Raw genomic sequence first — 58,851 nt, forward strand, 5'->3', positions numbered from 1 at the left:
AATCCACACAAGGGAGCACACACCTTGATTCACAGCTACACTGGAGGCTGTGGCAGAAGGATTACTTGATCCTGTAAGTTTCACGATGCAGTGAGCTATGATGATGCCACTGCACTCTAGTTGGTGTGATAGGCAAAACCCCTGCCTCAAAGAAAAAAAAAATAAAGACAGTATATTTCTGGATTTCAAAATGTATTACAAAGCTAAAAAAATAAAAGCAATGTGGTATTGGCACAGAGACAGACAAATAGATGATGGAAAATAAGAGGGTGACCACAAATAAATTCTTAGGTATACGCTCACATGATCTTTCATGAGGTGGTCATGAACACACAACGGAGAAAAGAGTTTCTTCAAGAAATTATGTTGAACACTGCCTATTTAAATGACAAAATGGACTTGGACTTTTTTCTGGCACTGTATACTTTTTTTTTTTGAGACAGAGTTTCACTATGTCACTCTTAGTAAAGTGCAGTGGTGTCGTAGCAACCTCAAACTCTTGGGCTTAAGTGATTCTCTTGCCTCAGCTTCTGAAGTAGTTGGGACTACACTTGCACTGTATACAAAATATATTTTAAATAGATTAAATATGTATAAAAGAAGAAATATAACCAATAAAATTGTTAGAACAACAAATAGGAAACTAGATCATGACATTGATCTTGGCACTGTTTTCTCTTTGATATGACATCAAATGCATATGCAATGAAAAACAGAACAATGAGACTACATGAAATTCCAGCATTGGCAGATATCAAAGAAAACATTCAATAGAGTAAAAATGCCACCTTAGAAATGGGTGAAAATATTTCTAAATCACATGTATGATAGGAAATAATATTCAGAATATATATGTAATATATGTATATAAGCAACTCCTAAAACACAATAGTAAAAAGTTAATACTTTGATTTAAAAATTGACAAAGGGGCTTGGAGCCTGTATCTTAAGTGGCTAAGGTGCCAGCCACATACACCAGAATCCAGCCTGGGCCTGCCAAAACAATGACAACTATAACCAAAAAATAGCCAGGCATTGTGGTGGGTGCCTGAAGTCCCAGCTTCTTGGGAGGCTGAGGCAAGAGAATCACTTAAGCCCAGGAGTTGGAGGTTACTGTGAGCTGTGATGAAACAGCACTCTACCCAGGGCGACAGCTTGAGGCTCTGTCTTAAAAAAAAAAAAAAAAATTGACAAAGGATTCACCTGACAATTTCCAAAGAAGATATGTAAATGGCCAACAAGCATTTGAAAGTGTCCTCAAAAGTACTAATTATTGAAGAAATGCAAAGCAAAATTACAATTAAATAGTACGTCATACCCAGAGAATGAACCCTAAAAATGTTTGTCCCTCTGAGAATTCTGAAGTGATTATGTGGGCATCTCGAACTTCTCCCACCTATGATCTTGAGTGTGGTCCTACTCATCCAGAGACCTGGAGGGAAATGCTCACTCATGATCATGGAGACAGGCCTGCAGACCTTGGCACTTTTGTGTATATGTTTATGTATCTCCTTGTTTGTATATATACACATATAACACAGTAGAACTTCCATATTTACCACCTCCCTACAATGACTTCCTCAAGTTGACCTAAACATAGGCAGGACCAGCACCACTTGTACATATCAGTATACTAGCCCAAGTGCGTTATGCTAACCACCTCTGCATGTTGACAAGTCCCTTACACTCCCTTGAGTGGTTAACAGACAGAAGTTTTTTTGTTTTTTTTTGAGACAGAATCTGAAAGCTGTCGCCCTGGGTAGAGTGCTGGGGCATCACGACTCACTGCAACCTCCAACTCTCGGGCTTAATTGATTCTCTAACTTCAGCCTCCCAAGTAGCTGAGACTACAGGCACCTGCCACAATGCCCAGCAATTTTCTGGTTGCCGTTGTCATTGTTGCTTAGCAGGCCTGGGCTGGGTTCGAACCTACCACCCTATGTGGATGTGGCCATCACCCTGCTGACTGAGCTACAGGCACCGCCCAAATGACCGAAATTCTACTGTGTGTGCATCTGTGTGTGCATGTATGAATAATACAATCCGGATAAGCATATCCTAGGAGATAATTATAAGAGTTACTTACAGCAACGTAGTGGCTAACACCTGTAATCTTTGCACTTTAGGAGGCCAAGGCAGGGGGATCACCTGACCTCAGAAGTTCTACACCAGCCTGAACAGGACTGAGATACCCTCTCTACTAAAAACAGAAAAATTAGCCAGACATTGTGGCAGAGGAGTCTTTAGTCCCAGCTATTGGGGAGGCTGAAAAGAGAGGATCTCCTGAACCCAAGAGCTTGAGGTTGCTGTGATCTATGACACCAATGAAATTAACCCCAGGGTGATAGAATGAGACACTGTCTCAAAAATAACATAAAATAAAATAAACAAATAAATAAGAGGGCCAGGTGCAGTGGCTCTCACTTGTAATCCCATCACTCTGGGAGTCTGAGGTAGGTGGATTGCCTGAGCTCATGAGTTCAAGATCAGCCTGAGTCTAAAACTAGCTGGGCATTGTGGTGGGTACTTGTAGTCCCAGCTACTTGGGAGGCTGAGGCAAGAGGATCACTTGAATCCAAGAGTTTGAGGTCACTCTGAGCTAAGATGCCACAGCACTCTACAAAGGGTAACAAAGTAAGACTCTGTCTCAAAAAGGAAAAGAAAGAGAGCAAAATCTTTCTCTGTGTTCAAATTCTAGTATTCTATTTATATTGGTATTAATTAGTACTTCTAAATTGTATTTGCTCTTACAACAGACAGGTCTAGGACCACTGCCTTGAACTCATGGACTAATTCCAGGAGGCACAGACTTAGGCACCAGAAAAGTAGCCTAAGCCACACTGTGTACATGAAAGTGGATTTATGGGAAAGAAAAAACCAGAGACAGGAGCTATCAATGATCCATGGCTGGAGGCAGTATAGAGTTTGTGAAAATATTGGTTGGGCCTTTGGGCTGTAAAAGAAACTAAGAATTTCAGGACCAAATACTTATGCAAGCTCAAAGGTAAAGCCCAGAAGCTGAGTCATTGGAGATCTGTTTTTTATACATAAATAGTTGTTATGAATTAAGGAGCTAAGGAAATTCTGCCCCAAAATATTACTCCTTGGTGTAAAGATTATTTTGAGTTAAAGGCCTTTCATGATCGAGCATTAAAAGAGGCCTTTGCTCTATCTACATAAAATCTAACCTCATTGAGAATCAAAAGGGAATGCTGATTTCCTTAACTCCTGCAAGATCATCTGAAGCACCTGACCTCTCAATGGTAATTTACAAATCAATCTGTTTCCTTCCATAAACATATCCCCCCTAGCAACCACTTATTGCACCTATACTTTCGGCATTTTCCTCCCTACCTTCTAAAAGGCATCTGCAAAGGTCTCAGACTTTCATTGAGTCTTTGGTAATCATTCTTGTGGTTCCCCCATGCACATAGTATTTTTTTTTTTTACAGACAGAGTCTCACTTTGTCACCCTCAGTAGAGTGCCAAGGCGTCACACAGCTCACAGCAATCTTCAGCTCCTGGGCCTAGGTGATTCTCTTGCCTCAGCCTCCCAAGTAGCTGGAACTACAGGTGCCCACCACAAGGCTGGGCTATTTTTTTTGTTGCCAGGGCCGGGTTTGAAACCATCACCCTTGGTATATGGGGCCAGCACCCTACTCACTGAGCCACAGGGGCCACCCGCACATGGCATTTTTAAATAAACCTTTCTCTTATTAATTGACTTTAGCTGTGAGTTGATCTTTCAGCAAACCAACCAAAAGGGAAAAGGGCAGACTTCACCATGATTCCTACACTAACAATATGTATCATCCAGAACCTCATGGGAAGGTAAAAGTACTCGAGCTTTTACAGGAACTGTCCTCAAAGATTATTGGAATTCCTTACTGGGCTCCAATAAGCTAAAACATGTAATTGTAGCTCTAGGTCTTCAGGCTAAGTCTAGCTCCCAAAACTAAAGTCTATTCATTCCATACTCATAATGTTTATTATAAGTTTATCTTCCCAGGTGTAGGACAGAGACAAGATCAATTGTTCTATCTATCCAGGGATATCCGCATAACTAATTCTTTCCTCACCCCTTTTCTGTTCAAACATTTACCTTATCCTAAGCAAAATGTACATTTCTTAAGCATCACGAGAATGTAACCATTTTGCTTCAGTACTCCTGGCTCTAATTCTTTTTTTTTTTTTGAGACTGAGCCTCAAGCTGTCACTTTGGGTAGAGTGCCGTGGCATCACAACTCACAGCGACCTCCAACTCCTGGGCTTAAGCAGTTGATTCTCTTGCCTCAGCCTCCCGAGTAGCTGGAACTACAGGCGCCCACCACAATGCCTGGCTATTTTTTTGGTGGTAGTTGTCATTATAGTTTGGCAGGCCTGGGCTGGATTCGAACCCACCAGCTCTGGTGTATGTGGTTGGCGCCTTAGCTGCTTGAACTACAGGCATCAAGCCTGGGCTCTAATTCTTTACCCCTCTGTATGCCTTGTCATGTTTAAGTACCCAAGTTCCCAAATTCCCTTTAAGAACAATCAAAGATGCATCTGTGCTTTGTTTTTTTCCAGGAATGACTACAACCTTTGTGTTGATAAATATTTATTGATTTTTATCTTTGACTTACTCAATTCTTTGGTGGGCCAGTGGTAGAGATAATAGCTCAGGTTACAACATGCATGCTCTGGCTTATTTCTGTTCCATGGATTAAAATGAGGTTATCACTGGGTGGGTGAGAAGCTTGGGTGATGAAGGGCCAGGTTGCTGTTACTGGGGCTAGGGATAAGCCAGGTGTCTTCTGGGCCCAGGTGTTGGGTCTTGCTGGGACACTCTGAAAGTACAGATGCTGTGGGCTGGAATCCAGAGGGGGGAGCCTTGCCTAGCAGGGCTATGAGTACATCACTGTCTAGGGTGCATGTGCATAAAAGAGTGGGTCTCTCAGGCCATCCCTATAGCTCAGTGGGTAGGGTACCAGCCACATACACCGAAGCTAGCGGGCTTGAACCCAGCCCCGGCCAGCTAAAATAACAATGACTACCAAAACAACAACAACAAAAATAGCCGGGCGTTGTGGTAGGCACCTGTAGTACTAGGTAGTTGGGAGGCTGAGGCAAGAGAATTGCTTAAGCCCAGAGTTAGAGGTTGCTGTGAGCAGTGATGGTACAGCACTCTACCTAAGGCAACATAGTGAGACTGTCTCAAAAAAAAAAAAATTGTGGAAGCATCTTGATTGGTATTAGTTGTGATGGGTTATATTATATAATTATTTCCACTACTGTGGAAATATGTGCTTGTCTATCATAATGGTCAAGTAAAGAAAATTAAGTGTTTTGATAAAAAAAGTGTAACATAGTGCTCATCATCCCTTTTACCAATAATTTTTTTTCCAGAATATTGTAATAGTAAATTTTGATGTCTGTCACCAGATTAGGGTGTGACAATTGCAGGTGAATGAATAGGAGACAATTTGGCATTAGCATTGAGAGGAAAGATTGTCTATGTGGGTGGTACTGAGAAATATCATTCTTACTATGATGATCCATTATATTTTTCCTAAGAATCTGTGAGTTAGGCTCTGTGCCTATAGCTCAAGCTGCTAAGGGGCCACCCACATACACCAGAGCTGGCAGGTTAGAATCTAGCCTGTGCCTGCCAAATAATGACAACTATAACCAAAAAATAGCCCGGGCTTGTGGCCGGTGTCTATAGGCCCAGCTACTAGGGAGCCTGAGAGAAGAGAATCGCTTAAGCCCAGGAGTTGGAGGTTTCTGTGAGCTGTGATGCCACAATACTCTACTGAGGGCAACAACTTCAGGCTCTGTCTCAAAAAAAAAAAAGAACTGTGAGTTAGAACAGTGTATGTTCTAGAAATAATAGTAGAAGGACCCCTGTGATGTGTCAGTCGCACACCGAGGTGCTGAGTCCTGCCCAGGTGCAGGGCCAGCCGAGCCTTTACCTGTCACTTCTCCTAGCTCCCCATCCCTGCTTAGCCAGCTCAGCCCCCAAGTGTCCGCTGCTTGGTGCCATCCACAGGAAGAGAAGAATCTGTTGCTGTGCCCATCAGTAGTCAATTCTGGGACTCAAAGCCTGGAAGGTTAGATTAATTAGTGAAGGTGACTAATTCCCGGAGGTTGTGGATGTACTTACCAGACTTCAGGTATCTCTCAGAAACCTAGATCTCACCCCCAACCTGCCCTCTAGTCACAGGGATCACAAGTCTTATGTGTATAACCCATGCTTTGTAGTGTATTTGCAGAGTTATGTAACCAAAATACTGAGATTCCTTCTTGGAGTGTCACTAACATTAGTTCAGTGTATGATTTCTGGAAGACAGATAGGCATCCATCAAGCAGTGTATGAAGTGTGTGTCTACTGGTAGACACTTTTTGCACTGAGGCCCCTTCTTTCCTTTGAGACAATATTTCTCCCATCTTTGGGCTTGAGGAGAGATGATAGGGAGTAAAATGTTTCTTTATTTCTGACAACAAAATAGTATAGCTTTCACCAGTCATGTCTCTGAGGTTAGTAGAGTCAGAGCCCTTAGAGCTGCACTGCAATGTGGCAGCAACTGGCCACATGGTGTTCTGAATTTAGCTGTGCTCTACACTTAGCACATAGAATGAATTTTAAAGTTATATAACAAAAGTAATTCATTAATTTTTTCAATGGTCAATTATGAGAACAAAACTATTTTTGGATATATTGGGTTAAGTAAACAATAGCAGTCAATTTAAACTATTTCTTTCTTTTTTTTTTTTTTTTTTTTTTTGAGACAGACCTCAAGCTGTCACCCTGGGTAGAGTGCCTTGGCATCATAGCTCATAGCAACTTCCAACTCCTGGGCTCAAGCGATTCTCCTGCCTCAGCCTCCCAAGTAGCTGGGACTACGGTGCCAGCCACAATGCCCACCTATTTTTTGATTGCAGCCCTCATTGTTGTTGGGCGCCAGGGCTGGATTTGAACCTGCCAGCTCAGGTGTGTGTGGCTGGTGCCCTAGCCACTTGAGCCACAAGAGCCGAGCCTAACCTATTTCTTTATCTTTTCTTTTATGTGGCTTCTAGAAAATTCGAAAAGACAAACATGTCTCTCATTTTATTCATACTGGACAGGGTCCTTTAGAGGACTGCCTCCCCTTTCAAAGCTCAGGCTGCCTCATTATCAGACTAGAATTCAGAAAAATTAAACAGAATCTCAAACTTTAAAATAATTTTGCTTTTCACAAGACGGTGCTGAAGGCGAAGAAGAAAGCTCCTGCCCCTCCCAAAGCCAAAGCCAAAGCCAAAGCCAAAGCAAAGGCATTGAAGGCCAAAAAGCAGTGCCAAAAGGCAACCACTGACACACAAAAAAGAATATTTGTACATCACCCACATTTTGGTGGCTGAAGACACTGTGGCTCCTCTGGAGGCAGCGCAAATATCCTAGGAAGAGCTCCCCCAGTAGAAAAAAGGTTGACCACTGTGCCATCATCAAGTTCTCCCTCACCACTAAGTTCACTGTGAAGAAGAGACAAGAAAACACCACACTTGTGTTCACTGTGGATGTCAAAGCGAACAAGCACCGGGTCAAACAGGCTGTGAAGAAGCTCTGTGACATTGCTGTGGTGAAGGTCAACACCCTGACCAGGCCTGATGAAGAGAAGAAGGCATATGTGCCACTGGCTCCTGATTATGATGCTTTGGATGTCGCCCACCAAATTGGGATCATCTATATCAGGTTCAGCTGGATAGTTCTAAATAAAGGATAGACTTAAAGTTCATGTGCAATTTATATAATTAACTATTTTAAATTAAAAATAAAATAGTAATTACATTTAAATTTAAATAGTAAAGTTTTAAGTTTAAATAGGAAAATATTTTAAATCGCACACAAATTTTATGTCCACCTTGTATATAACTTTCACCATAAAAAATACATATATAATTGTTAATACGTTGTTTCCATGAGTGGAAACCCTGTATTTACTGTGTGTATATATAAACACATAAGTGTATGTATATAATTAAAATCGATAAATGGATATAATTTATATTAAGGATTAAATACAAATATCCCTCTGGCAGAGCTGTAACCCAGAGATAGCACAAAACTCTGCGTAAAAAGAGCTACAGAGTTCCTTAGCTAAAGCCCACGTTGTAGCTAAGCCCTTCACCTGGGAGGTGCATGGTGTACCCCTAAGTTGTGCCTGTGATTTAAGAGGTCATATGCCACCTCTTGCATGAAGCCTCATGCAATGCCCACCCCCCAACCGGAGACTAGAGGTAATTTCACCCTGTTCTGCACTGTCATGGCCTTTGCTTTTGTGACTCCCAACGTCTTTAATCTATTAGGTTACTGAGTGACTTATGTGCATGCTTTTAGCTAGACATCAATGTATATTGAAAACGCCTTCAAAGCAAACTCTAACTCCTATTGAAATAATAAGTGCCCAAGTCTAGCACAGAGTAAACACTAAGTAAGTAGTTTTTTATTCCTTTAGTCGAAATTTGTTTAACAGCTACTCTGTGGCAAGTATGGTGTCCCCGAATGTCAAGATGAATAAAGTCATTGTCCATGTCCTTAATTAAAAAAAAAAAAAAGTTGGGGGCTGTGGTGAAGAAATTGTTAGCGTTCTTGCCTCTTTCAGCCTCTTGTTGGACGGCATTCTTGTCACTCAAGGTTAGGGAGGTGGGGCCTGAGATCCTGTCCAATCAGGGATGCTCCAAAATGAACTGTTCAATCAGATGCATAGCCAGAAAGAAGACAACGTCTCGGGGAATCCAGAGCGGTATTGGTCTCTTTCCCTGGGCTCCGATCTGGGGTGCCCTCTTCATCTTTTGCCTGTTCTGGGGAATCCAGGTGTCTCTAGAGCCGCCTCTGTTATCCTGTGACCTGCAGGTGCCGGGAGATTTGTAGGGACGACACCGGGACATCCCGGAAGCTGGGAAATGGTGAGTACCGGAGACTGGGTGTCCTGAGAGGGGGCGGGGCGTGGTTGGGGCCAGAAGTGACTGTGGCGGAACCAGCAATTTCACTTCAGTTTTACAGTCTTCAGAGTGAAGTTTGCCACTGGCACGCTTGGCCCTCAGACCCTGTGAGGAAAAGGTGGAGTGGGGCAGGCAGCGGGGACTCTGTTTCTCAGGCACCTTCCTGGAGTCGACACCTGGACCACGGCCCACAGTGTGCCTGCAGCGCAGGTTGTTCCTCCCACGTGGTGACAATGGAAGGGTCCTCAGGAAGAATCCCAACTGCATGTGTGGGGCTTGTTCCTGGGAGGGGCTGTAGTCCATGGGACCCCCAATCCTCCCATTCTGTTAAAAATAAACTTAGGGTTGGGCACGGTGGGTCAAGCTGTTGCCAAACCAAAAGTGGCTCGGTTGCCTGTAATCCTAGTTAAACAACAGAGACAGGAAGTTGATTTCGTGAGAAGGCTTCATTGTCGAAAAGGCCAATTCTGGAGAGCAGCGAGAGTAATTTTTAAAAATGTTTTGTGTATGTAACACATTTTAAGAATTTGTATAGGGGATAATTTCCAAAGTATGTTAAAAATCTACTTATGTGATTAACAGCATGTAGGCAAGTTAAAAATATGTACCAATCAAAAACCATCATCAAAAAATCATTAAACGTGCTATGAACGTGTTCTATAGTGCCTCTTTACTGCCTTGGGTTTTTTTTCAAGTTTTTTTTTTTTTTTTTTTTTATCTTCCCCATTTCTGGTTTGGCCTGTTTGACTGACTTACTGCTCCTATGCTTTCAAGTGCATTGTCAGTTCACAAATAGCTAAGAAAGGTTCTGGGGGTGTCTGTGTACCACCTTCTCTCCTTTTATTACTTTATTTTATTTTATTTTTTGCACTTTTTTGCCGGGGCCAGGTTTGAACTTCCACCTCCTGTATATGGGGCCCTACTCCGTTCAGCCACAGGCGCAGCCCTCCCTATTTTTATTTATTTTCATGTCTATGGAATTGATTTCAAATGGACCCAATGCGAGGAGGAGGAGATAACCTGAGTGGAATGGTGGGAAATTAGAAAGAAAGACACAAAAGAAATATAGAAAACACACAGGAGGGTAGAGATAGGATGGGGTTTGAAGGTCTGTCTGCAGCCAGCAGGGAACTGTGGTAGCAGCTTTTATAAAGTATCTTTAACAAGGTAAATATTAACATCTGGGGTAAGGATTAATGTTAAAGAGGAAAAGCTGTAATAAGGAAAGTATGTAGGAGCTATGTGACTTCTGGCAGTTGAAAAGAATGTTAATCTTGAGGAGAAGTGGCTGGGTGGTGGGGTGAGGGGTCGTTCCCTAAAGGCTTCCCCTGGCTGTGATGGGCCCTGGCCACCTCACAGCCCCTTCCCCACATTAATTGTTATGATTAGTTAAACTCACATGGGTGCTGTGCCTTTAATTTTGTTTTTTGAAATTTGTGAAACAGCGGGTTTCACATACCATATGAATGGTATGCAATGTATTTTGTAACATAGTAAAAAGCTTGCAATGTATAACATAAGATTAACTGTAAAGGTTTGGATTTAGGTAATGTTGGGTTATTATGAGAATACTTTAGATAGGAAGTGTTGGATATTCTGAAAAATGTTATTTATTGTATTTTTTTTGACTATGTCCTGTATACACTTTAACTTATTTTTATTTTTAGAGACAGAGCCTCAAGATGTTGCCCTGGGTAGAGTGTGTGGCATCATAGCTCACAGCAACCTCCAACACTTGGGCTTAGGCCATTCTCTTAACTTAGTCTCTAAAGTAGCTGGGACTACAGGTGCCTGCCACAATGCCGGCTTTTTTGGGGTGGGGGTGGGGGGTTGTAGTTGTCATTGTTGTTTTGTAGGCCCGGGATTTGAACTTGTCGGCTCTGGTGTATGTGCCGGTGCCTTAGCTGCTTAAGCTACAGGCGCTGAGCGTTGTTTTTTTTTTTTTTTTTTTTTAATTAATTTTTGCAGTTTTTGGCCGGGGTGGGTTTGAACCTGCCACTTTCTGTATATGGCCGGTGCCTCTCTCCTTTGAGCCACAGGCGCTGCCCCCAGCCCTTTTTTTTTGTTTTTGAGACAAAGTCACACTATGTCACCCTTGGTAGAGTGCCATGGCGTCACAGTCACAACAACCTCAAACTCTTGTTCTTAAGCAATTCTTTTGCCTCAGCATCTGGAAGAGCCGGAACTACAGGCGACCGCAACAACCCCCAGCTATTTTTTGTTGCAGTTGACATTGTTACTGGTTTCGTAAGCCACCACCCTTGGTTTATGTGGCTGGCGCCATAACCACTGTGTTATGGGCGCCCGGCTCATTTCAACTTATTTTTAATGAGTTGGTAACTGTCAGATAAATTGAAGCAATATATATTTTGATGCTACGGCACTCTACCAAGGGCGACAGAGTGAGACCTCTGTCTCTAAAAATAAAAAATAAAAAAAAGGTCTTAAATTACTCAGCCTCTGGGCTTGACCTCTGCTTTTGCATAAAGATTTGGTCCTAAGATTTTGTTTCTTTTACATGCCAGTGGCTCAACCAATACTTGAACAAACTCTGTCCCTCTCATGGGTCCTGGATAGCTCCTGTCTTCTGATTATTTTCACTCCATAAACCCTCTTTCATGCTGTCTCTGTGGTGGCCATCAGTGTCTCCTGAAATTATGTCCATGAGTTCAAGGAAGTGGCCCTAGACCTGTGTCATGTAAGAGCAGATGGAAATTAGAAATACTGGACGAGGGCGGTGCCTGTGGCTCAAGGAATAGGGCACTGGCCCCATATACCAGAGGTGGTGGGTTCAAACCTGGCCCCAGCCAAAAAAAAAAGAAAAGAAATACGGGACGAATACCCCAATTTGAATGTAAAGATTTTGCTGTCTTCCTTTTTCTTAAAGATTTTAATTTAGAAAATTTTGTATGTGTTTTTTTTTCTGCCTCTTTGAAATATAAGCACATACTTTTACCAGATAAATAATCTTCTTACCTCCTTTTCAAATTCAGGTCTGTCTTTCTCCAGGGCCCAGGACTCATTGCTTTGAAATATAAATAGTCCAGGAGATAGCAACCCTTGTCAGAGTTCCTGTTGTGGTGCAGGACGTCCCCTTAGTGTTCGTCTGGCTCCTTGTTTGAAACTATCTTCCATCATGTAGACAAGTGAAGATTTTTCTGTCCTTTGAATATAGTCCAGTACAAACACAAAAGGCCTTTCCAAGTATAAGGTGAATTTAGGGTGAACTATATATAACCAATGGTGCTGTCAAGTCTTCTAAGTGAGGACTGTAATATGGTGACTTCATTGATCTTTACAATCTCTGAGATGAACATCACACTTTGTTTTAATTGTGTAATGTGGCAGTTGTTTTTCTGTCTACCATTTTGAAGGCTATTTTGGAGTTGGGAATAATTCTCTTTGTAATTATAAAGTATTTTTACATACCATCCAGAGTTACCACATATGATATAAACACAGAAGAGTCCCATGGAGTGTTACTCTAGGGGGCACTTTTCATCTCAGCCTACTTGTCACAGCTCACAATTGTACAGCAAAGTGCATGGTGTCCCAAACAATGAAGCCACAATGGTCCGTCTGCCTATTTTCATTATCTATTTTTGAGCAAGTATAGTACACAATGCTATAAAAAGTGCACCTACAGTCACAATACATAGGGAAAATGCAAAATTATAGCTCTATGTTACATCTTTATTTACAAAATAGTTGTTTAAAAATGTCACAAAACAGGCTGGGAGTGGTGGCTCACGCCTGTAATCTTAGCACTTGGGGAAGCAGAGGTGGGTGGATTGCTTGAGCTCATGAGTTTGAGACCACCCTGAACAAAAAATGAGATCCCATCTCTAGTAAAAATAGAAAAACTGAGGCAAGAGGATCACTTGAGCCCCAGTTGCAGGTTGCTGTGAGCTATGATGCCACAACACTCTATCCAGGGCAACAGCTTGAGTCTCTGTCTCAAAAATTTCACAAAACATTTACAAAGTATTCAGTATGGCTTGGCCACCTCTTTGTAAAATTGATATTATTAGATTTCCAACTGATCCAGATAGTATGAGGCTACAAACTCAAAAAACTTCATACACCCACTTCAAACCAGCATAATCTGAGGCAAACCCAAGGTTTACAAAATCATTTCTGAAACCAAACTCAACATACAGGAGTTGTTGGAAGAAAATGCAGTTTATTCAAAAGCAACATGGTGAGATGGCTGAATAATGTTGGGGGGAGTTCTGCAATCTTGGTCCTTTGGTTAATTGCTAAACACCCATTCCTGAAATTCTTAAACAAGTACATACATAGACATTGTAAAAAAAAGTGACTATTTGCTTCAAGATAGAGTAATTGCTGCTCTTGCAGGATCTCATACTTAGAAGGGCCCAGGATACGGAATACCTTGTGTGGGTAATAAAGCCTGGGAGGCAATACTTACCTGAGTGGTTCTCAGCCCAGGCTTCCAGGTAGGATTCCATGGCCAGTTTGAAGAAATGCCATCATCTGTGATTTCACCTTCCCACAGATTCTATTAGTCTGGATTGTGTCATCCACATAGTTTTAATTATTACCCCCATGTGATGCTAAGGTTAGGCCAGTGTCAAACATGAGAGTTTTAAAATGTGTTGAACCTTATGTCCCAAGGGAGGTCACAGGGCCTGCCCTGATTGTGCTTCACGGGGACAGGACAGCACCACCAACATTCCATTGCCATAGCCAACATTGCTAGCAGGGAGGGCACCTGAGGGCAAAAAATAGGAAAGTCACACTTTGGTCTTTATGTGGAAGCTCCTTGTTCCCGATTGTCTCCTGTAATAAAGAACAGGAAAGGGTAGAGATGTGTATATATTTCTTTTGCTTCAAGGTTTCTCAGCCTGTGGATGTGGTGGGAGCAGGTGAAGGGGTTGTGCTGATTCCTTTTAAGCCATATTATCAAGATGCAGGTGGAATATACATCCGGGTAATGTCACCTGAGAAGGAAATCAAGGGCAGGCAGGGAAAGAGGAAGAACCGGTTGCTTCTCAGCTAAATGTGTCCTAACACAGGGCTGTGACTGCCTTTTCTCCTGCAATGTCCTATGTTTCGAAGTTAGAAATCTTCTCTACTTGTGATGTTCCTGCCTAATGAGCTTGTTTCAAGCACTCTTTTGGGGCGGCGCCTGTGGTTCAAGGAGTAGGGCGCCAGTCCCATATGCCGGAGGTGGCGGGTTCAAACCCAGCCCCGGCCAAAAATCACAAAAAACAACAACAACACTTTTTGCCCAGTGAAGAGGCTCTGAGAAATCCTTCTCCCCTCCGTATATAGCAGTGTCTTCTCTCCATCCAAATTCCCATATGCCCTGGATAATTTTCATCACAAATTTATGTTTATAAAAAATTATGTTCTGTAATTCTGCAAATGTTCCCTTGTGCCTATTTTAAATGGAAATAAGTATTACCCTGTATGGATGATGTTAGGTCATTGGATATTAGCAAAGCACGGGACTAAGTACTGTTCAGTTTCAGTGCAGAAGTCCCCTCAGTGCTGTGTAAAATAAGGTGACTCACATGCAATTTACAAAAGATGGCATGAACGGCCTAAAGAAACTCAAGGTTCTCAAAATCAGAATTATTAGAAAAGCCTTGCTTTCTCGGATGCTAAAGAAGAGTTTTTAAAGATAGCATTAGAGATTAGAAGATAGGGCAGATATCTGTACTTTCAGCATGTTTTTTTTGTGTGTGTGACAGTCTCAAGTGTCACCCTGGGTAGAGTGCCTTGGTGTCACAGCTCATACCAACCTCCAACTCTTGGGGTTAAGTGATTCTCTTGCCTCAGTCTCCCGAGTAGCTGGGCTGCAGGCGCCTGCAACAATGCCTGGCTAATTTTTGGTTGTAGTTGTCATTGTTTAGCAGACCTGGGCTGGATTTGAACCCACCCGCTCCGGTGTGTGTGGTTGGCAGTCTCACCGGTGAGCTACAGGAGCTCAGCCTGTACTTTCAACTTTGAAAAAAATTCTTTTAGTGGTTTTTTATCAGAATATGATTAAGTACTTTGGGGAGAGTATCAACTCATATGCACCTTGTGAAATTCTCTTTTTATACCTTGTTTGGAAAATAAAAGCTCTAATGGTTGTTTACTGGGTCAACATTCAACTGGGATAAATCCAGTCTCACTTGTGATAAAGTATTATCATGGGACAGAAATATTGGCATCCCTGTCGAGCTTGTTGGAAATTCAGAAATAAAGCCTCAACTAATATCTTCTGAATAAAAAACTGCATTTGAGGCTTGGCGCCCATAGCACAGTGGTTACTTGCCAGCCACACGCACCAAGGCTGGATGGTCCGTGCCCAGCTCAAGCCACCCAAACAACAGTGACAACTGCAAGAAGAAAATAGCCAGGCATTGTGGTGGGTGCCTGGAGTCACAGGTACTTGGGAAGCCGAGGCAAGAGAATTGCTGAAGCCTGAGAGGTGGAGGTTACTGTGAGCTGTGACGCCATTGCTCTCTACTGAGGGCGACATAGTGAGACTATGTCTCAAAAAACCCAGAAAAAACTGCATTTGACAAGATCTCCAGTTCCTGCTTGCACACGTTAAAATCTCAGAGCCTCCATTTACCTCACCATGATATTTTCACTTAAGAAATACGCACAGCTTATAGTGAATGATGTGAGTAGGCGCAAGAATCCACATGCCTGTATTGGTGGCCTTATTTTTGCATTGTAAAGCCCAAAAGCACAGCATCTACACCAGGGTTGTGGATATTATCCCATCGTCTTTTCTCAGTGTTAGACAGCACATGAGGGACTATCTCTCTGCTGTACTAATCACATAATACCATTCAGTCATGTAAGTCCAAAGAAGTTCTCACCCACACATTGATGTAAAAATGAAATTAAGTTTTCCCATGGCATCATGATAAATATTGTTTTTTTTTCAGATTTCTAGCTTTTTTTTTCAGGAACTGTTGACATTCAGAGATGTGTCTATAGAATTCTCTATGGATGAGTGGGACTGCCTGGACCCTGCTCAGCACAATTTGCATCGGGATGTCATATTAGAGACCTACAGACACCTGGTCTTCCTTGGTGAGGATAACTTACATACACATTTCTTAACTGTACGCTAAGCATTTCAGATTGTTCTCTGTAGGTGGGTTTTGTGGAGATTATTCTTTGACTGCATTAGTTTCAGATTGTTGAGTATAAGGAAAACGTAAGTTCTTGGTATAGAAAAGAGCATATTTCAGATGTTATCTTGGCATTAATCTTAGCCTTTCTTGAGCTGATAAATATCCTTCCCTACATTGATGGTAATTTCAAAAATGTAGAGGCTTAGAATTGTTGCCCATACCTTTTAGTCTAGTTTCCAGCACCAAATTTTATTTCCATAGTATGGGGTAGTGGAGCATTTAAAATGCTTTTAAAGGGCGGCGCCTGTGGCTCAGTCGGTAGGGCGCTGGCGGGTTCGGACCTGGCCCTGGACAAACTGCAACCAAAAAATAGCTGGGCATTGTGGCGGGTGCCTGTAGTCCCAGCTATTCGGGAGGCTGAGGCAAGAGAATCGCTTAAGCCCAGGAGTTGGAGGTTGCTGTGAGCTGTGTGAGGCCATGACACTCTCTCTACAAAAAAAAAAAAAATAAATAAATAAATAAAATGCTTTTAAAATATTGTAAAGTTTTTGTCAGAAACCTCTATTTTTAGATTATTCTTTTAGGATCTCTAAAATGTTGTGTTCTCTACTATAGGAAGGTTCTAGATTATTAACTGGTGAAGCCCAGTAGCGTCATGTTGTCTTTTTTTTCTAATGAAACAGGGCTTGCTGTCTCTAAGCCGGACCTCATCACCTGTCTGGAGCAAAGGAAAGAACCATGGAAGGTGAAGACTCGCCAGACAGTGGTCAAGCACCCTGGTAAGTTGGAGTGATTGAAGCAGATAACCCTGGTCAGAGGTCCAACGTTGAAGGAGTAAACCACACAATGCAATGTGATTAGGGAAGCTCAGCTTTATTGGAAATTATTTCTGGGAAGCCTGGGTTTCTTTCTCTTGTTACATAAAGACACCTCGTTTTTGTTTTCATTTTTTATGTTTATTTTCTCATTGAGACAAAGGCTCACTGTGTTGCCATCAGACCAGTGTGCCATGGCATCAGCCTAGCACAGAGCAATCTTAACCATCTTGGTTCAAGTGATTTTTCAGTCTCAGCCTCTCAAGTAGCTGGGAGTACAGTTTTCTCCAGAAGACCTGGCTACTATTTTTACTGTTTTTATTAGAATGAGAGTCTTGCTTTTGGTCAGGCTTGTGTCAAACTCAGAAACTCAAGCAATCCTCTCACCTTGGCCTCTCAGGTGTTGGGTTTACATGTGTGAGCTACCATGTCTCGCCCTATTCTTCTTTTTAATTTTTTAAAATTTGTTTGGAACAGAGTCTCATTTTGTCACCCTGGGTAGAGTTCCGTGGTGTCATAGCTCGCAACAACATCAAACTTTTGGGCTCAAAGAATCCTCTTCCTTCAGCCTCCCAAAGTAGCTGGGACTACAGGTTCCTGCTACAATGATCGGGTAGTTTTTCTTTTTAAGAGATGTAATCTTGCTGTTGCTTGGACTGGACTCCTACTGGTTAAGCTCAAGAAATCCACCTGCCTTGCCCTTCCAGACTGCTAGGATTATAGCTGCCTGGCCTTTTCTTTTTAATTTTTAGAAGGAGTTTAGTTTTTGATGATGTTCTTTCTAGTTTATAGTGAAAAGAAAGAACTTTCTATGGCTTATCCAGGACTGCAAAATCTGCCTGCTGTTTGGTTGATTTTCAGAACATAAAAATATTTGCTCTTTTGGAGGATCTCTGAAACATTCTAAAAAAATTTTCTTTAGGCTCGGTGCCTATAGCTGAAGCGGCTAAGGAGCCAGTCACATACACCAGAGCTGGCGCATTCGAATCCAGCCCGGGCCTGCCAAACAACAATGGCAACTACAACCAAAAAATAGCTGGGTGTTTTGGTGGGCGCCTATAGTCCCAGCTACTTGGGAGGCTATGGCAAAAGAATCGCTTAAACCCAGGAGTTGGAGGTTGCTATGAGCTGTGATGCCATGACACTCTACCAGGACGACAGCTCAAGGCTCTGTCTCAAAAAAAATTTTTTTTTCTTTTTCTTTAAGCAGGCATGATGGCTCACTTCTATAGTCCTAGCACTCTTGGAGGATGAGGTGGGATGATCATCTGAGTTCAGGAGTATAAGACAAGCCTGAACAAGAGTGAGATCCTTTCACTACTAAAAATAAAAAACAATAACTAGGCAGTGTGGTGGTTGCCTATAGTCCCAGCTACTTGTGGGGCTGAGGCAGAAGGATGACTTCAACCTAGGAGTTTGAGGTTGCTGTGAGTTAGGCTGATGCTATGGCATTTTAACCTGGGCAAGAGAATGAAAGTGTGCCTCTGAACAATTTCTTTTTTCTTTAGCACAGTGGTTCTCAACCTTCCCAGTCTGGAAATTTATTTTCATTGTTAAAAAGGGGTCTGGACCCACAGGTTGAGAACCACTGCCTTAGCATACTATTAAAAATATGAGAGTGAGCAGTTAATACTAGTATTTGGGTCAGGCATCTCAGGACACTTCAAATGGATGGCATATATCTTCTGCTTTATAGTTTTAGATTCAATGAAGGTTTCTAATAAGATTGTGCGAGAAGTATAGTCAGTAATTTTATTAGAGAATTTAAGATTCTCCCCAAAAAGGCTCGGCGCCTGTGGCTCAAGCGGCTAAGGCGCCAGCCACATACACCTGAGCTGGCAGGTTTGAATCCAGCCCAGGCCCGCCAAACAACAATGACAACTGCAACCAAAAAATAGCTAGGCGCTGTGGCCGGCACCTGTAGTCCCAGCTACTTGGGAGGTGGAGGCAGGAGAATCGCTTGAGCCCAGGAGTTGGAAGTTGCTATGAGCTTTTATGCCACAGCACTCTACCCAAGGCAAACGCTTGAGGCTCTGTCTAAAAAAAAGAATCTCCCCCAAATATAAAGAAAAAGCTCATGTAATTGAACTTCAACATTTTCTTTACATGAAGTGTGATAAATAGTTTAATTTGTTTATGCTCTAATTTCTCAACTTTATTTTATTTTATTTTATTTATTTGAGACAGAGTCTCAAGCTGTTGCCCTTGGTAGGGTGCGGTGGCATCATAATTCACAGCAACTTCCATCTCTTGGGCTTAAGGAATTTTTTTGCCTTAGCCTCCCAAGTAGCTGGGACTACAGGTGCCCGCCACATCACCGGGCTATTTTTTGTTTGTAGTTGTCATTGTTGTTTGGCAGGCCTAGGCTGGATTTGAACCTGCCACCTTCGGTATTTGTGGCTGGTGCCTTAGCTGCTTGAGCTACAGGTGCCAAGCCCCAATTTTGCAACTTTAATATAGTTAAAGGTATCTACTCTATACATTTCTTACATATACTATGTCATTGGGGAGTTGCAGTATTCCAGAGTATGTATTAAATTCTCTCTTGTTACAAAATCACTCTTACAAATTTTTCTGAGACAGTTTCTCACTGTTATCACCCTGGGGTTGAGTTCAGAGGCATTGTAGATCCAGCAGCATCAAACTCTTGGGTACAAGTGATCCTCTCTTTTCAGCCTCCTCAGTAGGTGGGACTAGAGGCATCTGACACAGTGTCTGGGTAGTTTTTCTATTTTTAGTAGAGAAGGGGTCTTGATCTTTCTCAGGCTGGTCTCGAATGCCTGAGCTCAGGTGATCCACCTGCCTTGGCCTCCCCCCTTAAAGTGATTAAGAGTAACAGGTATGGGCCACCATACCTGTCATAAATAACCCTTATTTTATAACTATCTCTTGCTTAGGTTATGCTTATCAGGACTGTATTATGCACACACACACAGAGAAACACGAGACCTTTGTAAGTTGACCACTCAAGGGATTGTAAAAATCTTGTCAACACACATAGGTGGTTAGCATAAGGAACTTGGCCTAGTTGATACGTACTTGTGGTGCATGCCCAGTCTGTGTACATTAGGTGAACTTGGGGAGGTGGTCAATGTATATACTATATACAGACAGTATATAGTGTCTGTATATATACATATACACACAAATAGATATATAAACATATATACACACAGACAAAAATTGTCAAGGTCTTCAGGCCTGTCTCCTTTGTCATGAGTAAGTATCTCCCTTCAGGTCTCTGGATACGTGGGACCAGCCCCAGATCAACATCTCCCAGATTATGTTGGAGATGCCCGCATAATCACTTCAGCATTCTCAGTGGGGCTTGGTGCCTGTTGCGCAGTGGTTATAGCACTGGCCACACACACTAAGGCTGGCGGGTTCGAACCCAGCCCAGGCCAGCTAAACAACAACTGCAACAAAAAAATAACCAGGCATTGTGGCAGCTGCCTGTAGTTCCAGCTACTTGGGAGATGGAGGCAAGAGAATCATTGAAGCCCAAGAGTTGGAGGTTACTGTGAGCTGTGACACCTTAGTACTCTATCTAGCACAACATAGTGAGACTCTGTCCCCACCCCTAAAAAAACAAACAAAATTCTCAGTGGGATTGAGTGTTCATTCTGAGTATTCATTCTGAATATGATGTATGATATTTCATTGTGATTTTGCTTTGCATTTCTTAAGTAGTTACTAATTTTGAGCACCCTTTCTAATGCTTGTTGGCTATTTATATATCTTCTTTGAGAAATGTCAGCTGAATCCTTTGTCACTTTTTCTTTCTTTTTTTTTTTCAGAGGTAGAGTCTCACTTTGTCACCCTTGGTAAAGTGCGTGGCATTACAGCTCACAGCAACCGCCAGCTCTTGGGCTTAGGCGATTCTCATACCTCAGCCTCCCGAGTAGCTGGGACTACAGGCATCTGCCACAACGCCTGGCTACTTTTTGTTGTTGTTGTTATTGCACTTTAGCTGGGGCCAGGTTTGAACCCGCCACCCTCGGTATATGGGGCTGGCGCCTTACTCACTGAGACACAGGCGCCACCCTCTTTTTTTTTTTTACTGAGGCAGAGTCTCACTGTTACCCTTGGTAGAGTGCTGTGTCATTGTAGTTCAAAGCAACCTCAAACTCCTGGGATAAAGTGAATTCAGCCTCCAAAGTACCTGAGAGTACAGGCGCCTGCCACAATGTCCAGCTATTTTTTAGGAGGAGGTCTCTTGCTCACAAACTCTCCTGGCCTCAAGTAATCTTCCAGCGTCATCCTTCAAGAGTGCTAGGATTACAGCCCTGAGACAACATGCCCAGCCTTATTTTGCTACTTTTGACTAGAGAGTTCTGTCATGTTTGTTAGGTCTAAGTAATATACCATGTTCAAGTTCTCTGTTATCTAATTAATCTTTTTTCTAATCTTTCAATTGATTATTAAAAATGGTGTCTTATGTAAGGGTATAAGGCACACCTCCTGGGTGAGGGACACAACTATAAGTGGGACTTTGCCTAGCAAATGCAAACATGTAACCTAATTTTTTAATTTTTTTTTTTTTTGAGACAGAATCTCAAGTTATTGACCTGGGTAGAGTGCCATGATGTCTTAGCTCACAGCAACCTCTAACTCTTGGGCTCAAGTGATTCTTTTGCCTTAGTTATTCTGTTTTGTTTTTGTTTTTGAGACAGAGTCCCAAGCTGTCACCCTGGGTAGAGTGCTGTGGCATCACAGCTCACAGCAACCTCCAATTCCTGGGCTCAAGCCATTCTCCTGCCTCTGCCTCCCCATTAGCTGGGACTACAGGCACCTGCCACAACGCCTGGCTATTTTTTTGTTGCAGCCGTTATTGTTTTTTGGCAGACCCGGGCTAGATTTGAACCTGCCAAGTCAGGTGTATTTGGCTGGCACCTTACCTGCTTGAGCTATAGGCGCCAAGCCCAGTTATTCTATTTTTAGTAGAGATGGGGTTCTTGCTGAGCTCAGGCTGGTCTGGAATACATGAGCTCAAGCTATGCACTGTCCCAGAGTAGTATGATTATAGGCATGTGATCTAATTGTTTGTAAACTCATATTGATCTGAAATTTTAAAAAAGAGAAAACAAAAACAAAAACAAAAAAAAACTAGGGTCTAAAATTAAAAATGACAACACTGCTGTTTCTTCCTTGCTTTTGCCGTGATTTATTTCTTATGTTTGGAATCAATGATGTTATATGTAATATACCAAAATGTGGTTTGTGAGTATATGTAATAGATAATGAGGATTCTTTGTAAAGGGGCCTGTTCTATTACTACATTTTTCTCTTGGCTGTTTAGGCCGCAAGTGTATATTGTCCGATATAATTATAGCTACTTCACCCACTTTGAGTTACTATTTGCTTGGCATACAGATTTTTTGTGTTTTTACTTTTACCCTATTTGAGTCCATAAAGCTATAAGGAGTTTTCTCTAGACCTAATATTATAGAAACTCATTTAATGTAAGTCTATTCAGCCATATCATCTTTTTAGATTATTGAGTTACTTACATTAAATATAAATGAGTTAAAGTTCCTTTTACTTTATTCTAGATATTTTCTCTTCATTTCTTCTCTTGTGCCTTCATTTCTGTTTTATTGATTTTTGTAATTAGTCTGATTGCTTTCTTAGTTTACTTCACACGAATTCTATAGATATTTTCTTTCTGAACACCTTGAAGAATGGAAATTATAATAAGTTCTTAAAGATATAACAATATTAATATTATTCAGACTCACATCAAGCTAACTTCAATTGAATGCAAAAATTATAACTCTTTATATTCCTTATTTTGTTATTCTATGTTTTTTGTTTAGTTTAGTTTTGTTTTTTGTCAGAGTCTCACTCTGTGTCCCTGAATAGAGTGCTATGGCATTGTCATAGCTCACAGCAACCTCAAACTCTTGGATTCAAGAGATCATCTTACTTCACTGTCTCCAATAGCTGGAAGTACAGGTGCCTGCCACAATGCCTGGCTAGTTTTTTTGTTTTGTTTTGTTTTTTGAGACAGAGTCTCACTTTTCTCACCTTCATTAGAGTGTCTGGTATTGCAGCTCACAGCAACCTACAACTCTTGGGCTGAAGTGATTCTCTTGCCTCAGACTCCCTAGTAGGTGGGACTATAGGTACTTGCCACAGCGCCTGGCTATTTTAGAGATGAGGTCTCTCTCTGGCTGAGGCTGGTGTGGAACCTGTGAACTCAGGAAATTACCTGCCTTGACATCCCAAATGCTAGGATTATAGGTGTGAGACACCTCAACCAGCCTTTCTTTCAACTTACTGATGTCACCAATTTCATTTTGTTACATTCAACACCTGTACCATTAACAGAATTTTCACGTTAAGATTCTGTTTTTGTCTTTGAATATTAAAGCATGATTAAAAGCGCCTTCTGGGCTTGGCGCCCAGCTCAGTGGCTAGGTCATCAGCCACTTACACTGGAGCTGGCCGGTTTGAATCTAGCCCCGACCTGCCAAACAACAATGACAACTACAACCAAAACATAGCCTGGTGTTGTGGCAGGTGCCTTTAGTACCAGCTACTTGGGAAGCTGAGGCAGGAGAATCGCTTAAGCCAAAGAGTCTGAGGTCGCTGTGAGCTGTTATGCCATGGCACTCTACCCTCAGGGTGACAGCTTAAGACTGTCAAAAAAAAAAAAATAGGATGGCATCTGTGGCTCAGTGGGTAGGGTGCTGGGTTCAAACCGGTCCTGGTCAAACTGCAATGAACAAATTACCAGGCGTTGTGGCGGGTGCCTGTAGTCCCAGCTACTCGGGAGGCTGAGGCAAAGAGAATCACCTAACCCCAGGAATTGGAGGTTGCTGTGAATGGTGCAACACCACGGCACTCTACCGAGGGGAATAATGTGAGACTCTGTCTCTACAAAAAACAAATAATATTAAAAAAAATAAAAATAAAAGTACTTTCTGCCCTGTCATTATAATAATACAACATTTTACTTAAATGTACTTAGTTTTTTTTTGAGATTTACTTATTTTTACCTAATTTAGCATTGATCTCAAGCATAATATCATTTCCAATGAAAGGGGCTTCCTTGGACATTTCTTCTTTGGCAGTTTTCAGCATTCATTTATCTTGGTAAATGTTTATTTTTTTCTTTATTTTTAAGAGATGTTTTGCTGGATACAGTGTATGTGTTTTGAAATTTTTGTTCTTTCAGCACTTTGACTATATCATCTAACTGTTTTTTGATATCAAAGGTGTGTGTTGAAAATTCCTCTAGTAATCTCAGAAGAGCATGCTTGAAGATGACACATCTGTTTCCTTTCCTGGCTTTCAGGATACTCTTGTGTGGCTTTCAAATCTTTGATCTTCATGTGTCTTTTTTGGGTCTCTTTGTGTTTCTCCTAGCTGAAGTCTGGTGAGCTTGATATTCTGAATTTTTTTTTTTCTTATCTTTGAAAATTTCTCAGTCTTTTCCACTGTGTTCTTTAACTTAGGAATTTCTCTTTTTTTAAAGCTCATCTTTTTTGTTGATATCTCTATTTTTATGACTTCACATAGTTGTTTGTATCATTTCCATTTCACCCATTTACAATCATGATGATAAAACTCTTAGGTAATTTAGACATCTCTCTTTTTTTTTTTTTTTTTTTCAGTTTTTGTCTGGGGCTGAGTTTGAACCTGCCACCTCCGGCATATGGGGCCAGCGCTCTACTCCTTTGAGCCACAGGTGCCGCCCAGACATTTCTGTTTTTTATGGTTGGTTCTACATTATTTATTTTGTTTCTTTGGGTTATATCTCCCTATTATTTTTTACATGTTCTAATCTTTCATTGACTTGATGATACAAAAGTCACCTTTCTTTCTTTCTTTTGAGACAGTGTCTCATTTTGTTACCCTTAGTAGAGTGCTGTGGTGTCAGAGCTCACAGCAACCTCAAACTCTTGGGCTAACGGGTTTCTCTCACCTCAGCCTCCAAGGTAGCTGGGACTACAGGTGCCCACCACAATGCCTATTTTTTTGTTGTAGTTGTCATTATTGTTAAGCTGGACCAGGCTGGGTTCTCACCCACCAGCCTCGGTGTCTGTGGCTGGCACCGTAACCACTGTGCTATGGGCACCGAGCCACATAAGGCACCTTTTACAAAATCCATAATGAGGCTTTACCGTACAAGACTCTGACACAAATCATACTAAAGACTTCAGTATACATTCTGAAATTGTTTTGCCTGTGAAATTGTGTGGCTATTTTCTAGCTGAAGCATTTCCCCCCCCATTTTCTCTTAAGAGCTTGTAATCATTTGCTAGACCTGAATCTGTCTGTTGTCTCTCTGGTGCTATAACAATGTTTTACCTCTGGTTTTGGCTCCCCTAGTCAGTTTTATAAAAACTGCACCATTCTCAGGCTGTGCCTGTGGCTCAAAGGAGTAGGATTCTGGCCACATATGCCAGAGGTGGCAGGTTCAAACCCAGCCCAAGCCAAAAACTGCAAAAAAAGAAAAAGAAACAAGAAACTGCACCATTCTGTTCAGCACTTTCCCTCATGGAAGACACAACCTATCTTTAGAAAAGCCCTGAAAAGGGTGTGCCTGTGGCTCAGTGAGTAGGGCACCGGCCCCATATACCAAGGGTTGCGGGTTCAAACCCAGCCCCGGCTGAACTGCAACCAAAATATAGCCGGGCGTTGTGGTGGGCGCCTGTAGTCCCAGCTGCTCAGGAGGCTGAGGCAGGAGAATCGCTGAAGCCCAAGAGATAAGGTTGCTGTGAGTCCTGTGACATCATGGCACTCTGCTAAAGGCAATAAGGTGAGACTCTGTCTCTATAAAAAAAAAAAAGAAAGAAAGAAAGAAAGAAAAGCCCTGAAAAGCCCGTAGAGTTAATGCAGGTCTCTATTTTTCTTTTGAGGAAAAAATTTACTTTCATATGGACAGTGCTATGTCTGTGGTCTATAAATAGAATGAACTTTTCTTCCCATATTTTGCACCTTTTGTCATTATCATTTTTTTCTTATTTGATTTTATATAGTTATATATTTTTGTGACAGAGTGTCTTTCACCATGGATAGAGTGCTGTGGTATTATAGTTCACAGCAACCTCAACCTCCTAGGCTCAAGAGATACTCTCGTTTCAGCTTCCTGTGTTGCTGGAGCGACTGGTGTCTGCCACTTGCCCCACTACTTTTTTCTATTTGTGGTATAAGCAGGGTTTCACTCTGCCTCACACTGCTCTCAGATGCCTGTGTTGAGGCAATCCACCCTCTCACTCTCCCACAGTACTAGGTTTACAGACATTAACCACTATACCTGGCCTGTACATGCCTCTTCACATTGTGCTCACCTGGTGGGCTAAAAATTCTCACTTCATTTTTATAATCCCTAAAATGCAATATATATTTCTTACTTACATGTATTTTAAAAATTATTAGGGCATTTGTGCTGTCCTATGCCATGTTGCTACTTTGCTGGGCATAATTTTACAGGTAAAATTTGTGATGTATATTTATTCAATTGTGATGAAACTCAATGGCATAATTTTGTATTTTTAAATTTCTTTCAGTTATATCTAATCATTCTACCCAGAGCAATTCACAAGTGCTGGGCGTGAATATTTTATTACCAGAGATAATCCTGAGAAGATATGAAAATGATAGCCCTGAGAATTTCAACTCAATAAAAGACTGGGATAGAGTGTGTGAGTATAAGCAGCAGAAAGTATGTTACAATGGACTAAACGAAAGTTTAACAGCTATGCATGGTAAAACCTACGAATGCAGTAAACGTTTCCAAGTTGTCAGAGAATTATCAAATGTAAATAGACATAAGATGACACATACTGGGGAAATAGCATTGGAATGTAATAAATATGGGAAAGCCTTACAACTATGCTCAAACATTGGTAAACATAAGATAACCCATTTTGTGGAAAAGCAGTACAAATGTAAAGAATGTTGCAAAGTCTTTAAGCCTTGCTCAAGCTTGTCTAAGCACAAGGGACTTCATACTGGAGAGAAAATCTCCCATTGTGAGAATGATGACAAGTGTCTTAGCCACAGCTCAAGATGTTCGAACCACAAGACAATTTATAATGTACAGAAACCTTACAAATGTAAAGAATGTGATAAATCCCTTAACTGTTACTCATCCCTTTCTGTACATAAAAGAATTCTTTCTTGGGAAAAACCCTACGAATGTGAAGAATGTGGAAAAGCCTTTAACCAGTACGCATCTCTTTCTGTACATAAAAGAATTCATTCAGGAGAGAAACCCTACAAATGTGAAGAATGTGGAAAAGCCTTTATTGATTCCTCACACCTTTCTAGACATAAGAGAATTCATTCTGGAGAGAAACCGTACAAATGTGAAGAATGTGGCAAAGCCTTTTACCAGTACTCATACCTTTCTAGACATAAAAGAATTCATTCTGGAGAGAAACCCTACAAATGTGAAGAATGTGGAAAAGCCTTTAACGATTCCTCAACTTTTTCTGTGCATAAAAGAATTCACTCTGGAGAGAAACCCTACAAATGTGAAGAATGTGGCAAAGCCTTTAATCGGTACTCAAACTTTTCTGTACATAAAAGAATTCACTCTGGGGAGAAACCCTACAAATGCGAAGAATGTGGAAAAGCTTTTAACCAGTACTCACACTTTTCTGTACATAAAAGAATTCATTCTGGAGAGAAACCCTACAAATGTGAAGAATGTGGAAAAGCCTTTAACGATTCCTCAACTCTTTCTGTACATAAAAGAATTCATTCTGGAGAGAAACCCTACAAATGTGAAGAATGTGGCAAAGCCTTTAACCGGTACTCAAACTTTTCTGTACATAAAAGAATTCACTCTGGGGAGAAGCCCTACAAATGTGAAGAATGTGGAAAAGCTTTTAATCAGTACTCAAACCTTTCTGTACATAAAAGAATTCATTCTGGAGAGAAACCCTACAAATGTGAAGAATGTGGAAAAGCCTTTAACTATTCCTCACACCTTTCTGTACATCAAAGAACTCATTCTGGAGAGAAACCCTACAAATGTAAAGAATGTGGAAAAGCTTTTAAAAATTCCTCAACCCTTTCTGTACATCAAAGAGTTCATTCTGGAGAGAAACCTTACAAATGTGAAGAATGTGGAAAAGCCTTTAAGCAGTACTCACACATTTCTAGACATAAGAGAATTCATTCTGGAGAGAAACCCTACAAATGTGAAGAATGTGGTAAAGCCTTTAACCGGTATGCACACCTTTCTGTACATAAAAGAATTCATTCTAAAGAGAAACCCTACAAATGTGAAGAATGTGGAAAAGCCTTTAATGATTCCTCAACCCTTTCTGTACATAAAAGAATTCATTTTGGGGAGAAATCTTATGAAAGGGAACAATGTGGCCAATGCTTTAACCAGTACTCACGCCTTTCTGTACATAAAAAAAAAATTAATTCTGGAGAGAAACATTACAAATATGAATAGTGTAGCAAACCCTTAACTCAGAGTCTAACTCAGAAACATTACAAATATGAATAGTGTAGCAAACCCTTTAACTCAGAGTCTAACCAGCCTGTATATTAAAAGAGAATGAGATAACATGGAAACCCTAGAAATATGATGAATGTGGCAGTACCTTACTTGGTGTTCATAACTTAATGAAGCTTGTAGAAATTTACTCTGGAGAGAAATTCTACAACTGTGAACGGTGTGGCGATGCACTTAAGCAGAGCTCAAACTTTACTACACATAAGAAAATTCATATAGGAGAGAAATCTTATAAATGAGAATAACATGACAAATGTTTTAACTGATTCTTGGCCCTTAGTAAACATAAGAGAAATCATGTCAGAGAAAAATCACAATATGAAGGTGCATGGAAGCTTTATGGCAGAAATCACAGTTTTGTGTACACAGTAGAATTTGTGTTGAACAGAAAAGCTGTAAATGTGAGGAAGATGAGAAGTGTTTAACCTCTACTCAAACATTTCTCTATGAAATTTATGACAGAGAAAACCACTACAACTGTGAAGACAGTGTCGAATCCTATAACCAGGATTCACACATTTCAGTACAGAACAGAATTCATAGAGATACTCCACATATGTGAAGAATATGACAAGGTCTTTAAATATTTCTCATACTTTTGTAATCATAATTCATATGGAAGAAATTCTCTACAAATGTCAATGATGTCTTAAAGTTGTGTTTATCCTGTTTGGTAGGGCTAGAGAGAGACAGGGGCAGATGATTCTAGGGCATCCTTGTCCATACTGAGAAGGAACAAAATTACCAGACTGGGCTGCCAAGAAAGGAAAGCATTTCAACAAGGCTTTCAATAACTGAACTGATGTTTGCTTGACAAAAATGACTCACAGGTAGAGAGGCCCCAGGGTGGAGATATGGCCAAGGCCACTAAAAGGGGTCTTTGTAGCATGCATACAAGTAAGGTGACAGTAGCCTCAAGGGACCCATTTTCATAAACACAATAAAATCTTCACCACTTTTTTTTGAGAAAGAGTCTCACTTATTAACCCTCAGTAGGGTGCCGTGGCGTCACAGCTCACAGCAACCTCCAAATCCTTGGGCCCAGGTGATTCTGTTGTCCCAGCCTCCTTAGCAGCTGGGAGTACAATCACTTTTATCACAATTAACAAATACTATGACAACTTGTAGAAATTGATTTAGAGGGATAGAAATGGGAGGACTCTTCATTCGGGAATTTTTCCCCCTTTCCAGGAAAAATAGTAAATATATTACCCCCACTACCACTTAACATAGATTTGGAAAATTATCATGAAGGGAAAAAATCTCACTAACCCAGCATTTCTCCACTTGATAAGGTAGATGTCTCCCTTCTCTGGAGTGTACTGTGCTTTAATAAACTTTGACCTTTTGCTCACTTGTACCTACTTGTTCTGCTCATTTGTTCCATTGTCTTGGTACCAGTAACTATGCTGTGTCACCTGGAACCAAAAACCAGGGATCGCACACTTGACATCTGTTCCCCATATGTGACATTTTAGTGCCAAAATCTGGGAGGAAAGTGTACATTTTCAGCAAGATAAGGTAATGGAACATTAGACCTTCTGAATTCACGCTGCCTGATACACAGTACTTATTACACTTACAGCTCTCACTCTCTTTGCTTTCCAGGTAATATAGCTCCTTACCTACCCCTGCTCCATTTCTTTCTTTTTTCATCTCCACAATGCACATCCTGCCCCAGTTGGGCCTGATATTCAAAAGCATACAAAGGGGCCTCTGGCTCCACAAGCAGAACATTAAACCAGATTTTTAAGGTCTTGATAAGGAGAATTGGGATAAAAGACAGCAAGAGAAAGCTAGGCCAGCATCAGTCCCCAAGAGCTGAAGGAAGCTTTGGAAATGGTTGGTACCACTAGGGAAGAAGGTTGTCAGGAACAGAGTTACTCTAGGGTCAGGCAAGAAGCCACCAGGCCAGAGCCCTTCCCCCACCATGACTATAGGTTCCTGGAGTCAGGAATGGCTCAGGAAGCAGCCTGTGCTGGGACCTTCCCCTCAGTACTAGAGAGATGCCCTGGAAGTGACATTTCTCTCTTCTGGAGATGGGGGATCAAACTTCCCTTCCAGACCCTGTGAAATCCTGAGCCAGCTCTGACTCTCTAGAACTCTTTCTTGAGCTTCAGAACAAGGTCCACTTTCAGATGCTGGGAAGGCTGGTTGTTGGGTAGCTCTCTGTGTAATAGTAAGCAAACTGATTATAACATTAGAGCCACCCCTCTGGTCTCCCCGAATATTCAGGGCCTCTCTTTCCCTCTCTTACATCTTTCTTAAAAATGGAAGCTAAAATATAAACCAACAGTGTACTCTAAAGTCCCTCTGCTCCCTGGCTGATGATGCCTTGTTTATTTTTTTTTAGTGCTTTCCAGCTGGCCTATTCCATTGTTTGATGAAGTGTGAACTTTGAGCTAGAGACCGAAATCTTGTAAAAGCACCTTCCCAGGCCTTTAAATAGAAAAGACTTAACTTCCATTCAAAATAGGAAAAAAACTTAAAGCAAGAAGGAACAAGCATGTAGTAGACAGATGTGAAGAAACTTATGAATAGGAGGAAACATGGGTATCAAGAACATTAAAAGGAAAGAGAATGATTTTGTGTATGACAAAACCTAATAACAATATTTCTCCTAAAATAAGTGATCATTTGAGAAGAAAATATGCTTTTTTTGAGACCGTCTCAAGCTGTCGCCCTGTTTAGAGTGCTGTAATGTCACAGCTCACAGCAAACTCAAACTCTTGGCCTTAAGCGATCCTCTTGCCTCAGCCTCCCAAGTAGCTGGGACTAAGGCGCCCACCACAACACCCAGATATTGTTTTGCTTATAGTTGTCATTGTTTGGCGGGCCTGGGTCGGATTTGAACCCGCCATCTCCCGTGTATATGGGTGGCACCTTAGCCACTTGAATTGTGGTGCCGATCCAAAAGGAAAATTTTCTGACAAACATAGGGCTTCAGCATGTCAAAAATGGTCTATGTAAGGGCTAACATTTGCAAAGGTAAGTTTATGAAAAATTTTGTATGTGAACAGGTTGGCGTAACTGAAAAGGGAATGTCCAGGTAAGTGTTAGTTTTGTTTTGAGAATTTGTTTAAAACCTCATGGGATTGCTGTGTATTTGCTGAAAGTGACAAACATCAATTATTCAGCATCAGTCTGCCACAATAGTGTTAAATCTGCTGCTCTGTATTTTCTTCCGCCTGCCTGAAGCTGTATTTCCTTAGTTATGGATTTTGAGATCACTACTCAAGTTTATTAGTTACTCCTTTGAAACGAAGCAAAGAAAAACAGGAGCCAACTTTATTTTTTAAAACACTAGCCTCTTTTTCTTTCTTTCTTTTTTTTTTTTGTAGAGAGAGAGTTTCACTTTATTGCCCTTGGTAGAGTGCCGTGGCATCACACAGCTCGTAGCAACCTCCAACTCCTGGGCTTTAGCGATTCTCTTGCCTCAGCCTCCCAAGTAGCTGGGACTACAGGCGCCTGCCACAACGCCTGGCTAGTTTTTATTTATTTATTTATTTTTTTGTTGCAGTTTGGCCGGGGTCGGGTTTGAACCCGCCACCCTCGGTATATGGAGCCACAGGCGCTGCCCTACCCTCTTTTTCTTACTGCCTGACATTTTCACTCCTTCCTCTGTGTCTTTAATTCACTCCGCACATCTCTTGTCTTTTTGTTGCTAAGATAAGATGACAGATTATGTATGTGTACCTGCTGCTACCCTTGAACAACATATTTTTTTCTTTGACAAGAAATGGCCAAACTGGACCAATTCTGGTTGTGGTACAAACTGGGGACTATCTGTTCTCCTTGCTGCCCTTTTTGAGTTGTGACTTTCTCAATCAAGTGTTTCAAATTGATTTTTTCCCTGCTGCAAAAATGGTATCTCTCTCTTTTTTTTTTTTTTTTTGTAGAGACAGAGTTTCACTTTATTGCCCTCGGTAGAGTGCCGTGGCGTCACACGGCTCACGACAACCTCCAACTCCTGGGCTTAAGCGATTCTCTTGCCTCAGCCTCCCGAGCAGCTGGGACTACAGGCGCCTGCCACAATGCCCGGCTATTTTTTGGTTGCAGTTTGGCCGGGGCCGGGTTTGAACCCGCCACCCTTGGCATATGGGGCCGGCGCCCTACTCACTGAGCCACAGGTGCCGCCCAAAAAATGGTATCTCTTTTATAAACCTGTGGCCTTGATCTGTTCTTGGCTTAAAGCTCTAGCTTGCCACCCCTCAAATGAAGGCAAATGGTCCATGTTAAACCTCCTCACAGACTCCCTGAAAAGATCCAGGAAGACACCGCAGACTCCTCAGGCTGAATCAATGGGCAGCTCTTTCACTGTGGTCAGTAGTAAAACTATGGGCAGACAGTGAGGTCATGTGACCAAGAGGACTTGGTGAGGCAAAGGCTAGAAAGAGGTACCCAGGCAGAGGTAAGTCTGAAATTCAGGAATTGAGGGTTGAAATTGGGTACATGCTTGTTAAAGGATGCCACCTGCCGCTGGAATCTGACCTTGGGACTCTGAGAAAATGCAGATCTCAGCCCACTCTGGCAACCTGAGATGGGCACAACATTGTCCACAGGTAATACTTGGTCCATAACTATGATGACTCTATGGACAGCAGCAATTTGGTACAATGGCTCTAGGGATGCCCAGTCCAATGGTTAGTCTACCCTCTCTTTTTTACTTGTGGAAAGCTGTGGGTCAAGGCTTTCTAATAAATAGTGGGACTACATACTCATTGCCTAATACTTCACTCTCCTCTCTGTCTAAACAATCTGGGTCTGTAGCAGGAGTGACAGAACAGCTGGAACACAAATTCTTTCTTCAACCTCTTACATGCTAGACTGGAGAAAAAGCGTTGACTCATCAGTTCCTTTAGATGCCTGATTTCCTTGTCTGTTGTTGAGAAGAGAATTATTGTGTATATGAAATACTCAAGATTACTGATTCTCTAGAAAACAACAGCCTTTCCATGAAGGTACTCCCTGAACACACCTGGTAGGTGTTGCTCTATTTTCTGGAGGATGAGGAGTAATGGCCAGAAAAATTCAACATCCAGGTAAATTTCTCTATCTGGGAAGCGCTTCCCCCTAGGAAACCTCAGGACTACCTGAGTAGAGATTCACTTAATACCAAAAATGTTCGCACCCTCTGAAACAGGAAGCATTAGTTGACATCGCCCCTTTGATTGACAAATTTATGATATATGGCTTTCACAAGTTTGTGCTGTGGAATAACAAATGCTGCAAATACAGATGAAAGTCAATCTGTTGGGGTGGTGCCTGTGGCTCAGTCGGTAGGGCGCCGGCCCCATATACCGAGGGTGGCGGGATCAAACTTGGCCCCGGCCAAACTGCAACCAAAAAATAGCCCGGCGTTGTGGCAGGTGCCTGTAGTCCCAGCTACTCGGGAGGCTGAGGCAAGAGAATCGCTTAAGCCCAGGAGTTGGAGGTTGCTGTGAACTGTGTGAGGCCACGGCACTCTACCAAGGGCGATAAAGTGAGACTCTGTCTCTACAAAAAAAAAAAAAAAGAAAGTCAATCTGTTACCCAAATAGCAAATGGTAACAACACTTTTTAATCTGTTTTTTTTTTGTTTAAAGTTTATTTAATTTATAATGTGCCTTATATTCATTGTTTTGAAATTATTTTGTGAATTATTATATTATAGCTAAGTTAGTCATACAGTACCTCAAAGACAGAGACAACATCTGAATTACTAGGTATTTCCAAACTGAGCTGACCAAAAAAGCTTTATTTGCACAGCCTATTGGACCAAAAAGTAAAAATACATAATTCCAAAACATGAGGTAACAAGTTCAGAAAATACCACTTAATTTTTTACTCATGGAGTCAAAGAAACTTTCCTTATTGCCAGAATAGACAATTTTTACTAATGAATTACTGTTCAGTGATGAAACTACTGGCTTTATAAGATTTGTAGGGCAAGCAGAGATTATTACATTTACATGAGCAAATTTCTAATATCTAATTCTGATTTCTTTTTTTTTTGTAGAGACAGAGTCTCACTTCATGGCCCTCGGTAGAGTGCCGTGGCCTCACACAGCTCACAACAACCTCCAACTCCTGGGCTTAAGCGATTCTCTTGCCTCAGCCTCCCGAGTAGCTGAGACCTAATTCTGATTTCTAATTTCTAGTTAGATTAAATGGGTAATCTGTCATTAGCAAAAACTGAAGGTGATACTAATTAAAATGCATTTATAACTTTGTGTATAATACATACGATTTAGATATAATAAATATACCTAAGCATACACATATAAATGACCTTTCTAAATGAAAGTAATAAACTACATCTAAAATTTAATAATATATCTGTGTTAATTTGAAGATTCCTCAGTATTTTTTATTTTTATTAGTTCCCTAATTAACCTTCATGACAATATTGTAACTATGAAGACTTTGGCTTCTCTCCTGAGGCTACAGTCTTCTATTTGTAAAATCCTCCAAATCCATTTTCCAAGTATGAAAGTACTGAATCAAGGATTGAGTTTCAAGATATTTGCTTCCTTCAGTTCACAAGGAAAACTCCAGACTATATACTTCATGACTTAGGTGTACAGTAAGAGTAAAAATGCAGTAAAATATTTCTGGTAATAAACACTTTAATCTCAGGTGGTATAGCACACAGGTTTAATTATAGGAATTGTAATTTAGGATATAACATGACTAAAATACTCTGGCATATTCACCTGCTTCTCACTGCCATTCTTGTGCTATTTACAAACAACGTGTTTAATGATGGTTCCATGCTGCAGATGATTGATGAGGTCATGGCCAGACCATCATGTTGCCTCACATCACTGTTGGTCTCCTTGCAGCCATCAGTGAGGTGTGTGGATGCAGCTTCCTGGTCCAGGACTAGAAGCTGAGCAAATAAGCGCTGTCACTGCAAAGGTATAACTCAAACCTTTGCACCCGGATTATCCTTATCTTTAAACAAACCAAGCTCTTCTGGACGAAGAGAAAATAAAGCTCTGAATTCAGGTGTGAAATGAAGTGTCGGAAGAAGGGAATGGAGATGACAGGATCCACCCTGATTTGTGATTCCACTTAAATTGGTGAATTCTCTTGAAGCAGGTGGCTCCAAAACTTTAGTCTTTAATTTTTTCCCTTGTCCATACTGATTATTTGTCACACTGGAATAATCCTCTCCAAATAGATCCCCAAACATTGTACAACTAAATACTACCTGGCTAAGGCACAGCCCCAGCCCCAGCCAGAACACGCAGTGAATGAACCAGCCCCAAATGAGCACTGCCATGGTGGCGAGGGTGTGTCTTCGAAATGTGATTTTCTTAATATTTAATCTTTTTCTAATTATAAAGAAATTTATTTGAGATCTGAGAATTACGTTTGTGAACTTGCCACTGTGCGCTTACAGTGGCAACCCTGTACAAACCACTCAGCAAGGTTCCATATCTTGGTCTATCAGTGTCTCACAGTTGTGTTCTCATTGACATGTGTTGGTATATTTCTGCATTTTGTTTATTTTTATTATTGTGTGTTTTTGTGTGTTCTTGGGAGAATGTCAGAGCTTGACTCAACAATGAACAAACTTTTGGAAGTTTCTTCTTCTTTTTTTTTTTCGTTGTGAGATAGTGTCTTACTATGTCACCCTTGGTAGAATTCACTGGCCTCACGATTCATAGCAAACTCAATCTCTTGAAATTTTCTAGCCATTCTCTTGCCTCAGCCTCCCAAGTAGCTGGAACTACTGGCCCCCACATCAATGCCTGGCTATTTTTCAAGATAGGGTCTTGCTGTTACTCAGGCTGGTCTGGACCCATGAACTCAGGCAATCTACCTGATTCCGCCTCCCAGAGTCCTGGGATTACAGTCATGAGCTGGACAATTTTTTTTTTTTTTTTGAGACAGAGCCTCAAGCTGTCGCCCTGGGTACAGTGCCTGTAATCACGGCTCACAGGAACCTCAAACTCTTGGGCTCAATCGATTCTGTTGCCTCAGCTTCCCAAATAGCTGATACTACAGGCACCAGTCACAATGCCCTGCTATTTTCTGTTGCTGTTGTTTTTGTTGCAGTTGTCACTGTTTTAGCTGTCCCAGGCTGGGTTTGAACTCGCCAGCCTTGGTGTATGTGACAGGTGCCCTACCCACTGAGCTGGTGGCACTGCCTGAGCAAGAAATATTATTTAAAAAATATATTTTACTGACATTCTGAATGTCAAGGGTAATAAAACGGCAACTATGATGGACATTCAGAGAAAACTAAAGACTTACAAAATTGCATTAAAGGGTAGATTAGGCACTGGCTTTAGTACATAGTTTTCCAAGTGGAGTACTTTAAATGTGACCATTGTGATATTCAGGAATGAGGTATGTAGCAGAGTCCTGATACAATAAAAATGTCAAGTTATATTGGTGTACATGAGGAGAAAATCATTACTTTCCTCCAGCAATTCATAGAAGAAACCATTAACAGTGTTAATTTTCTGGATGCTTCCCATGAGTTTATAAATACACACTTTTTAAAGAATAAATTATATCATTCTCCATTGTTCTTTTATTTACTATTTTCCTAGCTATGGTTAACTGACATGTATTTTTATCAGTCTGAGATCAGTTCTGAGGCCAATTTCATAAATTCTCAGGACTAGTGTCTATTGTAGGTCAACAATTCTTACTGTTAAAAATTCAGATCCCAACACAACTGAAACAGGTAAACTAAAAATTTTAGTGCACATGTAGGCACTTGTTTTGAAGACTTGTTCTGGTTTTAAACTGATTTCTAGTTTATCATGATTAAATTGTTTTCATTTACTGGAATAATAAAATGCTATTTTACAACTACAGTGAGAACTGGGTTTGGGAAGCTCAAGGTTGGGATGAAAAATTAAAGACAAATCTGACCTGCAATTCACACATTTTCACATACTAAAAATAAATTTTATTGAATAAAATGCAAAATTATGTAAAATTAAAAATACTCAAAACCATTAATGTTTTCTTATGCTCTATAATATGGAAGTTTAGTACATTTATATGATAAAATATTACATGATCCCAGTGTAAAATGCCAATGAAATACAGTAAAACTGGCCAGGCAGGTAACTCTCACCTGTAATCCCAGTTCTTTGGGAGGCTATGGCAGGAGGATTTCTTGAGCTCAGGAGTTCCAGACCACCCAGAGCAAGAGTGAGACCCTGTGTCTATTAAAAGTAGAAAAACTAACCTCAGCACCCATAGCACAGTGGTTATGGTGCCACTCACATGCACCGAGGCTGGTGGGTTCGAGCCTCGACCAGGCCAGCTAAAGAACATTTGCTACTGCAACAAGAAAATAACTGGGTATTGTGGGGGGGCATCTGTAGTCCCAGGTACTTGGGAGGCTGAGGCAGGAGAATCGCTGAAGCCCAAGAGAGTTGGAGGTGGCTGTGAGCTGTGATGGCATGGCACTCTACCAAGGGTGACATAGTGAGACTCTGTCTCAAAAAAATAGAAAAACTACCCAAGGGTGCTGGTGACAACTGTAGTCCCAGCTCCTCAGGAGGCTGAGGAAAGAGGATTGCTCTATGTCAACTATTTGAGGTTGAGCTATGCTGCCATGGCACTCTAGCCAGGGTGACAGAGTGAGAGTCTATCTAAAAACAAAAATGCAACAAATGTCACACAAAGGTCAAAATGTATATTAGATTTAGCATCGTATAATAAAATAAAATCCATCAGGACGGTCCCAAAGGAGTGGGGCACCAGCCCAATATGCTGGAGGTGGTGGGTTAAAACCCAGCCCCAGCCAAAAACTGCAAAAAAACAAACAAAAAAAAACAAACAAAAAAAAGAAAATACAAGTTGAAAATAGGCAAATAATATTAAACGAGGAGAGGATATTTTTTTCTTTTTGTTAGTGACCAATATTAAAAGTATAAAGGAGGATCAGGGCCTATAAGTCAGTGGCTGGGGCACCAGCCACCTAGACTGAAGCTGGTGCTTTTGAACCCAGTCCAGGCCTGCCAAAGAACAATGACAACTACAACCCAAAAGTAGCTGGGCATTGTGGCGGGTGCCTGTCATCCCGGCTACTTGGGAGGCTGAGGCAAGGGAATCACTTAAGCCCAAGAGTTTGAGTTTGCTGTGAGCTGTGACGCCATGGCACTCTACCGAGGGCGACAAAGTAAGTCTCTGTCTCAAAGTAAAAAAAGTATAGCATATCAAAAAGCATTTAATACACCTTTTCTGCAATTTTATGCAAAGAAAATCTAAAGTAAATGACAAGATGATCTGCCAAGGCACAAAAATGTATAAACATTTCTCACTAGAAAGTGCTATCGTGGAGGCGGAGCAAGATGGCAGCTGAGTAACAGCTTCCTTGCATCTGGGCACCATGAGTCTGGGGATATAGGACTCCAGGCATCTCTGGCTGGTGGGATCTGCCTATCATCACTCCCGAGAGGATACAGGGAGTCAGCAAGAGACTTCTGGACCCCAAGAGGAGGACTAAAACAGTGGAAAAATGGCAAGTGGTTGCGTGTGTTCAATCCGTCTAAACCCGCCCGCAACTGTAAGTTTAGTAGCAGCGAGACTGCAAACCAGAAAGGCCTTACCTGTGAACTGTTTTGGTGTCTTTGGACTTGGCACTCAGCTGAACTGCCTTGGGGAGAGCCTGAGCGTGAGTGTGGAGAACTTTGGCCTTTGTCTGGGTCCCCAGTCTGAGCCGCTGAGCCAGACAGAGCTAATAGTGTTTGGCTCTGGGTCACAGGCAGCCATTGTGAGCGATCTGCCCCGGCAAGATCCGCCCTCAAGGAAGCAGAGCTGGAATTGGGTGGGAGCTGGTAACCCAGTGACCAAGTAGCCTAAGAGTGGGGTCTGAGCCGCCTTGCATCCCTAACCCTCGGGGGCAGAGGGAGACCAGTTTTGGCACACAGGGTAAGTGGATAGCCACTTCAGCAGTGATTCCAGCGACAAGCACTTCCCTGGGAAAGCTTCTGCTCAGCAAGTGAACAGTTCAAAGTGCCTTTTAAGTGGGCTGAAGAGAGATTTAGAGTGTCTGCCTGCTGGAATTTGAGAAACTAGCAGCCTCCAGTCGTATCAGAACTGTGACTAACATCTCATACCCCAGAAGACCACGTGTTGCCCAGACAATATTCAATAACATATACATACTGCTTTGTTTTTGATTGTGTTTTTTTTTCTTTGTTGTTTGGTTGTTTTTTTTTGTTTATTTTGATGTTGTTGATTGTTGTTTTGTTTTTAAGTTCAACCTTTTCCATACAGATCCTTTTTCTTTCTCAATTTTTTTAGTTTAATTATAATTTCCCATTGCTGCCTATTTCAATAATTAGAACTTCATTTTTGTTAGTGTTTCTACCACTATTATTTGGTTTTTCCAGCCAATTTTATCCCGTAAAGTTTTCTGTGTGCTTGTTTTGGTTTGATTTATAGCATTTTTGTCTTTCCTCTCTACTTGGTGGAGGTGGGGTACTGTGTCTGATCAGGTTAGCAAAGAGCTGCTGACCTCAAGCGAACCACCCAACTGGGCACCCGCAGAAGGTGGTTTTTTTTAAGGTTGTATAAAAGTACCCTACTGTACACCTATATTGTTCTGTCTCCCTCTTTCTGTGCCTCTCTTCCTTTTATCAATATTCCTTTAAACCACCCCCTCTCCTTTTTCTATTTTTCTTTTTTTCTTATCACTTGGTCCTCCTTTCTTTCATCCCTTTTTTGCTCTTCAACCTTCTAACACTTCTGGTCCTGTAACCCTAAGTCCACAAGCACAAGAACTTAAAGAGCAAGAGGAAGTGAAAGGAAAATTAGGGCAAGGAAACAGATAAAAGAAATCACTCATGAGGAAGAATCAGCAGAAAACTCCAGGCAACATGAAGAACCAGTCCAGAACAACCCCGCCAAGGGACCATGAGGTAGCTACTGCAGAGGATTGAACCTATACAGAAATGTTAGGAATGACAGAAAGGGAATTTAGAATACACATGTTGAAAACAATGAAAGAAATGATGGAAACAATGAAGGAAACTGCTAATAAAGTAGAAAATAACCAAAAGGAAATTCAAAAAAAAAATCAAATAAGAGATGAACGATATGAAGAATATAAAAAGGATATAGCAGAGCTGAAGGAACTGAAACAGTCAATCAGGGAACTTAAAGATGCAATGGAAAGTATCAGCAACAGGTTAGACCATGCAGAAGAAAGAATTTCAGAGGTAGAAGACAAAGTTTTTGAGATAACTCAGATAGTAAAAGAGGCAGAAAAGAAGAGAGAGAAAGCAGAACGTTCACTGTCAGAATTATGGGACTTTATGAAGCGTTCCAACATACGAGTTATAGGAATTCCAGAAGGGGAAGAAGAATGTCCCAGAGGAATGGAAGCCATACTAGAGAATATTATAAAAGAAGATTTCCCAAATATCACCAAAGATTCTGACACACTGCTTTCAGAGGGATATCGGACCCCAGGTCGCCTCAACTCTAACTGAGCTTCTCCAAGACACATTGTGATGAACCTGTCCAAAGTCAAGACAAAAGAAAAGATTCTGCAAGCTGCCAGGAGTAAGCGCCAGTTGACCTACAGGGGCAAATCCATCAGAGTGACCGCAGACTTCTTTAATGAAACTTTCCAAGCAAGAAGACAATGGTCATCTACCTTTAATCTACTTAAACAGAACAATTTCCAGCCCAGAATTCTGTACCCTGCTAAGCTAAGCTTCAAAATTGATGGAGAAATCAAATCATTTACGGATATACAAACATTGAGGAAATTCGCCACAACAAGACCAGCTCTACAGGAAATACTTCAACCTGTTCTGCACACTGACCACCACAATGGATCAGCAGCAAAGTAAGAACTCAGAAATCAAAAGACAGAACCTAACCCCCACACTGATGCAAAAGATAAAACTAAGCAATGGACTCTCACAAAGTAAGATGAATAGGAATACTACCACACTTATCAATTATCTCCATAAATGTTAATGGCTTGAATTCCCCACTGAAGAGACATAGATTGGTTGACTGGATTAAAAAACACAAGCCATCCATTTGCTGTCTGCAAGAAACAAACCTGGCTTCAAAAGACAAATTAAAGCTCCGAGTCAAGGGTTGGAAGAAAATTTTTCAGGCAAATGGAATTCAGAAGAAAAGAGGAGTTACAATCTTATTTTCAGATACATGTGGATTTAAAGCAACTAAAGTCAAAAAAGACAAAGATGGTCACTTTATATTGGTCAAGGGAAAAATACAACAAGAAGACATTTCAATTCTAAATATCTATGCACCCAATTTAAATACTCCCAGATTCTTGAAACAGACCTTAATCAGTCTGAGCAATATGATATCTGATAATACCATAATAACAGGGGACCTTAACACTCCTCTTACACAGCTGGACAGATCATCTAAACAGAAATTAAACAAGGATATAAGAGGCTTAAATGAGACCCTAGAACAACTGTGCTTGATCGACGCATATAGAACACTCCATGCCAAAGATAAAGAATATACATTCTTCTCATCACCCCATGGAATATTCTCCAAAATTGATCATATCCTGGGACACAAAACAAATATCAACAGAATCAAAAGAATTGAAATTTTACCTTGTATCTTCTCAGACCATAAGGCACTAAAGGTGGAACTCAACTCTAAAAAAAATGCTCTACCCCACCCAAAGGCATGGAAATTAAAGAATCTTCGGTTGAATAACAGATGGGTGCAGGAAGAAATAAAACAGGAAATCATTAACTTCCTTGAGCATAACAACAATGAAGACACAAGCTACCAAAACCTGTGGGATACTGCAAAAGCACTTTTGAGAGGAAAGTTCATCTCTTTACATGCCTACATTCGAAAAACAGAAAGAAGGCACATCAACAATCTCACAAGAGATCTTATGGAATTGGAAAAAGAAGAACAATCTAAGCCTAAACTCAGTAGAAGAAAAGAAATATCCAAAATCAAATCAGAGACCAATGAAATTGAAAACAAAAGAATCATTCAGAAAATTAATGAAACAAGGAGTTGGCTTTTTGAAAAAATAAATAAAATAGATAAACCATTGGCCAGACTAACGAGGAATAGAAAAGTAAAATCTCTAGTAACCTCAATCAGAAATGATAAAGGGGAAATAACAACTGATCCCACAGAGATACAAGAGATCATCTCTGAATACTACCAGAAACTCTATGCCCAGAAATTTGACAATGTGAAAGAAATGGATCAATATTTGGAATCACACCCTCTCCCTAGACTCAGCCAGGAAGAAATAGACCTCCTGAACAGACCAATTTCAAGCACTGAGATCAAAGAAACAATAAAAAATCTTCCAACCAAAAACTGCCCTGGTCCAGATGACTTCACTCCAGAATTCTATCAAACCTTCAAGGAAGAGCTTATTCCTGTACTGCAGAAATTATTCCAAAAAATTGAGGAAGAAGGAATCTTCCCCAAAACATTCTATGAAGCAAACATCAACCTGACACCAAAACCAGGAAAAGACCCAACCAAAAAGGAGAATTTCAGACCAATCTCACTCATGAATATAGATGGAAAAATTCTCAACAAAATCCTAGCCAATAGATTACAGCTTATCATCAAAAAAGTCATTCATCATGATCAAGTAGGCTTCATCCCAGGGATGCAAGGCTGGTTTAACACATGCATGTCTATAAACGTTATCCGCCATATTAACAGAGGCAAAAATAAAGATCACATGATCCTCTCAATAGATGCAGAAAAAGCATTTGATAAAATCCAGCATCCTTTTCTAATTAGAACACTGAAGAGTACAGGCATAGGTGGCACATTTCTAAAACTGATTGAAGCTATCTATGACAAACCACAGCCAATATTTTACTGAATGGAGTAAAACTGAAAGCTTTTCCTCTTAGAACTGGAACCAGACAAGGTTGTCCTCTGTCACCTTTACTATTCAACGTAGTGCTGGAAGTTCCAGCCAATACAATTAGGCAAGACAAGGAAATAAAGGGAATCCAAATGGGAGCAGAGGAGGTCAAACTCTCCCTCTTTGCTGACAACATGATCTTATACTTAGAGAACCCCAAAAACTCAACCACAAGACTCCTAGAAGTCATCAAAAAATACAGTAATGTTTCAGGATAGAAAATCAATGTCCACAGGTTAGTAGCCTTTATGTACACCAATAACAGTCAAGATGAGAAGCTAATTAAGGACACAACTCCCTTCACCATAGTCTCAAAGAAAATGAAATAACTAGGAGTATACCTAACGAAGGAGGTGAAGGACCTCTATAAAGAAAACTATGAAATCCTCAGAAAGGAAATAGCAGAGGATATTAACAAATGGAAGAACATACCATGCTCATGGATGGGAAGAATCAACATTGTTAAAATGTCTATACTTCCCAAAGCAATCTACCTATTCAATGCCATTCCTATCAAAATACCAACATCGTACTTTCAAGATTTGGAAAAAATGATTCTGCGTTTTGTATGGAACCAGAAAAAACCCCGTATAGCTAAGGCAGTTCTTAGTAATGAAAATAAAGCTGGGGGCATCAGCATACCAGATTTTAGTCTGGACTACAAAGCCAAAGTGCTCAAGACAGCATGGTACTGGCAGAAAAACAGAGACATAGACACTTTGAATCGAATTGAAAACCAAGAAATGAAACTAACATTTTACAACCACCTAATCTTTGATAAAGCAAACAAGAACATACCTTGGGGGAAAGACTCTCTATTCAATTAATGGTGTTGGGAGAACTGGATGTCTTCATGTAAAAGACTGAAACTGGACCCACACCTTTCCCCACTCACAAAAATTGATTCAAGATGGATAAAGGACTTAAACTTAAGGCATGAAACAATAAAAATCCTCCAAGAAAGCATAGGAAAAACACTGGAAGATATTGGCCTGGGGAAAGACTTCATGAAGAAGACTGCCATGGCAATTGCAACAACAACAAAAATAAACAAATGGGACTTCATTAAACTGAAAAGCTTCTGTACAGCTAAGGAGACAATAACCAAAGCAAAGAGACAACCTACACAATGGGAAAGGATATTTGCATATTTTCAATCAGACAAAAGCTTGATAACTAGGATCTATAGAGAACTCAAATTAATTCACATGAAAAAAGCCAACAATCCCTTATATCAATGGGCAAGAGACATGAATAGAACTTTCTCTAAAGACGACAGACGAATGGCTAACAAACACATGAAAAAATGTTCATCATCTCTATATATTAGAGAAATGCAAATCAAAACAACCCTGAGATACCATCTAACCCCAGTGAGAATGGCCCACATCACAAAATCTCAATACTGCAGATGCTTGCGTGGATGTGGAGAGAAGGGAACAGTTTTATACTGCTGGTGGGACTGCAAGCTAGTACAACCTTTCTGGAAGGAAGTATGGAGAAACCTCAAAGCACTCAAGCTAGACCTCCCATTTGATCCTGCAATCCCATTACTGGGCATCTACCCAGAAGGAAAGAAATCCTTTTATCATAAGGACACTTGTACTAGACTGTTTATTGCAGCTCAATTTACAATCGCCAAAATGTGGAAACAGCCTAAATGCCCACCAACCCAGGAATGGATTAACAAGCTGTTGTATATGTATGCCATGGAATACTATTCAGCCATTAAAAAAAATGGAGACTTTACAACCTTCGTAAAGGCAGGATGGACGTGGAAGACATTATTCTTAGTAAAGCATCACAAGAATTGAGAAGCATGAATCCTATGTACTCAATTTTGATATGAGGACAATTAATGACAATTATGGTTATGGGGGGGGGAACAGAAAGAGGGAAGGAGGGAGGTGAGTGGGGCCTCGGTGTGTATCACACTTTATGGGGGCAAGACATGATTGCAAGAGGGACTTTACCTAACAATTGCAATCAGTGTAACCTGGCTTATTGTACCCTCAATGAATCCCCAACAATAAAAAAAAAAAAATAAAGTGCTATCAAAGTTTAGTGGATTACAGTCCTTCATGTGCTGAGACTAGAAGAGTGAAGATCTCCATCGTTTTCTGAATCAAAGAAAGAAGATAACAATATGTATTCACTTTGCTGCTTCTAATTTACAGAAACATGACTAATAAAACCCTCATCTGTTTTTAATTGTAAAGAATGGCATGACTGTTATAAAACATCCAAAAACATAAACCATGTTACATGATTATAAAATTTGTCAGTCGTCATAGCCCTCAAGGAAACTCACAGTTCAAGTTTCTGATTATATTGTTTAAATTCTTATATTAAGACCTCCACTACTCCTGTCATTTTTTTTTTTTTTAGTGTGTGCCCAAAATTGTGAAGCTCATCCCCTGGAAAAATATGAGAAGAAGAAGACTTTGTCCTTGCACATAGAGCTTTATCCTCTGCTGAAGAGGGTCAAGAATCCTGCAGCTCAAGTCTCATGTGATCAACTGACAGCCTGTGACCTCCTGTCCAGGGATGGGGTGTGCCCATGTCTTTCCTAGGAGAAGCTGTGTGTTTCTTCACCCATAGCCGGATCCTTAGGATCGGACAGTGTAGGGTAAAGCCCTCAGCAGAAAAGAAAAAGTCCACCTGGGTGGCCATGGCATAGCCCTGTACTGCTGAGATCACAGGCTCCTGCACCAAGTGAACTATGAGAGGTGCTCATAGATTAGCAGAAAATGTATCTGCTGTGACCTCACCCAGGGTATCTATGTCTTGATAAACCACCTCAGACAGCATTGAGGGAGGTCACCATTCTTTTGGCAACACAGCAGGTGATTTTTTTTGGAACTTTAATCTGGATGATTTGGAACTGTAATCAGGGCCACTTGCTGTACCCAATATGGGCCCTTAGGGGATCCCTACCACAGACATCACAGTCCTTCTTCATGTCACCTCTGTACAATGTCAGAGACCATTGGTTTTTCTAAAGTCAAGCTGTGCTCCTCTTGTAGACAGTACTCTGTGCAGGAATCATGTGAGTGAGAGATTCCTCAAAACAGTGAATCCAAGTATGCTCATTCTAGAACCTTCCCATGCATTCTAGGTGAATCTAACTTGTCTCTTCTCCTCCCTGACCCCATCATACTGCCCAAGGCTGACCCCTCAATGTTCTCTGAATGCAGGATGCTAAAATCTTCTCACCAGTGAGAAATCCACTTGCCACCAAAGCCCTGTATAAATTACCTGTTTGTCTGTTTCTTGCACCAAACAAGCAAAATTCTACTTACTGCTTTTTCTTGGAACCTACTCATAGAAATGATTTTCCTTTTTCCAGGAATTCCCTCATCTGAGCTAAAATCAGATTCTGTGAATAAAATGAGTGTTTGAGTGAGCACCTCTAAGTGAACACCTTAGAAGTGCTAGTCCATGATGGATAATCAGGAGCTGAAGATGTCGCCCAAAATTGATTCTTCCTTTTCCAGAGTCTTGTCTGTGAAAGAGCTCCCAGTTCCCTTGCCAGGGAATACTGTGTTCAACTTTCCCCTGTCAGCTCGCACATGGAAGAATCAAATCTTTTTTTTTTTTTTACACAATATAAAACTAAATTTATTTTTCATAAATGTGATTATGAGAATATATTAATAGGCAGTCAAGTTCACCCTCCTCACAATGAAATCACAGGATAAAATAAAAAGAAACAATCCTTACAGATACAGAATATTTAAAACATTTATATCAAGATCTTTGGGGGCGGAGACAAGATGGCTGACGGAAGCCAGCTTTCCACAGAGACTCCCGTCCAGAAGGAGAGTTAAAGGACAGAAATTGAGCAAGTAACATGGTGGATTAGAGCTGCACCAAGAGAGAAGTTTGAAGAACGCACATCAACCCCGCTGAGGCGAGCTGCGACCCCAAGGATACAAACAAAAGGTACAAAATCCATCACCAAGTGGACAGGACTCCCCTCCCCCATGAGAACAGCTTGGAGCCCCACAAACAAATGAACAGGGTTCAAAGGTCCTCTCACTCCACTCCACTGGAGAGACCCTCTAAAAACTGGACCTACTTCCCCTACTAGGGTGCCACGGTATTATCCTGCCAGGTATATCAAGATCTTCATTAAACACTGTCTGGCATTTCTCTTTATAAAAAGGAGACACAGCCCTCATAAATCCTATAAACACATTTAACATAAACAAGAGTAAAATTGAAAGGAAGTACTTTTAAAAGTTGTAAAATTAAACCACCTATTTAAATTAAGATCATCAAGAATCTACGAGATTCTTTTTTTTTTTTTTTCTTTTTGGTTTTTTTCTGGCCAGGGCTGGGTTTGAACCCACCACCTCCGGCATATGGGACTGGTGCCCTACTCCTTGAGTGACAGGCGCTGCCCAATCTACGAGATTCTTATTATTCATGAGAGCAAGAGCTGGGTGAGACACTAACCAGGGTAGTGCTGTGGGAAAAATGATAGTCATTCATTTTATGTAACTTATAAGGCAAAATGAATACTATGAAAAACACTCCACAGCACATTTCAAAGTGTGAATTTTAGTAATATTCCATGGGAAAGAAACAGACTCTGTTACAGTGCTGGCTTAAGCACAAACACAGAGGTGTGACTGCTCAGAGCTGCCCTTCCTGTCTATTTTTAGAAGTTTAAGACTCCAGCCTTAAATAGTTTTGATAATAATACTTGTGGGTACAACTCAGCATGTAAGACATAGTCAAGGAAAAAACCAGTTTTTTCCCTACTGTGTAGCCTAACTCTTTGGAATTTCTCTTTAAATTAATCCTGAGATCTTATTCATGGGATGTCACCAATTAAGGATCTTTAATAATCTTTTGTTTTCTGCTGTTTACCTGCTACCTTGAACATGCAAAACTAAAATCAGTTGATCAATTAAAGAAGATTAATCTGTTAAAATCATCTTCCCTATAAAAGCAACTATCATACTCATTTGGAAGCTGGGAATATTACTTGAATTGGAAACAGGGGGACACATTGTTGAAAAAGCACTTTTGGTTCACCAAGCTATCTTGGAGATGTGTCCTTAAGAGGCTTCCATACTTGGGTGTAACGATTTCTTGTATCATCATCATGTTGTGGAGGACAGAAGTGCTGGCATTCTGCAGCTACTTAGGAGGGCTTTCAGAAGCTTATTATTTATAATGAATGCGCGTGTGCACACACACTACCTGTGTACACGTTAACATATGTGAACCTGCACACATTACATACCTGTACATACATACACACAACGCAGGCTCATACACACATCCCACTAAAGCTGACCTTGTCGTCCAAAGAGATTCTCAAAATTACCACCTTTCCCAAACTCAGACCTTCTATTTTACTCCCACAACTCAAAATTATAGAAAATCATATTCTGAAAGTTTCATTCCAATTTGCAATATAAAACAACTGAGCAAACCAAATTCTATTAAGAAACAGAAGGATATCTAGGACTAAAGTACCATCCTTTGTACCCTTCAAAAACAAAAAATGTACATTAAAACATTATAAAAATTTTACAAGCACTTCTTTTTTATATTTTTAGGAAAAAGAAAAGATCCTGAGTATAAAGGACCCAAACTTCCTGTGATGTGTACTCAGGATAAAAGGCAGATTAGAGAATGACAGAGCAGACCCCATCCCCCCTGCTTCCAAATCCAAAATCACATGGCATTTACAGATCAGAGAAAGTGACAGATTGTTTTATTTTATTTTTTCGCGAGACAGAGTCTCACTCTGTTAAGCAAGCTAGAGTGTCGTGGTGTCACAGCTTACAGCAACCTCCAACTCCTGGGCTCAAGTGATCCTCCTGCCTCAGCCTCGATAGTAGCTGGGACTACGGGTATGTGCTACTGTTCCTGGCAAAGTTTTAAAGATTATTCTTTCTCTGAGTTCTTGGGGAAAGGAAAAAGACAAGACACAGGCCCGATTGTCTTTGGAGCGTTACTCTCTCCCCACCTGCTTGGCCTGACGGTCACTGAACCTGGTGCCTGTTGGCTCTGTCCTCAACTAGGCACAGCAGAGGGACACAGATAACTGCTTGCTCCTTACGTCCATTTTCGGCCCCGCAGCTCCTCATGTGTGGGATGAGACCAATCCGAGTTGATGCTCACACTTCTGGTTTTGCCCTCCCACTCCATCCTGCAGCCCTACTGGCACAGCGGCCCCAGCAGCAGGTGGCCCCGTCCCATCACGTCAGGAGTTCTCCTTGAGCAGCCCCAGTTTCCTGAGAACTGCACCGTGATGCCCTGGGGCTGAAAACCCTTGGCCCTGGGGAGGGGGCCCGACCGCCTCCAGGCGTCCTGGCCACAGTCGGGCTGCTGGGCAGGGCCGGGTCTGGGCAGAAGGTGACCATCTTCCCGGCCGGCACAAAGAGACTGGGCTGGCTCGTGAGCACGTTGTGGATGGTCCGGAAGCCGTTGGCGCTGGCCGGGGACTCGGTCTGCACGTCCCTGGACTGCTGGCTCCCAGCCTGCCCCCTGCCCGGGGGCCTTCTGCTTCCGAGGTCTGGCCCTGCTGGCCCAGGTCACCCGCGCCCGGCCCCACCTCTGTTCAGGGACAGGGCCCCTCAGTGACCGGTCCTCAGTGTCCCCCACCATGAGGAACGAGACACCTGCGCTCTCTGCTGCTGCACGCTCACGACAGCCTTGGAGATGGTCTTGTTGAACCCCTTCCCCAGCTATTGGTCAGGCTGATATTGCTGGAGAAGTCGGCATCCTCCATTCCCCAGGCCTGCTGTCCTTGGAGGGGGATGTGGGCGAAAGGCCTCGTTCCCTCCCAACTTCTGGGCGATCACCAGGTGGGTAGGAACCGAGGGAGGCAGTTTTGGGTGCTCTGCGGGAGCGGGAGAGAGCGGGTCCCTCCCGGGCTGGACTGGAGCTGACTGACAGGTGGGGTTGGGGACACCAGAAGGGGCTCCGGGGTGGGTTCTGGTGCTGCAGCCTTTTCCCCCTCTAGGCTCCTGCACTCCAGGCCAGGAACATCCTCCTTCCTAACAAGTCCGGCACCTTGTTCTTCCTCCTCTCCAGCTGCGTGCATCCCATCCGGAAGTAATCTTGCTAGAGAAGACTGTCCTCCAGTGACATGACCCTAAGAAAAACCTGTTACCCACACAGCAAAATCTATCCCTTCAAAGTGATGTGTGAATATTGGTATAAGATATGGTTGTTGCCGGGCAGCGCCTGTGGCTCAGTGAGTAGGGCGCCGGCCCCATATGCCGAAGGTGGCAGGTTCAAACCCAGCCCCAGCCAAACTGCAACAAAAAAGTAGCCGGGTGCTGTGGCGGGGACCTGTAGTCCCAGCTACTCGGGAGGCTGAGGCAAGAGAATCGCTTAAGCCCAGGAGCTGGAGGTTGCTGTGAGCTGTGTGATGCCACGGCATTCTACCATGGGGCATAAAGTGAGACTCTGTCTCTACAAAAAAAAAAAAAAAAAAAAAGATATGGTTGTTGTCTTACAACATTGGGGCAAACTATTACTTCAACTGACACAGGAGGCAGAGCATCCTGAGAACTTGACACATTCTTCTCCAGGTATAACTGTTTTATGGCAGCAAGAAAACAAACCTTTTGGTCTGTCACGTTGGCCCCCACCCATACAAATCCTGACTGGTGACATCGTGGTTGTGATGGAGCACTGTGAATTTTCTGAACACTTCTAATGGAGTACAAATTCTTATTAAACAAGATGTATACACCTGATTTATAGGAGTTCCTTCTGCCAGACAAAAATGAGGCACATTGGTAGCATTTTTAGCAAAGTGAATCCAAACTTTTTTGTCTCATTGAAAAGGCATAATGTCTGTCCCTGTCCCTAACTTATAAACAAAAGTGTTACGAGGAGAAGTATGTTTCTTATATACATTTCTTTGCCACCAACCTGTTTTCAACATCCAGATGTGAAGTAGGGCATGTCAGGTTCTGCTGGGGTATGACTCGAGTGTTATGAGTCCAGGTCTTAAGTTCTGCTTGTTTTAACTGAAGTGAGAGGTAAAAAGTAAAATCTTTAAATCTGATACAAAACAGGTTGGGCATATGGTCATTCCTTTCATTACTCCTTCATTGGCCTACAGTTTAGAGTTAACATCTGTAGCTCAGCTCTTACTAAGCATCAAAGAATTCATTCTGGTGAGAAACCCTACAAATGTCAAAAATGTGGCAGAGCATTTAAGCATGATTCAAGTCTTACTGTACATCAAAGAATTCATTCCGGAGAGAAACCCTACAAATGTCAAGAATGTGGCAGTGCCTTTAACCAGTACTCAACACTTTCTGTACATCAAAGAGTTCATTCTGGAGAGAAACCATGCAAATGTCAGAAATGTGACACAGCTTTTAAGAAATGTCGCTTCTATACCAATTTTCTTAAGTGTTCTGATCACGAAAGGATGCTGGATATTATCAAAAGCTTTTTGTGCAACAATTGAGAGAATCATATGGTCTTTGTTTTTTAATTTGTTTATGTGCTGAATTACATTTATAGATTTACATATATTGAACCAGCCTTGAGAGCCTGGGATAAAACCGACTTGGTCATGATGTATAATTTGTTTGATGTGTTGCTGGATTCTTTTTGTTAGGATCTTGCCGAATATTTTTCATCTATATTCATTAGTGATATTGGTCTATAATTTTCTTTTCTTGTTGTGTCTTTTCCTGGTTTGGGGATCAGGGTGATGTTTGCTTCATAGAACATGTTAGGAAGTCTTCCTTCTTTTTCTATATTTTGGAAGAGGTTGAGTAATATAGGTACTAGTTCTTTTTTAATGGTTTGGTAGAATTCTGACATGAAGCCATCTGGTCCCAGGCTTTTCTTTTGAGGGAGATTTTGTATGGTTGATGCTATTTCCGAACTTGATATAGGCCTGTTCAACATTTCCAGTTGATTCTGGCTAAGTCTTGGAAGGTGATGTGCTTTCAAGTATTTGTCACTTTCCTTCAGATTTTCATACTTGTGAAAATAAACTTTCTTGTAATATTCATTAAGGATTTTTTGAATTTCTTTCTTTCTTTTTTTTTTTTTGTAGAGACAGTGTCTCACTTTATGGCCCTCGGTAGAGTACCGTGGCCTCACACAGCTCACAGCAACCTCCAACTCCTGGGCTTAAGCGATTGTCTTGCCTCAGCCTCCCAAGCAGCTGGGACTACAGGCGCCCGCCACAATGCCGGCTATTTTTTGGTTGCAGTTTGGCTGGGGCCGGGTTTGAACTTGCCACCCTCGATATATGGGACCAGTGCCTTACCAACAGAGCCACAGGCGACACCCAGGATTTTTTTAATTTCTTTTTTTTTTCTTGAGACAGAGCCTCAAGCTATCACCCTGCGTAAGAGTGCTGTGACATCACAGCTAAAAGCAACATCCAAATCCTGGGCTCAAGCGATTGTCCTGCCTCCACCTGCCAAGTCGGTGGGACTACAGGCGCCCACCACAACACCCAGCTATTTTTTGGTTGCAGCTGTCGTTGTTGTTTGGAGGGCCCAGCCTGGATTCAAACCTGCCAGCTCGAGTGTATGTGCCTGGCGCCTTAGCCACTTGAGCCACAGGTGCTGAGCCAGATTTTTTGAATTTCTGAGGAATCTGTTGTTATTATGTCTGATGATGAAATTAGATATTTTACTCTTTTTTTCCTGGTTAGGTTAGCCAAAGTTTTATCTATTTTATTGACCTTTTTAAAAAACCGACTTTTTGATTGATAGATCTGTTGTGTAATTTTTTTGTTTTCAATTTCATTTAATTCTGCTCTAATTTTGGTTATTTCTTTTCTTCTACTGGGTTTGGGGTTGGAATGTTCTTCCTTTTCCAGGTGCTTTAGATGTCCCATTATGTTGTTAACTGCCTCTCTTTCCGTTCTTTTGAGGAAGGCTTGCAGTGCTATACATGTCCCTCTTAGGACTGCCTTTGTGGTATCCCAGAGGTTCTGGTAATTCATGTCTTTATTGCCATTTTGTTCCAAAAATTTGTCAATTTCCTTCTTAATCTCATCTATGACCAAGCTATCATTCAGCATAAGGTTATTTAACTTCCATGTTTTTGTATGAGTATGCAGATTCCCGTTGTCACTGAGTTCAACTTTTATTCCATCATGGTCCGAGAAGATGCAAGGAATAATTTCTATTCCTTTAAATTTACTGAGGTTAGACTTGTGACCTAAGATGTGATTGATTTTGGAGTGTGTTCTGTGGACTGTTGAGAAATATGTGTATTTAGTTTTGGGATGAAATGTTCTGTAGATGTCTGCTAAATCCAAATGTTGGATGGTTAGGTTTAAATCTAAAATTTCTTTGCTCAGCTTCTTATTGGAGGATCTATCTAAAACTATCAAAGGAGTGTTAAAATCTCTGACTATTTTGGAGCTGGAGGAAATCAAATTGCTCATATCTTTTAGAGTTTCTCTTATAAATTGAGGTGCATTCTAGTTGGGTGCATTAATATTAATAATTGAAATCTCATCATATTGAGTATTACCCTTAACAAATATGAAGTGGCCATTCTTACCCTTCCTTTTGTTGGTTTAAAGCCTATTGTATCTGCAAATAGAATTGCAACACCTGCTTTTTTCTGATTACCACTTGCCTGAAATATGGACGACCATCCTTTCACCCTGAGTCTATATTTATCCTTTAAGGTAAGATGTGATGCTTGTATGCAGCAAATATCTTACCTGAGTTTTTGTATCCAGTCAGCCAACCTGTGTCTCTTTAGAGGACAGTTTAAGCCGTTCACATTAATGGACAATATTGATAAGTTTGGTAAAATTTTGGATATCGCGTTTTTCAAAAGTCCAGTGGACATTTTTAATACTTTCGCCACTGTGGAAGTTGGAATTTGATCAAAAGTTTCTGAGTGAGTTTACTTTTGTGGTAGAGGATTGAGCTGGTCATTATGGAGGATAGGTCTGAGAATATCCTGAAGAGCTGGTTTGGTTATGGCAAATTTCTTCAACATGTGAGTGTCATTAAAGTATTTAATTTCTGCATCATAAGTGAAGCTCACTTTAGCTGGATATTGGATCTAAGGTTGAAAGTTATTTTGTTTTAGGAGATTAAAAGTCGATGGCCACCCTCTTCTGGCTTGAAAAGTTTTAGCAGAGAGATCTGCAGTCATTTTGATATTCTTCACTTTGTAGGTTATGGTTTTCTTACGTCTGGCTGCTTTCAGAATCTTCTTCTTCATATTAACTTTAGTGAAGTTAATTATGATATACCTGGGGGATGTCTTATTCTGGCTGAGTCATGCTGCGGTTCTGAAACTGTCTGCTATCCGAATTTCAGAATCTCTTAGCATGTCTGGAAAATTGTCTTTCACAATTTCATGGAGAAGAGCCTCTGCGCTGTGCGAAGACATTTCATCACTTTCTGGGATTTTAATGAGGTGGATATTAGCCTTCTTCAAATTATCCCATTCTCTGAGAGAATGATCCATTTTTGCTCTCCATTTCACTTCTTCTTTGAATGTGTGGGAGTGTTCAAAGGCTTTGTCTTGAATGTCAAATCCTTTCTTCTGCTTGCTCCACTGTGTTACTGAGGGATTCTATTGCATTTTTCATATCTTTGAGGACCGCAAATTCTTGTTCCAATGTGTCAAAATCTTTGGTGGTTTTGTCTTTCAATTCGTTGAATTCTTGAGACAACTTTTGAATTTCTCCTCGAATTTGTAATTCCAACTGTTGAATTGCTCCTCGAATTTCTAATTTCAAATTTTCCTCCACTCTAGTAATTTTGTTTACAATCCAAATTCTGAATTTGATTTTTGATATCTTGGCCGTCTGTTTATGAATGGGATATTCAGTTACATCTGCCATATCTTTCTTTAGGGTGGTTGATCTACTCTGGTTATTCATGTTACCAGAGTTTTTCTGCTGATTCCTCCCCATGGTTATTTTACACCATTTGACTTTTCCCCTGAAGCTTTGCCAAGAACCTGTACAGTGGTACGGCCTGAGAAACTGGGGCCCTGTTTGGTGTGGTGGGACTAAGTGGCTCTGTGTAGTTTTCAGCTGGTCTCTTTCTGATCCTAGTGAAACAGTTACGCTGGGTTGAAGTCTCAGCTGTGTGGAATACCACCAATTAAGTCACCCCACCCCCCACAGGCAACAATTGGAAAAGGAAAATCAAACCTTACTACAACCACACACCCAGGGCACACCTGGGATAGTCCTCGGGTGATTGGCTCAGTACAAAAGGTCCAAATCTATTGTCTCAGTCAGCGCCTGTCTCAGGTGAAAGAGTTTAAAAGTCTCTGGCAACTAGATTGTAGGGGTCTGCTGGCAACTCAAATATGACTTGCTCCGGGTGGTCCGTGAGTTTAGGAGGACCCACCCAGCAAATAGATTAGCCTGGGAAGGTTGGTTCCTCCTTGCCTACCTTGCACCTCTGTCACACCCAGTCACTGATAACCCCACAGGGCTGTGACTCAGTTGCCTCCAATGAGCAGATACTCCAGGGGTTTACACCTGCCTGAATCACAAGGAAATCTATGTCTCCTCAGCCAGGCCACTGCTGTCTGCCACTATCAGGCAGGGGGAGGTGGGGCCTGACAACCTTGGGCACTTGATGGAGGCTAGGGGTGTTCACTCAGTTCCAGCCCTGCCCTTGATTAAAGTTACTGACAGAACAGAACAACTTTGTGGAATTTGTTTCTGTCCCTGCTGAATTCCCCTGTAGAAGAAAAGCTGTTTTGAGTTCACAGAACCTGTGCCTCAGGCCCTGTCTTTGCTGCTGCCTTGTAGTTTGTATTCGCAGCACGGTTAGCTGTCAGTTCTAGCCTCCTGCCCTCCTTTGTCTAGGTTGATGATCCCCTGGGGGCCGGGTGCATCTTCGGCTCAGTAAAGGAATCCTCTGGGTCAGCCCTGCCCTGGAAGTCAGCCGGCACTGTGCGTATGTTTTCTATTCCCCATGCTCCACCCAGGCCCGTACCACCTCAGGCAAACCCTTTACTCACGAGGCCTGCGTTTAAATGCCATATCTGTTCTTCTGATGGTTGCCACCTGAGAAGATGCCCGGCCTCCTCTGGTTGCCCAGAGAGACAGGGGGTGTGATTTGAAAATATCCAGGGGCGAGCCCTATTGTTGCCAAAAACTGCTGCTGCTCTGCGCATCGGGGCACTACCACTCTGGCATGGTTCCCTCTTAGCCGACAGTCCTCTCCTCACTCCCATGCTGTGGAATCAGCACTGACCTGCAACAGCCCAGGCCCTGTCCACACCCCTTGAGAAATCACCCATGAATCTGGACACCTGGGGCACAGGCCTCCAGACCTCAGAGTGTGAGTGGAGGGAAGTGCTGGGAACTCAGAATTGCAGGTAGAGAATATATACAGTTTTACACAGTTTTATGCCTGGCACGAGAGCACCATGGCACCCTAGTAGGGGAAGTAGGTCCAGATTTTAGAGTTTCTCTCCCATGGTGTATAATGCGAGGACTTTCAAACTCTGCTTATTTGTTTATGGGGTACTCTGAGCCATTCTCATGGGGTTGGGGACTCCCATCCATTTGATGATGGATTTTGTACCTTTTGTTTGTACCCTTGTTGTTGTAGCTCTCCTCAGCAAGGTTGATGTGCATTCTTCAACCTTCTCTCTTAGCGCAGCTCTAATCTGCCAGGTTACTTGCTATATTTCTGCCCTTTAACTCTCCTTCTGGACGGGAGCCTCTGTGGAAAGCTGTCTTCAGTCAGCCATCTTGTCTCCACCCCTTCAGGTTTTCTGTTTTTAGTAAAGATGGGGTTTTAGTTTGCTCTGACTGGTCTCAAACTTCTGAGCTCAAGCATTCTCCCTGCCTCAGCCTCCCAAAGTGCTAGGAGTACAAGTGTGAGCCACTGTGCCAGACTTCACTTTGTTATAAATGTGACATATTATATCATTTTATATTGTGCATGTACTTGTAGGGAATTTCAGAAGTTCTAAAATTACATGCTTGAATGTATATGCTTTATAAAGGCTAAATTAGATAATTGTTATACACCCCACATTTATCAAAATCTGTTGGTTTTGTATTTTTTAGTTGGCTGCATGCAAATAGAAGCATTTCCATCTTCTGTTATCATTGTTTAACTGAATGACAATATAATTCCTTTCTAATTGTTCATTTCATATACCAATTTCACACCATATGTTACAATATCCATATTTTCCCTTATTTATAAATGCACGGTTTTTCTTTGTTTCTGAAAGCTGAATTACAGCCTTTCTCTTTTGTGTCAAGAGAGCACCAATGTAACAATCATATTAAAATGATGTTTTTCTAGTGTTAAACCCTAATCCTTAATATATTTTTTCTTTTTTTTTTTTTAACAGCAACCTGTAATTCTTGAGCTGAAGCAATTCTCTTGCCTCAGCCTTCCAAGTAGCTGGGACTACAGACACCTGCCACAATGCCTGGGTAATTTTTGTTGCAGTTGTCTTTGTTTAGCTGGCCCAGGCTGGACTCAAACCTGCCACCCCAGTATATGTGGCTGGTGTTGTAACCACTGTGCTATGCTCACCAAGCCCTTACTATTTTTTTCTTTCTTTCTCTTTTTTTTTTTTTTTTTTGAGACAGAGCCTCAAGTTGTCACCCTGAATACAATGCCATGGCGTCACAGCTCACGGCAACCTCCCACTCCTGGGCTCAAGTGATTCTCCTGTCTCTGCCTCCCAAGTAGCTGGGATTACAGGCATCTGCCACAATGCCCGGCTCTGTTTTTGTTTGTAGCCATCATTGTTTTTTTGATGGGCCCAGGCTGGATTTGAGCCCTCCAGATCAGGTGTACCTTGGCTGCTTAAGCCACAGTTGCCAAGCCAATATTTTCTTATCAGAGTTTTTATCAATAGTTTTTATGTGTTTTTATAAAATGTTATTGCCCTAAGTGTATGCTAAAGATTCAAAATTTGTGCTGCTCATGGATGTCTACTTATTTTTAAAATAAGGCATGGTGGCTCATGACTGTAATCCTAGCACTCTTGAAGTGGAGGTGTGTGCATTGCATGACCTCAGCCATTCCAGACCAGCCTAAGTAAGAGTGAGAACTTGTCTCTGCTAACAAAATAGAAAAATTAGCCAGGTGTTATGGCGCACACCTATAATCAGAGCCACGTGGGATTCTGGGGCAAAAGGATCTCCTGAGGTCAGGAATTTGAGGTTGCTGTGAGCTGTGACGCTACAGTGCTCTAGCCTGGCGCAACAGAATGAGACTCTCAGTCTCAAAAACTAAAAGACTGTCATTCAGATTACTTAAGTCATTTAGTATTTTTTTTTCACAATTTTCTTTTTTTGGAGACAGAGTCTTAAGCTGTCGCCCTGGGTAGACTGCCATGGCATCACAGCTCACAGGAACCTCCAACTCCTGGGCTCAAGTGATTCTCCTGCCTCTGCCCCTACAGGAGCTGGGACTTCAGGAACCTGCCACAAGGCCTGCCTATTTTTTTTTTTTTTTTTTGGCTGTAGTTGTCATTGTTGTTTGGCAGGCCTAGGCAGGATTCCAACAAGCAAGCTCTGGTGTATGTGGGTGGCGCCTTAGCGGCTTGAGCTACAGGTGCTGAGCCTTCTTCACAATTTAATGGGTTAAGTTTTCTTTCAATTTTGTTTTGGAATTGTGTGTAGTTCTT

At 41.5% G+C, this 58,851-nt stretch overlaps 1 protein-coding gene and 1 pseudogene across 3 annotated transcripts; one reads left to right on the top strand and one right to left on the bottom strand.

Moving 5' to 3' along the window:
* Positions 1–8,729: 8,729 nt before the first annotated feature.
* Positions 8,730–31,207, top strand: LOC128572725 (zinc finger protein 726-like). 3 transcript variants are annotated; one of them, XM_053572789.1, is made up of 4 exons: positions 8,730–8,922; positions 15,873–16,020; positions 16,748–16,843; positions 26,398–31,207. In XM_053572789.1, exons 1-4 carry the CDS (start codon positions 8,920–8,922, stop codon positions 28,299–28,301), a joined length of 2,151 nt encoding a protein of 716 aa, XP_053428764.1. In that variant the 5' UTR covers positions 8,730–8,919; the 3' UTR covers positions 28,302–31,207. The 3 variants fall into 3 exon arrangements, 1 of the variants encoding a protein (XP_053428764.1); XR_008376237.1 differs by lacking the exons at positions 15,873–16,020; positions 16,748–16,843; positions 26,398–31,207 and adding an exon at positions 9,012–9,612; XR_008376238.1 differs by lacking the exons at positions 15,873–16,020; positions 16,748–16,843; positions 26,398–31,207 and adding an exon at positions 9,020–9,612.
* A 3,648-nt stretch (positions 31,208–34,855) lies between these two features.
* On the bottom strand, positions 34,856–49,410 carry LOC128572553 (ubiquitin carboxyl-terminal hydrolase 40-like; annotated as a pseudogene).
* Between the last annotated feature and the right edge of the window lie 9,441 nt (positions 49,411–58,851).

Source organism: Nycticebus coucang, chromosome 20, assembly GCF_027406575.1.
Source record: "Nycticebus coucang isolate mNycCou1 chromosome 20, mNycCou1.pri, whole genome shotgun sequence".
Lineage (NCBI taxonomy): Eukaryota > Metazoa > Chordata > Mammalia > Primates > Lorisidae > Nycticebus > Nycticebus coucang.

Bases quoted from the DNA above. Each gene is read 5' to 3' on its own strand.
- LOC128572725 (XM_053572789.1), top strand. The intron at 16,021-16,747 runs GTGAGGATAACT...CTAATGAAACAG, and splicing joins CAGACACCTGGTCTTCCTTG to GGCTTGCTGTCTCTAAGCCG. The intron at 16,844-26,397 runs GTAAGTTGGAGT...AATTTCTTTCAG, and splicing joins GACAGTGGTCAAGCACCCTG to TTATATCTAATCATTCTACC.